A 72,089-nucleotide genomic window follows, 5' to 3' on the forward strand; every position below is an offset into this window, starting at 1 on the left:
TCAGCGTGTTTCTGGCTATAATGCAATGCGGAATGAGTGAAAGCTTGAAAATTTGGATGAAATGCCTTCAGTCTTCTCACAGACAGGCCAAAAGAGGGGATTCAGAGTAACTATAGCTTGCTTGCCCAGGGCAGAAAGATGAGATGTGCCGTAGAGGAGGTTCTTAAAAATACCATAAAATGTACGGAATAAGGTTTAATAGACCGTTAGCTTGTCTTCGTTTCCAAAGCCGAGTTGTCTTAAGATGCGAAGGCGAGTCCGAATGGGGGACTCGATCTTCAGTACTTCACCTACCGCACAGCTGGTGAAATAAGAAATACTCCACTACACCGATGACTAGTTTTCGGATCCTGCTGTTCTAAATATAGAGTGAAAAGGAAACTGAAATTACTTATGATCCATAAAAAAATACTGCCTTGTACTATTTGCCTCCTCGACATATTTCTGTAAGAATGACAAATGTCTTTAAAAAATTATTTGCGAGACTGAGCAGCAAAATATCACATGATTACTTACTTCTATCACTTAAGGATCATCATCTGATATAATAAATCACCAGTTGTGGAAAGTCAAAATTTTTAAATATCTTGCTTTCTTTCTCATTTCTATTCTTCTTTCTATTCCCTCTCTCTCATTATTTATTATTATTAGCTCTTAGTAGTTATTATTAGCTTTTTCTGTAATGTTTCCTGGAGAGTAGTTTCAATGAACAGTTCTAATGGATAAATTATGAATGGCTAGCTTATACACGAAACAAGTCCAGAGCAACACACACTGCAACTATGGACGTCCTGTGGCAGGCAATGAAGTAACTAGTATTTATAATATTAAGTACCCTAAGAAACAAGAAAAATGTATGTGGTTTTTTGTAAAATCTGCTTTAAAACATAATGTACAAAAAAAGGCTCCCTTGGTTAACTAGATGACTGACCATCAATGAAGAAACGTAAATGTAATGTACGAAAACTACAAATTCTCATGGAAAATAGGGATAGTTTAACGAAAAACAACTCTGTGAAAAGACGTTTGCTTAATTCACATGACACATTGGAAATACACCGACGAAAATGGACAACGCAACATCTTGAATTAGGAATTCAATATTATCCAACTTTTGTGTAGATGTTTATCTCATCATGGGTATTAAGTGATTCAACTTTTAAGGCCGTCTACTTTGGCGCGAAACACCTTTTGTCTGCCTCAAAGACATGAAGTGAGGCGTTTGTCTGCTAAAGCAGTACACATCTGGGTGGAAACAGTAACGTTTGTCTTAACATGTCATGCAAGCTTTAACTGTTGCCGTTCGACAGGTTTGAGAGGCGGCAAAATTAGGTTTTGGAAGAGTCGTGGTCTCTCACAAAGGCAGCTTGCTCTCCTTCCTGCTGCCGCGATGACAGGACATGCTCAAATGCCTCGATGTTAGATATTTCATTCTTATGATAGTGAAATAGGTACACTCATCCAAATTCGTCCTCGGTTAGGGTCAGATTCCTGCTGGCTTTGGGAATTTGCGCTGTATTTAGTTGCTTGTAAATTATGTGACTTCTCAGATGAGGGAGAATTAGATTTTGTCTGTGATACATCTTGCAGTTCTGTTTAACATTGGAATATTAGGTCTTTGTTTGCACCTTCACTTTCTTTGGAAGAAGTTCAGATCAATAAGTAATTTTCACTCAGTCATCCGAGTTTCGAAGTGACTTTCCTTCACGTTCTTCCACTAGTAAAGCAATATTCAGAAATGACTAGTAATAAACTGTGATTTCGTTTTGGGTGTAGTATCCAATGGAATGTAAAAGCAAATGGTCTATTGCATTTTGTTTATGCAAGGGTCGATCAAATTAAATACGGGACAGATTGAAGAAATGTAAGAAAACCGTTTATTTTAAAAAGTAATCGACATAGCTGTTAATAGATTTCATGCCACTTTGAGACAAGATGGCCAGTTCCTTCATGGATAAATGCTTGCGGTTGCCTGCGGAACCATGATTGTACCCAGATGTGCTCCTGTCCTTCCGAAGAAAATTGACCACCGCGAATGTTTTTTTTTTTTTTTTTTTTTTTTTGCTTTTGTAGATTGTGCCTTCCTGCCCATTGCCTCTGACACTAGGCTGCAGGACAGTGCATGCAACCCTTGCCTTCCGCATCACAGCAGAAACCGTGGCGCCGTTGCCATTCTTTAAAGTCTAATATATCAGGCTGTATTAGGTTTAGGATAGTGCAACCAAGTCTGCCATCACTAATTCTACTTCTACTTTTTATTATTGTAGAAAAAATCATGTATGCATCATTACAGAATTTTATTTTGTGTTCGAAGTGGTGTTCGTTGATATTTACGGACTATGTGTTCCTGCCCAATGTATAAGCGCGTCACATAGGTGCATCCCTTGTCAATTGCCTTTTTCACTTTTGTTTCATTTCTGAAATACATGAAATAGCAGAGTTAGGTAGGACACCCTGTATACAGGCAGTTTCTTTATATTATTACTTAGCAAATGCATGAGGTTTAAGGTGAGGATTGTAATTTCAGTTTAGCCTCTGTTGACTTTGGTTACTCCCCCCTCCCTTTTTCTTATCCTATTGCGCTTTCCGAAAGTACTTGCTTCTCTGAAACTTCAATAATTTTTAAGAGATTGCGTTTGTTTACGTACGGTTCAGACGTGATGCAAAGGCCTAACATCTCAAGCTATACTCTCTCATAAGATTCAGGTCAAAGTAAAAGGAGTACAGAATTTAAATTGTGTTTCTTTTGCAGTTGTTCTCCATCAGTAACATTAGCATCAAGTATGACCCCAACAGTCACAAATAAACTCTACTATTCTTCGTGGTACGGAAGCAGACTGCATCGGAATGTTACTTTAGATACTTTCGCCCGTTTCTAACACATGCGGTGTCAGTTGATGAAGACTGCTCGCTGGAGGTGTTGTATGGAAGTACTGTATATCGCATCGTAGACATACTCTGTGACTGACAGATCAGAGGACCGGGCAGGCCAATCAAGGACCCGTACATTACTCAAGGCGTTTTTGACGCGAAATGCAGTGTGTGATTTTTCTTTATTCTACGGAAATATGTCATTTGGAAGCTTTGTCACAAGGGTACGATAACAGCGTTTATCTTGCTTGCCACATACTGGCAAGCATTCAACTTCCGTTCAGTAGTTGTAAAATCAGTCATGTTGCCACACCCAACAGCTCTACACAGACCATGAATGTAGTTGGAGGACTGTGAGTCTCGAGAATCACTGCTACCTGTGACCTTCCACCACTTCGTCCACAGACAGGAGCGAGACTCTTCCCCTAACACCGAAAAATGCCACTCAATGTTCCGTTTAACCTGGCTCTACACCATGCCAGTCTCTCTTGTTTGTACCCAACGTCCATTAATCTGTTCCTGATAGTTCGTGGCGACAACCTGCCTGTAGCCTCTACCGGTTGTCATACTTTTAGTACCGAGTCTTGCTTGCGACCACTTGGCCAGCAACCATTTCACTACTGCCAGCTGTCTAAACTATCTTTCGGTATGATGCTCGTGTGTCCTTCATGCCACTGGCTGTATTTTTCTCAAAGTCCGAAAGGAGGTGATAAACTGCACTGGCACGTTCTATGAGCATGAAGAGATACTCCAGTAGTCACCATGTACACCCAACAATCTTCATCCATAGGAAACGAAAATAATCAAAATAAGCTTGCACGGAGGATGAAATTTTAATAAACATATAGCACATAGACTAAAATACTGGAATATGAGTTTGATATCGTTCAATAAAAGGGTTCATGGTGTAACATTGTTCATTTCCATCGGTGCAGTACATGTCGATAACGAGCTAGATTCCACGTTCGTTGACTGCGGAAAAGAGCTCGACATTGTACGTCACTGTTGATTAATAACCAAGATATGATTATATGGAGAATCTTCCAGATGTGTGGTTGGTTCGCTGAAAGTTTGACTAGCATAACCGAGTACTTCATAAAGATTGGTAAAAGTTCAACAGAAAAGAAAATGTCATACGGAGTGACCCGTGGATAAGTATAAGAGCGGCAAAGTTCTAAACATACACTACCGATGTAACAGAGTATTAGTTCCAGGTACGAGACGAGATACTGGCAGAAGTAAGGCTGTGAGTACCGGGCGTGAGTCGTGATTCGGTAGCTCAGATGGTAGAGCACTTGCCCGCGAAAGGCAAAGGTCCCGAGTTCGAGTCTCGGTCGGGCACACAGTTTTAATCTGCCAGGAAGTTTCAGAGTATTAGTTAACATTGCACTTATCTACAAAAAGTATCATCGTTGTACTTCGATAAGGATGTAGATCGTGATCGACAGAAATTCCAACTGATGTCGTGTACTGCAGTTCTCTTGAAATGTGGATAAACGCAAGTTAAGGTGTAAGTAGGCTGTTTAGGATTTTTTATTGGTAACGCCGCCGCCACGTAGCGCTCTGTATGAAAATCACTGGCTGTGCCGTGTGCAGTCTGTGGCTGGTCTGCATTGTTGTCTGCCATTGTAGTGTTGGGCAACGGCAGCTGGATGCTAACAGCGCGTAGCGTTGTGCAGTTGGAGGTGAGCCGCCAGCAGTGGTGGACGTGGGGAGAGAGATGGCGGAGTTTTGAAATTTGTAAGAATTGGTGTCATGAACTGATATATATATATATATATATATATATATATATATATATATATATATATATATATATATATTATGACTATAAAGGTAAATAAGGTAAATACATTGTTTGTTCCCTATTAAAATCTTTCATTTGCTAACTGTGCCTATCAGTAGTTAGTGACTTCCGTAGTTTGAATCTTTTAGTTAGCTGGCAGTAGTGGCGCTTGCTGTATTGCAGTAGTTCGAGTAACGAAGATTTTTGTGAGGTAAGTGATTTGTGAAACATATAGGTTAATGTTAGTCAGGGCCATTTTCTTGTAGGGATTATTGAATGTCAGATTGCGTTGCGCAAAAAATATTGTGTGTCAGCTTAAGCACAGTCGTGTATAAATTGTTCTAAGGAGACGTTTCAAAGGCCAATAATAATGAGAAAGAATCAGACGTGCGTCATTACAAGATCAATAGTAATTTCTGGAGCTTGTCACTCTTTAGCTATTTAGAAGTAATAGTAAGATGCGAAAGCGATGTGAAATGGGAAAACATAAAATCAGTTACAAGGAAGGTGAACGGAAGATTTATACTCGTTGGGAAAGGCCAGTGTATCTATAAAGGAAATTGTATACAAGTCTAGTACGATCAGTTACAGAGAGAAACTGCAACGTTTGGTATCCTTATCGCGTGTACTCAGCAACAGCCAGCGAAAGAATTTAGAGACTCGCTGCTGAGATAATCATAGATGTGTACATCGCGGACAAAAGATCAGCTGAGACCCAGAGAATAGGGGTCGCTTTTCTCGTGAAACCTTGGTGGGTAAATATAGATATTCAAGAAGAACTACGTCACAGGTCTGCCGCCTCTGTGATGTGACTTGCGTAGGGGATATGTGGATAAGGGAGAGAGAGCCTCCTCATCACAGAATAACTACCGCAACCTATGGCCTGCTAAATCTACTTGTTTGGTGTAATGTACAGGAGCTCTCCTGAAACGTGGGTAAACGCAAGATAAGGCCCATAGTAATGCTCTTTCTACGATCTCCCCCAGCACACACACACACACACACAGTTCCCACCAATACTGACCTATGCATTTAATCTTCGGCATTCTTCTGTAGCACCATATTTGAAAAGCTTCTATTCTCTTCTTGTCTAAACTATTTATTGTACACGTTTCGCACCGATATATGGCTACACTCCATACAAATACTTCCAGAAAACCTAACACTTAAATCTATAGTCGATGTTAAGAAATTTCTTTTTTTTTTTTTTTTAGAAAGGCCTACGTATTATATCCTCTCTGCTTCATCTATATTCAGTTATTTCGCTCCCCATATAGCAACAATCACCTACTACATGAAGAGTTTCGTTTCCTAAGCTGATTCTTTCAGCATTGCCTGATTTAATTCGACTACACTCAGTTGTTATATCCTTCTCTCACGACACTGTCCATTCTGTTCAGCTGCTCTTCCAAATCCTTTGCGTCTCTGCTAGTGTTACTATGTCATCTCCCTGAACTTTAGTTCGTACTCAAAAATTTTCTTTTTTTCCTTTACTGCTCGCTCAATGTGCAGATTGAATAATATCGGGGATAGGATATAGAACTCTGTTTCACTACATTCTCTGCCAGGGCTTTCCTCTCACGCCCCTCGGCTCTTGTAACTGCCGTCTGGTCTGGTTTCTTGGGAAGTTTTAAACAGCCTTTCAGTCCATGTATTTTACCCCCGTTTCCATTAGAATTTCGACGACAGTGTTCCAGTCAACATTGTCACAAGCTTTCTCTAAGCTTACAAACGCAGTAAACGTAGCTTCACACTTCATTCAGGTGTCTTGTGAGACAAGTCGTAGATTAGATGGCGTAAAGAGCCATGTAAAGAAATATTTTTGTATTTCTCAATATGGATCGATGAGCTCTTTTTTTGATTCCATCGATCAGACTTATCCTTTCTCTCTCAAAATGCAAATGGAATAAGATAGATAACCACTGTTAGGGGTAAGACCTAACCTCTGCGACACAAGGAGCAGTGACTTGCCGAGTACGTAGAAATAGCAAAGTAGTAGTTCTGTTTCTCTCTTCACCTGCGATTTGCAAAAGCCATGGGAAGAACAGCACTGGTATTTAGCAATCACAGTCACACTCTGGGTGGATATAACATGGGAAGTAAATTATTTGCGAAAATTGGTTTCTAAGATATTTATTACCTGTGGTCAAGTGACAGCAGGCTTACAAGAGAATAATTCCTCAACTGTCTCATTAATCTCCGTTCATTTCTTTGAACTAAGGCACTTCCCAATAAATATCATTTACGGAATGAGATTTTCACTCTGCAGCGCTGATATGAAACTTCCTGGCAGATTAAAACTGTGTGACCGACCGAGACTCGGTCGGGCACACAGTTTTAATCTGCCAGGAAGTTTCAAATATCATTTACTTCTTTCCTTTTAACGACTTTCAGATTTCAAGAAATAGTGGCCTGGTTCTATTGCATACACAGTATTCTCCGTAGGTTTTCTTTAGTTACACAACTACGAGCTCATGCAATTATTCCGTCAGGATGAGCAAGAAATGTTTTATGTAATGTAATGTTGGAAAAATCGCTAATTTCTTTCAAGCAAAGTCACGTAAATATCTTGTTTGCTGGAAATGTTCTCGTATATCGTTCTTAGTTGCCTCGTCTGACTGTTTAATGAGACTCATTTCAACGTGTAGTGCCAACGATTAAAAAAAGAAAAAGATTACAGTGATCGGTTGCGACATTTTGCTCGAGGTAGTCTAACAAAGTTATGAGGAAATATCTTTGAAGTAGTGCGGTAAGCGTTCTCCGAAAGAATAAGAACCAAAAGATCTCGCAGGTTCTGGCTACAATAAGACAGTTTTCCCATGACAAATTGTTCGACATGGGGCAGGTCCTCATAATTCTGAAGACATTTTACTTGGAGTTTTCTATTATAACTTTTCTTTATGTTGATACGGTATTATATGATTCACGAGCTCTTCAGCGTCTTCCCTCTAGCCCTAGCTGCTTAGGAGTTTTCAGTCTACAATTGAATGAGGTGTGGTGTCGTCCAGAGTGAGTAGCAAAATCCTTTCAACTAACCACAAAAGTACCCAGTAAAGTGTCTGAATAAATAACGAAACTACTATAACCATCAGAAGTAATTATCAAGCAGATTACATCAGTGTTACACCGGATACATGCAAATTCTGGACAATATTACTTTTTCACTACACTCGAGGACTGACCCCAGCATGAAACAGTTAAGCCTCCATGTGCGGAAATGACACAAAAATAACTTCGTCACAGCATCTAAAATTAATAACGATGTTATTTGGCGTAGTGCAGAGAGAGAAAAAGAATTGTACGAAGGTCATTTGGAAAGTACGAGGGCTATTCGGAAAATAAGCAAACCATAGTAAAAAACACAAATATTCTATAAGCAATAGTTTGCTACACCTTCCAGCTACTTCTGTACATGGCCGCCGCTCCGACTCACAAGGACCCTCTTGAGTGTGATATCATAAATTCAGTTTTTAGTAAAGCTCATTTGAACGTATTGTGTTAATAACAATGACAGGAAAAATATTTTCTGCTAGTGGGTCTCACTTTGCATCAGGACGGCGGCAGAATACGAGTGTCTGGGAGGTGAGGACATCAGCCTTCTATGGGATGTACGTATCACGCTTCACAAAATGGACATCGTCGACACTCAAAAAATTAACTTGCACCATGGACGCTGTATGAAAAATGGCCCCCCACAATAGTCACAAACGTTCGCACCATTAAGACCGAAGAATAAATTCTTGCAGGTTAGAAACCCTGCAGGGCGTTCAGCCAGTCAACTACTCTTAAACAACGCATATAGAACCGTATTGGTGTAATGGGTGACGAGATCTTATGGAATGTGACAGAATACAAGCGAATGGGAAATAATCTTCTGTGCTGCTTATCTTGAAAGTGGCTACCCTTTAAGGCATAGCTGCAGACTGCGATAATATGTTTTATAGGCACGGAAGAAACAAACATCCAGAGGCTGAATTTATTCAGGGGTTCCAGGTAGTATTAACTGCAATGTCAAACACTTTTCGGGAGGGATAGTTTTCCCTAAGGCACCATGATTTTTATACGCACACCAGGAATCAAACAAAAGCAAGTTTGTTGACCAGACATTGGCCAAAATCATTGCTCATTCCGTATTTATAGTTCTCTTACGTCCATTTTCCCACTATTGCTTGCTGTAACGTAAATACTTCCAAGTTCAAGCACATGAGGAAGATTTGGGACAGATCACCTCCAACTTCCCGCAGCACAATAAATAACTTTCCAGTCAATTTACCTAACAGATTAACAGTCCGCATAATTATATACGATTACATTAATGCAATATCTTAACTGTTCTTTATCCAACTCTCTTGGTACGTCGAATTTCCAGGGTTTTTTCATTTGCATCTGTCTTGAAATCCCGACTGGTCGGAGATGGAAACAAATTCTGTACTGAACGACGGGATAATTTTTTAGCTCATCTATAAATTTTCGGGCCGATTCCGCAGTTCGCTATGCATTGTCGAGTTGACGCTTCGTTTGAAATTTCGTTACCTTACGTCTTCTAATTCCGTAGAACTATTTCAAGTTATGCAGCCATTCACTGCTTCTCTTGAAATCACTGTGATCTATGTCGTGTGCAAAGAGGCGACGTAGTAGGTCACATACTCTGTATTGTATCGAGCGTCCATGAAACACCCAAACGTCAGTTTTGTAGCAAGTGCTCTTTGTTCTACCTTGAATATCCGTAATTTTTCTGGTGCACTACACGGTCATATCGCTGCAGACTTATTATAAATATGGTCTTTTTTTTAAATTTACTATGCTGCGAATGATCTTCTGTGTACGTAATTATGCTTAAAACCCGCTTGTTGGGCAACGACTGTCCTTCACTAAATTTCACTGGAAACGGGCGTTCTGTCTCTCTCTGTCCGACAAATACAATGAACTGCATGGCTCGACTCCTCTTTAAAAATCACTTTCACTTGTTAAGGACGTATCATCATCACTCTGCTCCTCGTGTGAATTATGCTCACAGCCGGGCGCATACGAGAGCACACATTACACTGATTCATCTTGCAGAAAAGCTAATATTTCATCTGCCACTCCTTTGTCACTTTGCGAAATTTCTTGGGCTCGTTTACGAAGAGAAGTCAATTTCGGCAACTGTTATTCTATATATAATGGAAAGTTTTGAGCTACTTGTGGACTAAGCAATTCAACTACGCACCGCATTCTCATGCTGTCCTCATCACTGGACACCTCCAGCCCCCCCTCGCCCCCCCCCCCCCCTCCCCTGTTTTCACTAGCAGCCCGTATTGCGGGAGCATGGTAGCCAATGTATGGCGCGAATGTTGTAGTGAACATCTTCGGTCTTTTGCGACCTCGCACTCTTAAAAGCGTTCCTTGTTAGATATTTGTCGTACCGTTGTACCAACTTTCCAATACCTTCGTCATAGAAGGCAATCATATGTATTTTCCGTCACTTCTCTACCCTGATCTGCAGTTAGTTGTCTGTGCAAAAATGTTGTCTTTAAAGGCATCGGTTCGTGTGAGCAGAGATGAACATGACAGGGAGCAAAGTTCAGGCTGTATGGTTGGATGATGAAGGCACCATTCTAATTTCAATTTAGGAACATATATCACCAAGTAAAATTCCCAAAGTAAACTCATTTTGAAGCACTAGCAGATAAAATAGACAGGAATATGTTTTAGTGAAATAAGCTTCAATTAGTAAGCGAGATTCTGCTCTATGGAACACCTTAATTACAATGCTGTTAGTCCATAATCCAGTACTCTTTAGTTCACTACTGGAAAGAAAACGATAAAACGTCTGAATATAATTTTAATCAAGTAAATATGAACTGCAATTATGGAGAAAGAATTACAGGACATAAGACACATTTGCCAAAGGTTGTAGGTTATAGAGGTGTAGTTCCCAACTGCACTGCACTCTTCAATTTTCCATAATACTCGAACATATACAATATATTAATGAACACACAATTTTTTATACTGCCAACTAATGATGAAGACAGGACACGAGTAACACATTTATTTCTCTCTAAAGACGTGGAACGCAGAATTTTGAAAGAGTTTCTCTGACCCTATTGACCTTACTCGCGAACCGATGGAAAACCAGAAGTCTGTTACATGTATAAAGAACTAGAGAAATACACAGTTGCAGTCACTTTTCTCACTCAGCACGATTAGCGTAAGCGTCAACACTAATGCACAAAAGGCGACCATCGTGACTTCGGTTTACTCCACTTAAAACAACGAAAAACTAAGTGCGCATCTTAGTACGTCCTTTTTGTCTGATGCGACTAACCACAGTTGTATGATGATGGATAGCGGTGTAGTGAAAGCGTCTTTTTGTTGTCGTAATAACGCTCGAGCAGAAACCAAAGACTTTCATGCAAACCTCTGGACTTTCCAGAAGATCTTGAGTTTACCTTTCTTTTGAGTCCCTACTACTTCCGATGATGTAGACCTACAGGGCATCCTAATGCAAATACTATTTATCCGCCCAAGTTTACTGATTATTCACCTGCCACAAACGGAATGGAATTCTTTACTGTTGTTCGTGACTGAGCGAGTGGACCATCCTAGTGGAGATCAGTTAGACATTTCTCACATTCGCTAGCGTTATCTTGACCATTTGGCCTGTCTAGGGCGGCATCTATCTGGAGTCATCATTCCTTTCAAAACACCTCCAGTGTATTGCGAAATAGACCTCCTTCTTTGGCATATCTTACCATATGTCTACCTGATTATATAACGTTCGGTATCTGCTTTTGCTTGTAAACAGCAGACCACGATAAATCGTTCAATATTCCTTCCTCGCGCCCCGTAAAACCGACTCTTATATGCAAAGATGCCTCTACTGGCCGTCAGATCACTCTCTTCCTTATTATAATGACTACTGATTTGTCAATATACCTTGAACATCGTTTCTTGGAAATTAAAGTTAATGTTATTTGGAAAAAGATTCTAGCTAGCTATGTATTTCACTGTCTCATCATTTTGCAGAGACTTGCAGTCAATTAGGATAATATTTCAAATGCTCTGTATTTCAGCTGCAGTGCATTATGTAGTCAGCTCTGGAAGTTGAGTTCTTTGTTGTAATGGTAGAACATTCTAGGAGTATTATTATGAAGTCTGTGAAGTCTGTGAAGTTACGTCCCTCTATTAGTATCTTCGTGGACAGGGAAACAGTTGTTTTAGAGAAGCAGCTTTTTCGTAGTTCGTATGTTTTGAGACTGTCTACAAAAATAAGCAAGCTGTGGCACAGAAGACAAAATGCACAAGTTGAAGTAAAACTAAAATCGTTGGCTCTGCAAGACATTGTCTCCGCCACTAAAAGTCCAGATCAATAAGAAAGCAACTACTTAGAGAATTTCAATCAGCTTAATTAGCTACTTACTAGTTCATAGTTATACAGCGTACTTTTAAGGTAAAGTGAAATGTGTTTCATCATTTTCAGTCGTTCGTTTGGGTCTATAGTTCGTACCTGTTACTCAAGAATTGGAAAAAATTATAGAAAACATTAATTTTCATTTAGCTCAAGTGTCTCATTGTAATAGTCTTTCGATAAGTGTCCAGAGATATATATTCTATAGTAGAAACATCAGGTAACAGTATCAATTGGAATCGACTTCTGCTTAATCTGAGTTCGTTCCACGGAGACCTCCTACCTAGACATCACTTGTTTTAATTTTACGTCCTGGAGGAGCCTCTTGTGTGAATGTCGTAACGCATATTAATCGCATCATGTAAGTAACATAAATTCCTTTATTTACAAATTATATACATTTAGCATACATAAAATACTGTAAATATAACGGAATGAGTAGACTAGATGAGGGGCCAAGTTTCTCGCCACCTGAAACAGTAAGAAAATTCAGCACGTTATTTTCAGTAAAGACTTACTCTAATTAATATGATTATTGGTAATATATGAGGGAGTATTTACAACCTACAATAATGATTAATTTTTCTCGGGGAGGAAAACAGTAGTCTGATTAAAGTACTTTAATATGGACTAACAACAGTCTCGAATGCAATAAAATATTAATTTGCAGTTATTAACAGTTTTGGACAGAATGTGACCATCTTCAGCCAGTTTATACCATGATGGTAGAAGGTGGCGATGAACGGAGCATAGGTGAGTTCACGAACGTCAAATGCTTGAGTTACGTTCACCGCCACCGCCTGTTATCATGGTATAATGATCTGAAGATAGTCATTCGGACCGAAACCAATAACATTTGCAAATAAATTGCGGTCAAGATTGTTTTAATTCATTTTCAAACAATAATGATTATTTTTCTAATTTCATTCTGCAGTATGGTTCTGCGAATATCTGAGGAGCGCTTACGTTCACGGAATTTGTGTGATACAGGGAAAGTAGTTGCTACAATTAGAAGTTTTATTAACAATCTCTAACCCTAACGTCTTCTGCGTTCCCAAGATTATTCGATAAACGAAATGTCATAGCTGACATCGATTAAACTTAATGAGCCCAGTATTGCCGTTGATGGTAACAACTGCACTTTTAAAACTGAATAAATTACTGTTTTAGAAATGAAATATTTTTAATATTTGGCATGTTCATTTGCATAGAATAATTTTATACCACAGGGAACATGAAAAGCAGTTAGAAAATAATAAACATAAGTTATCATCCATGTATTCAAAACACAGCAACAATGCTTATCAAAGAAACTAAATGAAACTGAATCCATTATTTATTTTTCAGACACAGTTACGGAAACACTGTACAGGAGTAGCGCAGTCAGTGACCGACTAACGTGGCTCGATAAGTACAAAAAATGATGGTCATGTTAAACGCAATATCTATGTTAAGCAACTTGGTATGCCAATATTCAGAAACATCTACTGTGCAAAGATAAAGGTCGAAAATCGGCTTCAAAATACAGCTCATCGACAGTGAAAACAGAAGTTATGTACAATATTGCACAGTACTTTTTATTCCTGTATTGTTGTAGGTCTTTGTGTGTGCAATTTATGATCTGTAACACTATGTACTTCGGTGTATATTCACTCCTTACTGTTGTTTTGCAGTATATCTGGTGACGGCGCTAACCCGAAATGCGTAGTGTTCGGTGACTCATCAAAAAATAATTTTGCCGATCAAGACAAAAAGAGCTGTTGCTCACCTGAGGCCCGTGCATCGTATGTGTTATGTAAGGACATTATATGTTATGCTATGACACCAAGACACTGCTGTGTTCGATTATATTGTTTATTGCAATAGCCCTAATTCGGCATGATTGCCATCTTCAAGTTACATCAGGTGGTCTCCATCACGACATCAGTGTGTCAGTTGCTGTCAAACTACCGTACATGTTCGCTCCTTTGATGTTGATGGAGCTATAGCAGGTTTCAAACTTTTGATGGAGCAGTTATTTGTAAAATTATCTAATTACAAAAATTTATTTCGTAATTATGTTACTTGTCAGCTGTACCGACAGTTGAGTCAGCGCTGTTATGTCGCTTAATAAAACAAATATCTGCTCCACCAAAAGTTTATCACCGACCATAGCTCCACCAACAGCAAGGGAGCATATTATACCGTAGTGTGACACCAACTGAGACGTCAATGCCATGTAGATATTAGGACCACCTGATATGACCTGAAGATGCCAATCACTCCGAAATAAGCTTATTCTAAAATATAATATAATCGAACACAGCAGCATCTAGGTCTCATAGCATAATATAAAAGACAAATGGTCGCAGATCTCTCAAAACGCTGTATATTCAAAGTGATTAACCACTGTGCTTCACTGATTGGCAGTTCTGTCAATGCAAAGAAACTGCTAAATAATGATAGTGATTGGATAAAGAAGTCTCACGTAACCGCATTTCGAATCAGCCACATACGAGCAGTGAGTTGATAGGCTCTCCGCAGAAACCGCGCGCACAGTGCCTTTGTTTGGGCGAGACGCACGGGCGTGGGCGGCAGGTGGCCGCGTGGCTTCTTCGTTCACCTTGCAGCGTGCCGTCGCCCTTGACAGCAGCAAGGGCAGCGCGAGAAAGCGCGGCCTCTCCGTAAACTCTCACTGCTCTGCGACGCGTGGCCGGCCAGCCGGTGTGTCTCTGGGCTCAGCAGGTTTCTCCTGCAACTGCCGGCGCTGGACCGCCTGATCCAGATGACCAGCACTCTAGCGACTTGGTACTTTTTATCCCTTAACATGGTTCACCGAGCGATTCACATTCTTTGAGACTTGGGACGATCTTTTGTTCAGTGCCGATATGTTCTAGGGCAAACCAAGGGTTAGCCGCGTCAGGTCTGAAATACACCGCAATGTACGACGGGCGTTCAATAGTAATGCAACACATTTTTTTTCTCGGCAAATTTCGGGTGGAAAAAATTTGTTGTGGGACATTGTGGAATATTCTCGCTTCAGCCCCTATAGTTTGATGAAGTTTCAATAGTTGGCGGTGGTATACATAGCCTTCAAAATGTCGTCTTTAACGGATGTGAGTTTCGTTTTGGGGAAAACGAGAGCATCGCTAGCACTTGCAGTGTGTCTACGGAAAACTGTTAGTGAACAAAAGCACGATGAATCGTCTGTCGTCATCGCAGTAAGGTCGAGCAAACCTGTCCGATCTTCCGTGTGAGGGCCCGCCGTGCACAGCTCTGACTCTTGCTATGTTGGGACGTGCGGACACTTTCATTCGGGGTGATCGACGAGTGGCAGTCAGACACCTCTCCGCAGAACCGGACGTTTTTGCCGATAGTGCTGACACGCTCGTCCACCAGTTGGGATACTCAAAGGTGTGTGCGCTCTGGTTCCTCGCCGCCTAACACAAGATCATAAAGAGCAACGAAGGACCATCTGTACTGAATGGCTTGAATGTTACGAGGCAGACCTTGCCTATTTTTTGTCGAACATCGTCACGGGCGATGAAACATGGGTTCAGCACTTAGAACGGGGAACAAAACGGCAAACGTGGATTGGCGACACGCCACCTCTCCTACGAAGAAAACGTTCAAAACCGTTCCCTCAGTCGGTAAAGTCACGCGGATGGTATTCTGCGACTCTGAAAGAGTTGTTCTGTTTGATATATCCTTCATGGTGCAACCATCAATTCTTCAGAAATGGTTCATATGGCTCTGAGCACTATGGGACTTAACATCTGAGGTCGTCAGTCCCCTAGAACATAGAGCTACTTAAACCTAACTAACCTAAGGACATCGCAAACATCCATGCCCGAGGCAGGATTAGAACCTGCCACCGTAGCAGCAGCCCGGTTCCGGACTGACGCGCCTAGAACCGCTTGGCCACAGCGGCCGGCCCATCAATTCTTAAGTGTATTGTGCTACCCTCAGGAAATTGAGGAAACGACTTCAGTTTGTTCGTTGCCTCAAAAATGTAAACGAATTTCTCCTTATCCATAACAACGTAGGGCCTCACACTACTCTCCACAACCGAGAGGAGCTCATAAAACTCCATTGGACGGTTCTTCGTCATCCATCCTAAAGCCGAGATCTTACACCTTCCGGCTTCCATCTGTGTGAACCACTGAAGGGTGCACTCTTCGGAAAGCAGTAGGTGGATAATAGGCAGCTAGACGTTGTCTCCGACGTCGACCAATAGGGCGGTACCATGCGGGCATAGAGGTCTTCAAAGTTTGGTTGTGTAATGCCGTCGCATTAGACAGAGGTTGTGTTGAAAAATAGACGTTCGTATCCAAAAGAGTGGGAATTATTATGGCATATTGGAATCCTGAATAAAACCAACCCGCTTGCAGAAATAAATTTGTAGCATTGCTTACTGAACGCCGCTCGTATCTTCACGTACGCCAACAGGTTTGGTGTTTCTACTGCTTTACCGAACCTCTATGGATATGGAGATACTGCTATAGTATCTGATCAGAAGTTTCAGGACATCCGAGTGTAATGTCCGCCCCCGGTAGCTGAGTGGTCAGCGTGACAGAATGTCAATCCTAAGGGCCCGGGTTCGATTCCCGGCTGGGTCATTCTCCGCTCAGGGACTGGGTGTTATGTTGCCTTAGTCATCGTCATTTCATCCCCATCGACTCGCAAGTCGCCGAAGTAGTGTCAAATCGAAAGACTTCCATGCTGCGAACGGTCTACCCGACGGGGGGCCGCAGTCACACGACATCTACATTTACATCCCTTCTCGGAGGAGCAAGGCTGCGCCTGTGTTTTCCATGCTACCGGGGCGGCGTACGTGTCGTATCCATAACACCTGGACCAAGCTGGTGTCCTCAGTTCTTGTAGCAGGGCGATCTGGATGTCCATTGCTCTTAGCGTGTCGCGGAGCAGTTGAATTTTAACGCTGGAGCCAGTATTATTGCTGTTGATGGTACCTATTCGCTATGCCTGATGGGGGATCCGTGCTGTCGCTAGGTTCTTAACTGGTGAAGATTGTCGTGGTGGATTCTGGAAGCCCGTAGTAGTCGCAGGAGTCGTTGTAGAAACATCCCCCATTTTAGTGTTGGTCTAACGGAGGAACAGGTCTCATTTCCGCATCGGGTGGAGGTGGTAAATGTGGGTGCATTTTTACCACAGTGTAATGCGGAATTGACAACTAGATGTCTCGAGATGAGGACCGGACAGTATAAATGGAGACGTGTAGTACTGTGTTGTTCGCAGAGAAAAGGTGACAGCGGAATAGGTCGGAGAGCTCACTGACTTCGAACGTGGATTGGTCACTGGTTATTACACAAGCTCCAAATACATCAGGGACATTTCTAAAGCTGCACACAGCGCCTGTTGGTGACGTGACTGTGAAGTGAAAACGCGAAGCAACCAGCACAGCTAAATCAAAATCAGGCAGATCTCATGTACCTACGGACAGAATGGACGAGCATTGTGTAATGTGGTTGAACAAAATCGCATAAAGTCGGTGAAAGTAACTACTCGTGAGTTCCAAAGTGCTACCAGCAGGCCAAGCAGCGCATTGACTGTACGTAAGAAATTAAATGGAGCAGGGTACAATGATTTAGCAGCGTCTCATGAGCCACATATTTCTGTAGTCAGTGGTGAGTTACACTTGATATGATGTAAAGAGTGACGCCACTGGACAGTGGATGAATGAAAACGAGTGATTTGGAGTGATAAACAAACGCTGCATCCTGGGTTCGGTTTGGGCAAATGCTTGGAGAAAGCTATCTGCCATCATGTGTAGTGCCAAGAACAGAGAAGGTGGTGGTATGATCCCCTTATTGCACTTCAGGAAACACTACACATGGAAGGCTGGGAACACATTTTGCGTCATAGCGTTATGAGTACGGTAGGGGCACAATTCTGAGACGACAGTTGTTTGTATCAGTATGGCAAAACATCCTTTCTTAACGCAGCGTCTGTCAGCCAATGGTTTGTGGGCAATAACAATCTTGGAATTCACAGTGCAGCCCAGAGTCCCGACCTGAACACAGTAGAACATCTTTGCATATCAGAATGTTGACTTCGTTCCAGTCTCCACTGCCCAACATCACTACCTTCTCTGGTTTCGGCTCTCGAGGAAGAAATATAATCAGAGAAGATTCGATTGTAAGGCACTGGACTTCGTTTCAGGGAAAGTGGATTTTAAATCATTTTCTATTGATCAAGTTTTAATTTCTCCGTCCTTTTCTTAAATCACTTCATCCAATCGCTGAGTCGTTTTCTACAGCGTAAGCAACACTAATCACTTACACTGTGCACTTTTAACTGCGGTAATATTCCTCTCTACTGACTACATTATCGACTCAACAATGTGCTCTAATTTTTCAGATTTTCTTTGTTAATTTCTTTGCTTAACTCCTATTCCTTCAAACGACAATTTGTAGGTGTATATGTAGGTTCACTAACGATTGGAAATGTATAATAGGTACTCAAGCCTTTAGGCTTAAACCAACACAGTTTGTGAAATTTTATAAGTGAACAGAAAGACAGCTTCCAGCTACATAAAAATTATCCTTTACAGTTAGCCTTTGGGCATAACTCAATTTTGATTAAAAATGGCCACACCTTGACATGTTATTATGTGCAGGGGGTGGACAAAAATATGGAAGTAAAGAGAACAGAACCCATTACCATGCCTAATTCGGTATAAGTTGGCATTAAAAACAGCTGCCAGTCGTATCTGGATGGATAAATATAGGTGGTTTATGGTTTTTAAGAGCATCTTGCACCATTATTCCTAACAGAATGGAGGCAAGTTCAGGTGATGCTGTCGGAGATAGATAGCTACCACGCACCATTCTCTACAAAGTAGACCACAAAGACTCAATAACATTGAGATCTGATGCTGTGGTGATCAGGGGAGATACGACAATTCATCCCAGTGCTCACAAAAGCAGACCTGGACGATTCGAGCTGTATGAACAAGGGCCGTTTCGTCTTGGAGACCAGCACCATCACAGAGGAACAAACATTATATCATGGCACTGAACTGATAGTGAAAAGGATTACGTAATCCTTGGCAGAAATGCAATCTTCCACAGCTGCTATGTGGCCCATGGAATATCCCGACATGGCTTCCCAAATCGTCACCGCATCCCCTCCATTTTTCACTCTTGGGACGTATCGCAGCCACATATTCGAGAAAGTTCAAACAAGATTCGCCCGACCAAGTGACTTTATTGTAATGCTCCATAGTTCAGGGTTTATGGCTTCGGCACCACGTTTTTCCTGTTACGGGCATTTGCATCACTGATGAGTTGTTCTCGAATTCATCTCAGCCTGCAGTTGCTTGCTTATGAAATTCCCTTCATGTTGTTTTGACGATGGCGGGGATCGTGCTGCGACATTTAAGCCTGCAGTGACTCTTTCAGCTGTTGTCGTCTTACTTTTAGTTACAGTCCTGTTCAGTGACCGTATGTCACTATCACTCAACACATACTTTCATCCGTGACTTAGCAGTCGTTGTTTTTCCGCTGTCACTGTACGCGATATAAATCTTCAATATGATGTCCTAACACTACAGCTACCTTAGTTACGGAAACACCCACCACACGAGCACTAACAGGTTGCCGAAGTTCGAATTCACTTAGCTCCAACATAACGCACCCACAATTACACACAACACTGTTCTAACCGCAACTGGCAGTCGCAATGTTTGTGCTCAAACACAACAGCGCAACCTGCAGGCCTGGCTGTGGTATGCATTTACGTTCACGCATGCTTTTTCTTGTTCGGTTTCCATACTTTCCAAACCCTTGAAGTGTATAATGCTGCGCTATATGGTGAGAAATATCCATACACGCCTGTGTAATGCGGAGTTGGCCTACAGGTGTCACGTCAAATGGATCCACCAGTGTAATAGAAGGCAGGGAGTACTGTGTTGTCAGTAGAGATGCCGTAACAGCACAATAGGTTGGCCAGAACAGCTCAGTGACTACGAAGTAGATCCTTGGATGTCCCCCGAATAACATATCCATCAGGAACATTTCAGCCGTTCTAAAGCTGCCCAAATCGAATGCTAGTTGTGTGATTATAGGTGGAAGCGCCAAGGAACTACTGCAGCTAAAACAAGACCAAGCAGACCTCATGTACTCGCGGACGGACGATGTTCTGTGGACAATAATATTCCTGAAATGGAGTGACCTGGCCTAATTCCCGATCTGAACCCAACAGAATACCTTTGGGATGAGTTAGAATGTCGACCTCGCTCTGGCGACCAGTACTACCTTCTTTGGTTTCGTCTCTTCTGTAAGAATGGGCTGCCATTCTTCCACGGACATTCCGTACACCACGTTGAAAATTTCTCTAGCGGAGTTCAAGCCGTCATAAAAGCAAACATTGGATATATATCGTATTAATGTCCGCTAGTAGGTGTCCGGGTTCATTCGATCAGATAGAGTGATTAATGTTGTAGTACCGCGGCATACAGATGTCTTTAAACAAAGGTTTAGACTATTTTCTTTTTTATAGAGCCTTGCAGTAAAATCACTTTAGGGCGTTCCTCCAGTGAAGACACGCATTACTCTAAAGCCACTAGTTTTGCGGCTGAGATGAGAATTTGCAAAGCACTTCCTCATTGCTTGTCAGTTACTCTCCATTTTAACACAAAAGAGAATAACGAAGACGTACCTGTGGGGGCCATCAGTAGTGGACGAACTGATGCTCAACAAGCGCAGGCGGCGGAACTGGGACAGCCAGGGGGTGGACGTGGTGGTGGTGCAGCGCGTGGAAGTAGTGGTGCACGGGCACCTTGTGGATCTTGTGGTGATGCACCGTGTGGATGGGGTACGGCACGCGCACGATGAAGTGTTGGCTGCAACAGTGAAGCACTGTCTTACGTGAGATGTTCATAAAGGGCGCTTTATCGCGTCCCAACACATGAATGAGTGGACAGCTTGGCAATATCGAAGGTAAAAGTCAAAGAAAATTTATCAAGGAGAAATGAATTACTATAAGTCAGTAAGATGGTTAATAATCTGCAGCCAATAAATCATTTTGTAAACAAGAATAAATCACGTGGCCGGTGGGCACAAGCGAAGGAAGACTCAGATTTGACAGTGCACAAAGCACACGTCTGCCCCCAAGTGATGACTGCTGTCTGATCGTGCTCAAGAGCTGAACTGAGACCGTTTCTTAGAGTATACTTCTTCCGATTTTCCTGTCCACCCAATTCACTCATTAACGAGCTACGAACTAAAAAATATACAATTTTGAAAATATTTGGCAAAATCTTTCGACCCTCAACAAGAGATCCAAATAAAATTAAATTTATTGAAAAGGAAGTAAACTATACAAATAAACTAAAACAACTATCGTTTAAAAGTCTCTATTCCCTGTTGTTTGCTTCCAAGAACGGTTAGAAGGTCTTCTGCTGCACTGATTTAACATACATGTGTATTGATCCTCGAAGCCATCAGACAATCTTTTTATTCTTTTTCTGTGAAATAAGAGGGAATTAAAACCTTCAGTTACCTAGACGTAAGTGAAAATGCCTTACACCTCTACCTTGCTTCGCTAATAGACCACACATCTGGCTGCCTGTTCTTTTTAAAACAAAATATTGCTAACTGACTTCTGGCTCATAACACAATATCCACGCATGCCTGCATGCCGTTGAAGCACATAGTCTGAACTTAATCTGTTGCTTATGCCTGTTGGTCTAATGGTAGAATTAAAACTGCATGTGAATTTCCTATAATACTGCAACACAGCTCTGTCCCACATGTAATTTCTCCTAAGTTATGTAAGTTACTCATCACAACTTCTTAGCCTCTATGTTCGTCAGATTCATGCAATAAATATATCTTCAAAATTTTTACTAATGTAACTGGTGCTTTGTGTTCTCTAACGCCACACCAGACGTATTATGTAACTCTTTACCTAGCTTCTATTACTCCCAAGGCACTTACCGAGAGTGATAAAACTATAGTTTTCTTGTGCGAGGAGACTTCAAAAAGAAGTTTACACATTATTATGGCAAGCCAACTAACTTTTATTTATTGCTGTATTACATCCTAGAGTGATACAGGTAAAAGGTACTACTTTTACACATCGTCACCAAATCCTGTAAACAACGGTCGGAACTTTCAGTTACTCGGCAATAGAAATTCGCACCTTGGTCGCGGATCAAGGAGCCATTCGAGAAGATAAAAAATCCTGCCGGAGAAACATCCGCAACTGAGCATTATAGAAGAGACTGACACCACTTCAGTTGCAAGGTTCTTTTTATTTTTCAATAGTTAAAACACGACCTGTTTCTGATTCTTACATGACCTTCATCAGGTGTTATTACTTTGTGCTGTGGCCCAGAGTGCTGCGTTGGCGGGTGCAGGACGCGATATATCACCAGCGAGCGCAGAGGACTTACTCAGCTCTGCGCTCGAAATTCGTAAACTGTGCGACACAACGTTCTAGTCAGTACATCACTGAGCAATAACTAACAGACATACAAAAATGTAACTTCCGGCATTTTCAGTTTAAAAATAGCTGGAAATAAATAAAGCAGCAGGGTTTCAGATTAAACGAAAGATATTAGTGGAGTAGCATGGTACACAGCTTCTAAATCGTAAACACTTAACATATGTTCAAAATGTCCTCCACTTCCGTTTACATATTCATAAAGTCGTCGAATCAAGGAGTGCAGCACACTTTTTAACACCCATGGATGGAGTCGACTGGTTTCGCAGACTTCCACGGCACATCGATGAATTGCCCCTGCTTTATTTATGTTGCCTGTAAGAACCAGTTGCTGTAGCTGGCCTCACAGATAATTCAAAAGACTGAGGTAGGGAAACTGGTTCCTGTCTGTCAATCCATCTGTCATCCATGCGCCCAATGTCACCTGAATGAATCTTCCTGCAGCCCCATCATGGATAAGCTAAATGATTCCTCTCATTTACAGGGGTAGTTCCCGTAGCAAGCCTGGAAATGTGTGTTGAGTGAGATTAGTGTAGACAACATCTGTACGACTTGCTAGGAGAACATTCAGACGTGCCAAACGCTCACCTACAAATCCAGTTCACATTATAACCTGTGATTGCTGCTGCTGCAGACTACACCAAGACTGTTTACATCTACTCATATCTACATGTTGTATGGGCGAGTGCTTATGTCGAAGCACACAGAATACATTTTGATAATTATTTTGAGTGTTTTACTTAAGAAATTTGTGTAATCTTCTTTCATAAACAACTTAAAAACAAATGAGTTTCGAATATTTGGTAGGGACGTATTTTCTTCTTTTTATTAGAAGAATGAGCCCCCACAGTTTGTAGGAGTGTTCCTGATACGCCCTGGATATACTGTGCGGTAAATGATTTCCACATTACCATTCATTGTCCATTACGTATTCGTGGCACTCGAAGAAGTGCGAAAAGGAAAGCCCAAATTGCTGTCGCTGCCAGAGTCTGACACTTCTCTATCGAAGCAGCGACGCTGCCTGCAGACAGCGGAAGCCGACTTCGGCTGTGTTTCGATTAGACTATTCCAACCTCTTTTAACTTCTACGATATTGAAACAAGAATTAATCATAACTAGTCTTGCATTCTATAGAATCTTTTTTCTTTGATTCATAAGTTTTCTGACTAGTTTGATGCGGCCCGCCATGAATTTCTCTCCTGTGCCCACCTCTTCTTCTCAAAGTAGCACTTGCAACCTACATCCCCAGTTGCTTGCTGGGTGTATTCCAATTTCTGACTTCCTCTACAATTTTTGGCCTCTACAGGTTTTTGCCTCTACAGCTCCCTCTAGTACAATGGAAGTCAGTCCCCGATGCCTTAACAGATGTCCCATCATCATATCCCGTCAGTGTTTTCCACAGGTTCCTTTTCTCTCCTATTCTGCGTAGAACCTCCTCATTCCTTACCTTCTAAGTCCACCTAATTTTCAACGTTATTCTGTAGCACCACTTCTCAAATGCTTCTGTTCTGCTTCAGTTTTTCCACAGTCTACGTTTCACTATCATACAATTCTGTACTCAAGACGTACATTCTCAGAAATTTCTTCCTTAAATTGAGGCCAATGTTTGATACTAGAGACGTCTCTTGTACAGGAATGCCATTTTTGCCAGTGCTAGTCTGCTTTTGATGTCGTCCTTGCTCCGTCCGTCATTGATTATTTTGCTACCTAGGTAACAGAATTCCTAAACTTCATCTACTTCGTGACCATCAACCCTGATGTTTAAGTTTCTCGCTCTTCTCATTTCTGCTACTTCTCATTACTTTCGTTTATCCTCGATTTACTCTCAATCCATATTCTGTACTCATTAGACTGTCCATTCCATTCAGCAGATCATGTAATTCTTCTTCGCTTTCTACAGATTAGGGATGAAAAATAGAACTCGATTCACTGGCAGACCTCACATAATTGAAAGCAGAAAATTCGTATCTATTCCGTCTCGTATAGTAACGCATTCGAAGAAAAATGTCTGAAGGACATAATTCCTCCTTAGAGCTCCACGGGAACATCATAGTCCCAATACAAATTCTTACATGCGGGCTCCCTCTGCGCATACTGTCTTCTTGGTATTATCCCCTACCATGGCTATCTCTGAGTGGTCATGCTTAACTTGATGTAGCAGAACAGCCATTTTGGGCATTTGGTATTCAGAGATGCTTATGGTCTTGTAGTGCTCTGTTTAGAGACGTCACTTACTGGAGGGGTCCCGACGGCTCGGCCCAGACGGCAGCAAGCGCGGTCAGACCCAGCAGCAGCGTCAGAATCTGTAACAACAGACGATTAAGTCAGGTACGGCGTCATATTTCCTTTAGTCGTGGTGGAGAGGGGTGCAGGGAGGTGAGAGATCGAACACCGTCTTCGCGACTGCCGCCTGAAGAACGGTGGAGGAAGGATTCAATCGTCTTGGTAGCTCCGCTGTCAGCGTGGCGGTCTGCAAAGCGGAGATTTTCTTCGCTCGCGGACTGGGTGTTGTGTTGTCCTTACTTCTGTACCGTCATAAATGGTTCAAATGGCTCTGAGCACTATGGGACTTAACGTCTGAGGTCATCAGTACCTAGAACTTATAACTACTTAAAACCTAAGTAACCTAAGGAAATCACACACATCCATGCCCGAGGCAAGATTCCAACCTGTGACAGTAGCGGTCGCGCGATGCCGGACTGTAGCGCCTAGAATCCCTCGGCCAGGCGGGCGGCTGTACCCTCATAATTTACTTTGGTATTGAGGTGGCTGAATGGCTCGAATGCCAATAAACAAACGGCCTGTATGTACTGTTTTACAGAACAGTTCTGTCATTCTTGACCTAGAGCGTCCAGAGCTGTACATGCAGTTAACAAACACTATAAACAATTCTTAACGACGTAAAGGCTTCTGAGGGCTAGAGTGAAGCTTGGATATGGTATACAGAAGTAGTGGTCTGTTTCCCAGATCTCGTCCCCAGTTGTATTCCAAAACGACAGATGAAAAGATGATAATGAAATATGGAATTCAAACACGTAATCATGGCGTAATTGCTTAAGCCAATGCAAACAGCGCTTATAATAGACGTTTTCATTAAGCGTCACTTGGTGCATGTACTTGGATAAATGGTCGTTTCCTTCGGTGACATTTACAAACAACATTCACGTATGGAAATCCAGGTTCAGTAGCAGTCTGAGAGCTGAGCTGTATGAGCAGATACTAGTAGATTATCACGATACGCCTAGAGCAATCAATCGACTTCTGGACAAGAGATGGAACAGAATCGTTGACATTAAGGTCATTGTACTGTTGGTAATGTACTAGGTCAACTGGAGAAGTATTGAGGAATAAATCTGTATAGTCCTTGTCGAAACCTGACAGCAAAAGAAAGAACATTGATTTACCGTCGCCTCAAAGGCGACGTTATTAGAGACGGAGCACAAGCTCGGACTGAGGAAGTCTGGAAAGGGAAATAGGTCGTGTCGTTTTCAATGTCCTCACTAAGAAGTAACAGTTATCTTTGCGCGACCTATGTAGAGGAGATTTATAACGATCTATTTCGTACCCTTTCTAATTAATGTTAAGTAGGCCTAACTCACTCAGAATAGCTAGAAAATCAAAATTCTCCTGACAGATTAGTGGCCTTGTTGACGAATCACAGTAATTCGCAATCTTATAGGCATAAGAACGTTTTCAGTCGGACCACTTCGCGGCACACAGCACAGGAAGTGATAAGTAATTTGGCCATCCCCGTTTAGAAATATGTGTTTGTTCTTTATGTATTCCGTCGAATCTCAGTTTCTGCAGAGTTGTTGAAGAACTGAATTCTACGTTAATGCAAATAAAACATGTCAAACGACAAAGTACTGTAAAAGAAGTGTGCACTTTCTTGTAACGTTCGTGTATGATACAAATAAGAGACAATTATGTTCTCACTCATTTCTCTTTTGTCCCCTTACACTTTCATTCCTACCCATAATTGGTTAGGTGGACTGATTGATGTGTCATTCCGGTAAAGAAATTGATTGTTTTCCCTCTTAGAACCCAGCGAAACGTGATTATGGCAAGAGATTTCCGAATTAGGGGTATTTAGAAGGGCGTATCCGTTTTCGGTGTTTGCAAACAACTAAAGGAAGCCTACACAAAACATTGGTCGGAACAGAGGAAATGTCAATACTCTTCATAGCCAGACAAAAAATAATGAGGTAGCCGAGTGGGGTGCTGGATCCTCTATCTTAGAGTATGTGGGGGTTAGGGCTGTAACTAATTGGATAGGATTTATTCACCACGAGTAGTTGCTTAAGGTGTTTTTGAACGGGTTGAATGATCTGCCATTACTAGCTCTCCAATTGAAATGCTTTTTGAAGGAATCGTACTGTAGCAGTGTTTGCAATCCTACTGGAAAAATAAAACTGTTTGGTGGACTGCGATTCTATCCAGGAGCATCTTTGTCTTTCGATAACAATGTTGCTATTGACTAAGATATCCAGGCACGACTCACGATCCGCCCCCACAGCTACACGTCAGTATCTCTCTCCCACTTTCCAGACTTCACTCAATCTGAACTGCAGGCGTTGCTGGTATAGCACTTCTCTAAGAAAAGATATTATGAAGGAATGGCTTATCCACAGCCTAGGGGATTGTTCCAAGAATGTATCACTTTACAGTTGAGTGATCATTGTTTTGAAACTTGGACATTGGAAATTTGTGGTAGAGGCTCTGGGACCAAACTGCTGAAGTCCCAGGTCTCTAGGCTTACACACTAAATAAAGTAACTTAAACTAACTTATGCTATGGACAACACACACACACACACACACACACACACACACACACACATACACATACACATACACATACACACACACACACACACACACACACACACACACACACACACATGCTCGAGGGAGGACTCGAACCTCCGACTGGGGGAGCCCCGCGAATCGTGACAAGATCCCTCACACCGTATGGCTACCCCATGCGGCTTTTGAAACTTGCTGACAGATTACAACTATCCCTTACATCGTATGGCTACCCCACACGGTATTTGAAACTTGCTGACAGATTACAACTAAGGTCCAAACTCGCACTCGGACCCAGGACGGTGCCTTTGAGAGGCATTGCAAATGAAACGATTCGTTTCCGCGGTGTATCCATTAAGGTTTGTAAAAATTAACAGTCACAAAGCATGGCTTGAGCTGGCCGCCGCACTCGAAAGATTGCGGTAAGGTTGGATGTGTCTGCTCGCTGCGGCACAGGGCGCGGAGAGTGTGAATACAACCGCCGATTGCGACGCCGTTGTCGACGAGACGCCGAGCGCAGAATGGTTTAAGAGTCTTGTGTGCGGCTACGAAAGCCGGAACAGGCAACTGTTGGCTGACAAAGACGTAACGGTTGTAAAATGCACCAGCGGCGCACCATCTGGTGTTGATTTCATTCCTAAGAGGTTGGTCCCTGACTCTTACGTCTAGTAGCTGACTGGTTGGAGCTTGAAGCCAGAGCCTGGGAAGATGGGCATTTACTGGCTGACAGAGTTTGGATTTGGGTTGTTTGGGGGAAGAGACCAAACTACGAGGTCATTGGTCTTATCGGATTAGGGAAAGACGGGGGAGGAAGTCGGCTGTGCCCTTTCAAAGGAACCATCCCGGCATTTGCCTGGAGCGATTTAGGGAAAAGACGAAAAACCTAAATCAGGATGGCCGGACTCGGGATTGAACCGTCGTCCTGTCGAATGCGAGTCCATTGTGCTAACCACTGCGGCACCTCGCTCGGTACTGGCTAACAGCCCAAAGGTAGAGGCGCTGAGTTCCCCCCAACGAGCAATCCGGTACTGTTCTGGTTATCAAGGGATTGGTCCCTGAGTCTTGTGTCGGGCGGCTGACTGGTTGGAGCTTGAAGCCAGCGCCTGGAAAGACGATCGGTAGCTGCTGTCTGACAACCGGAGTGGACTGTTGCTGGAGTCTTACGGCGAACATGGAACAACTGGAGTATGGAGCCAGTGCCTCGAGTTGCTGCTGGCTGACAACCATTCGGTGTTGTCTTCGTTCTGAGTAGCCTGCCCTGCATCTATTGAGGAGCAGCGGAACAAGCCGGACAAGAAGCGTGCGCCGTGGAGCCGAGTGGCCATAGGCAGCTGAAGGCGAGAGAGAGAGAGAGAGAGAGATCGTCTGAGCGTTTGAAGAACGGGCCGGCTGGAGGTGTTTGGTTCCCAGGACGGCTGTGCCTGGAGTGCAAGGGCAGCTCTCATGCCTTGGAGTGTGCAGTTTACAGTTACTTGGTGCAAATTATGTATTCCTTTGGCATAACGCCATGATTTCGCTTACATATGTAGGAGTTGTATTTTGGAGACTGTGTAGCATGTTGCAGACTACCTATTCAAAGGCAGTCGCACGCACATGATTATTAGCCCAATAAGCCTGCTCACATGGATCGCCGTCACTGCAACTTGTGTTATGGGAAGCCGTTGCGGTAGATTAGTGCTGAAGTTAGTAAAACGTTCTTTCTTAAATTGCTAAGGTTTTGATAATTAAGTTTCCTGAGTGGTTTAAGCTGTATTAGTTTCTTGTCATGAATCATATTTGAAATTGTTCTGTTAAGTTAGATGACACATATGTATGAAAGGAAGCAGGCTTTAAGTTCTGGTACGAATTTCGTCTCACGCCAGGATTGTTGGTTCACCTTCTTATGTTTTTGCAGCCTGCATTTATTCTGTGTTATTTAAATTTTAATTGTGATGGTATCTTTTGTTCTTAGGTCAGGATTTCACTGGTTTATTTATTCTCTAATTGTGGACTTTTAGTATTCTGAGTCAGAACTCAAATCTTGATTATGAGATTTTATAACATAGGCTACTTTCGAAGTTTGATTTAGTTCCACTGCTCTTGGAACTATAGCTACTGCTGTTTCTCTCGTGGAACAGTTTTGGTGCTGTTGTTTTGCATTTAATTATTAAATGTGAACCAGCAAGGTTTTTCCTGTAATGACTGTAATCATTTTAAATGATTTGTTTTTGAAGTCTTTTACATAGTTTTTTAGAAATTATGTTCAGCAATACAGTTGTAAACAAATGATATCATTGCTTAATAATAATTGTGCCATCATTAACCCAATCACATCCACAACACAGCTTTTGTTGCTGTTCAAAACTGCTCATCATACAGTATCAAAGTGATTCTATGGTCAAAGGATATGTAGAACATTATATCGGTAGTAAATAATTGAGACTGCATCGAGAACAGTCCTGGAAGTTCCAGTAGCGTTTTGCATTATATGATGCACAATGTCAGTGTTATGTTTAACTCATGCGCTTGGAAGTGGTCAAGCAGTCTTCGCACAGAAAAGAAAGAGCCTGTTAGTCTCTTATTCATCAGACGTGTAATACACCCATAGAGTGAGTTCGAACGAGTAAGTTCGAACAAGTGAAAAAAATGGCTCTAAGCACTATGGGACTTCACATTTGGGGTCATCAGTCCCCTATATTTAGAACTACTTAAACCTAACTAACCTAACGACATCACACAATCAGCTTCTGGTAAGCGTCTTGTTTCGGCCACCTGACCTAGTCTTTCTACACAGACAGGAGATATTTCTGACTTTTCATCTCTGACCTCTTCTACTATGCACTGCTTATTTTAGTTAACCGTTATTAACCTTTCTACGCACCTTGAGTTGTCTGTTTGTTTAACGTAGGATCGTAGTTAAGAGATTACCGTCGCATTCGGGACGAGAAACTTTCAAATACTCATTCGACCAACTATAGTTTGGTTTTCTGTGTTTTCCCAAAATAGAGTAAGGTGAATCCCGGGATAGTTCCTTCTCGCTTTGTGTCCCTTCTCTCCAATGTCCTCGACTAGCCACTAAAACCTAAACCTTCCTTTCTTTTTGAGGGTTCTTTATCAAATTTGTTTATCCTTAACGTACAGTCCGTTCTTACCTCTATGAATTATTAAAATTTTTTGTTATCAGTCTAATTAGCCAAACTTAGCATTGGTGAGAATTCCTTTTTCACTCATGTTGCTCTTCTGAAATGTTGGTTTACCTTGGTTCTATGGCGTAGACCTACTACAAGTAGCGAGAAGCTGCAGCCTCTTTCTTTCTTAAAACAAAGATGTCTTTCCTTCACGTCTTTAGACTGCCAGGATACGCATTTGGTTTTTGTTGAAAAAATGAAATGATCGTATGCATCTTTGGCTGGGAGACCCCGTCCGTGGTGTTCAACTGCCTCGTTCAAGTCTTCCTATTTGACACCACTTCGGCCATTTGTATGTAGATGAATGTGAAATGAAATGATTAGGACAACAAAAACACACGGTCACGGAGCGAAGAAAATTTGCCACCCAACCGGGAATGGAACCCAGCACCCCGCGGGATAGAGGCGGCAACGCTAAACACCACACTTGCAAACTGTGTTTGTTAATATTGCGTACACACGAGTCTGTTAGGGACTTCATCCTCTTTAGTCTCGGAATTTCAGTATTTTATTTCACGTTATGCTGTTAAATGCCTTCCCAGGTCCACTAATACTGAAAGGTATCTTGACTTTAGTCTTTCGACCTCCTTGGATTGCTGACTTTAAGTTGGAATTGATCTGGGTTTGAATTTACAATTTCAGAAGCCTAACTTATCTTCGTCCAACAAATCCACAATTTTGTTATCCAATTATTCGTATACGGGTATATTTAAACAGTGTAGACCAAGCTCTTGTGTTTGAGAAAAAAATGGAAATCAAACGTTTTTCCATAAATTATGCTCAAAGTGAACCAAAGAGCTTAATTGGACAGCTCATCCACTCGAAGCCGAAAAAAATAAACAAACAAAAAAATGAACCGACGCACCACGAAGGAATTTTTCGAATTGGATGGGTATCAGTACATGTGGCGTCTATGTACCGATAAACAAATGATCATAATTTTAGCACAAGTAGAAGCTTGATTGAAAAGAAACAGCTTCACAAATCCAGCAAGTCAGTAACGCGTAGGTCCACCTCTGGCCTTTTACACGCAGTTATTCGGCTTGCCTTTGATAATAAACTTGTTGGATGGCCTCCTTATGGATATCTTGCCAAATTCTTTCCAAGTCGCCCGTTAGATCGTCAAAATGCCGAGGTGGTTGAAGGGGCCTCCCCTAATGCTTCAAACGTTCTCAACTGGGAAGAGATCCGGCGATCTAGCTGGCCGAGGTAAGGTTTGACAACTATGAAGACAAGCGGTAGAGACTCTCGCTGTGTGCTGGCTTATCTGGTTGAAATGAAGCCCAGGATGGCTTGCCATGAATGGCAGAAAAAGGGCGTAGAGTATCGTCAACGTACCACTGTGGTGTAAGGATGCCGCGGTTGGCAATGAAAGGGGTCCAGTTGCGAAAAGAAATTGCATCCCAAACCATCACTCCAGCTCGACCGGGTGTATGGCGGGCGGCAAACAGGTTGGTGTATCTCCGCTATCTTGGACGTCTCTAGACACGTGTTCGCTGGTCATTGGGGCTGTTCGAAGCGAGACTCTTCACTGAAAGCAAGTCTCCTCCAGTCGTGAGACTCCATACCAAAGAAAGGTCTGAAGGCGAGAGGTAGGGTACCATCCTGACTGTCGTCCTCCAATGGCCCAACAACATGAGGTATCATATCCATTCATAGTAGGACCCGTTTGGTTGTCAACTGCGACACCCTCACAGTACAGAGATTCGTCGACGATATATCACGCCTCGTTTTGTTGCTGTTCACGCAAGCCATCCTGGGCATCATTTCAGCAAGATAATCGCTGCCGACACACTGTGATGGTTTCTACTGCTTGTCTTCGTGCTTTCGAACCGCACCTTGCCCATCAAGGTCGCCAGATCCTTGCCTAGTCGAGAACGTTTGAAACATAATGGGCAGGGCCCTCCAACCTGACTGGGATTTTGACTATCTAACGTGCCAGTTGTCCAGCATTTGAGCCCATATCCCTCAGGAGGACGTCCAACAACTCTGTCAATCAATGCCAAGCCGAATAACTGCTTGCATAAGGGTTAGGCCTCCATAGCGTGTTCGGGCAGAGTTTATTTTCAAATGTGTGTGAATTCCTGAGGGACCAAATTACTGAGGTCATCGCTCCCTAGACTTACACACTACTTAAGCTATATTGTGCTAAGAACGACACATACAGCCAAGCCCGAGGGAGGACTCGAACCTCCCGTCTCGGGCATAGATGTGCATGATGCCCTTAGTTTAGTTAGGTTTAAGCTAGTTCTAAGTCTAGGGGACTGATTACCTCATGTGCCATTTGCATTTTGGAACCGCATGGAGGGCGGAGTTATAATTATGCCTTTCAGCGTTCAATCTGGAGCTTAGTCCTCCTCATAAAATTCCTCCATGATCCTCTATTCAGTGCTACCATTGGTGCCTCTTCTGATGTTAAGCCTATTACTTCAAAATTATTCTTAACCGAATCCAGGTACCTTCTCCTTGGTCTACCCCGAATCCTCCTACCCTCTACTGCTGAACCCATGAGTCTCTTGGGTAACCTTGCTTCCCCCACGCATGTAACATGACCCCTCCATGTAAGCATGTACGCCATGACTCACAGCATTAGCTTAGCTACACCTCGCTTCTATTTTTTTCACTATGTTGCATCATGTGAGAATATGCATCCTAAGTACTTGAAACCGTCCACCTGTTCTAACCTCGTTCCTCCTATTTGGCACTCAATCCGTTTATATCTCTTTCCCACTGACATTACTTTCATTTTGGAGATGCTAATCTTCTTGCTATAGTCCTTACATTTCTGATCCAGCTCTGAAATATTACTTTGCAAACTTTCAATCGAATCTGCCATCACAACTAAGTCATCCGCATATGCGAGACTGCTTATTTTGTGTTCACATATCTTAATCTCACCCAGACAGTCTATTGTTTTCAACATATGAACCATAAACAATATGAACAACAGTGGAAGCAGGTTGCAGCCATGTCTTACCCCTGAAACTACTCCGAACCATGAACTCAATTTACCGTCAACTCTAACTGCTGCCTGACTACCTATGTAAAGACCTTTTTTTGCCTGCAAAAGTTTCCATAATCTCATAGAACAGACAATAACTGCCTCCTAGGTAGCCGGTCATGTACCTTTTCTAGATCTATAAAGCATAGATACAATTCCCTGTTCCACTCCTAACACTTCTCCATTATTTGCTGTAAGCTAAAGATCTGGTCGTGACAATCTCTAAGAGGCCTAAACCCACACTGATTTTCATCCAATTGGTCCTCAACTAATTCTCGCACTTTCCTTTCAACAATACCTGAGAAGATTTTACCCACAACGCTGATTAACGAGATACCTCTGTAGTTGTTACAATCTTTTCTGTTTCCATGTTTAAAGATTGGTGTGATTACTGCTTTCGTGCAGTCTGATGGAACGTGTCCCGACTCTCAGGCCATTTCAATTATCCTGTGGAGCAATTTAAGACCTGACATTCCACTGTATTTGATGAGTTCCGACTTAATTTCATCCACCCCAGTTGCTTTATTGCACTGCATCTATTGACCATTTTCTCCACTTCATCAAATGTGATCCAATTTCCATCATCATTCCTATCCCATTGTACATCGAAATCTGAAACATTACTGATCGTATTTTCACCTACATTGAGCAACTCTTCAAAATATTCGCTCCATCTGCCCAAGGCATCAACAGGATTCACCAGCAGTTTTCCTGACCTTTCCAAAATACTTATCATTTCCTTCTTACCTCCCTTTCGAAGACTGCTAATTACCCTCCAGAATGGTTTTCCAGCAGCTTGACCCAAAGTCTCCAACCTGTTTCCAAAGTCTTCTGTGCATTTGTTCTTGGATGCTGCAATTATTTGTTTGACTTTGTTTCTTTCTTTAACGTAACTTTCTCTGTCTACCTGAGCTCGAGTATATAGCCATTTTTGATACGCCTTGTTTTTCCTTTTACAGGCTGCCTTGACTGTGTCTTTCCACCAAGATGTATGCTTCATCCTACGTTTACACACTACTGTTCCAAGACGTTCTTTAGCCACTTGTAGTAATGTGTCCCTGTACCTTGTCCATTCCTTTTCCAATGACTGTAATTGACTACATTCAACTAACTGGTACCTTTCTGAGATCGCTGTCATGTACTTGTGCCTGATTTCCTTATCTTGAAGTTCCTCCACTCTTATCCTCCTACATATGGACCTGACCTCCTGCACTTTCCGTCTCACAATCCCAATTTCACTGCAAATTAAATAGTGATCATTGTCATCAAAGAATCCCCTGAATACACGTGTGTCTCTCACAGACTTCCAGAATTCCTGATCTGTTATTATATACTCAATGACAGATCTGGTTCCCCTGCCTTCCCAAGTATACCGGCGAATGTTCTTATGTTTAGGAAGGAGTTTGTGATTATTAAGCCCATACTGGCACAGAAATCCAAGAGTTGTGTCCCATTATCGTTGGCTTCCATATCCTCTCCAAATTTGCCCATAACCTTTTCATACTCTTCTGTTCGATTTCCAATCCTAGCATTAAAATCACCCATCAGCAGAACACTGTCCTTGTCCCTTACTCTAACAACTACATCATTGAGTGCCTCATAAAAACCATCCATCTTATCTTGATCTGTCCCTTCACAATGCGAGTATACTGACACAATCCTAATTTTCTTGCTAGACACTGTCAAATCTATCCACATCAGTCGTTCGTTTACATACCTTATTGCAACTACGCTGGGTTCCATTTCTTTCCTGATGTAAAGCCCTACACCCCATTGTGCTATTCTTTCTTTGACTCCTGACAGGTAGAACTTGTATTCTCCCACTTCCTCTTCCTTCTCACCCCTTACCCGAATGTCACTAAGAGCTAAAACGTCCAACCCCATCTTACTTGCAGCCTCTGCCAGCTCTACCTTCTTCCCAGAGTAGCCCCCATTGATATTAACAGCTCCCCATCTCGTTACCATTTGTTGCCCGAGTCGTATCTTAGGAGTCCCTGGTTTGTCAATTAGAGGTGGGACTCCGTCACCTCCAAAGGTCCGAGGAATTTTGCTCTGATTATTGCCAGCATCATATTTAATGTACCAGGAAAGCAAGTTGCTTGCCTTACTTGCCCCAGTTCCCATTGGGTTTTACCCCTAACGGTTCAGAGACTAACCGGTGGATTTGATAGTCTTTGCCATATGAGCACAAAGGTGACGACTACTCAGAATATGTCCGAGATGCTCAGCCTTCCTCCAAAGTAACTGGTATCCCGACTGTCAGGACCACTTACTTGGCCACTCATACGTTGCCCATGGTTCATGAACTAGGACATGACAATAGGAACCCACACTATATATATATATATATATATATATATATATATATATATATATATATATATAAGGGGCTAGAGGTGTACCAACGCACTATTGACTTGCTCAGTTCGTGAAGGTCTTTCTCTTGAATAAATTTTTCTGCAATTCCAAGAAATTGTTTGTCTTGACATACACAACACATCTACCAATTTCCGTCCAATTTGGACAACTGGCAATTGGACAATTCGTTCGTTATGTGTGATTTTTTAATTTTATTAGAGCAGTGCTCCTGACTCTGCTTTTACAATGGTGTGTTACAATAAACATACAGAAGCTTTGTTTAACATGTGGCCTTGTGGTCATGTGCATTGATACCACCACCGAAATTATTTTTAAATTAGGAAATGCAAACATAACCGAAAGTTCCATGATCATTCAAATTATTAATCGCAACACTCTTGTCTGTTTCACAAGTTCACAAGTAAAGTTCACTTCCCACATCAGCGGAGGCACTGTCTTGTGTCACATTGAAGAAAAGAATACTAGAAGTTATCATTACGGCGTCATTGTAGCTACAGAGAAAACACTCGTATTATCAGTTCCTTTTTTTCACATCGCCGTTCGTAACAAGCACCGCTACGGCAAACACTGTACGATTTTAAACGTATTGCACTGCGAAGCGAAGGACACTGCTTGCGGAAGCGCGGCGACTCACCGCGGTCCTGGAGGGTGCCATGTCAGAGCTGTGACGTCGAGCTGTGCGTCTGCGACACGCGGGCTGCCTGCGGGCCGTCGCCCGGCGGCAGGCCTTTTGTAGCCTGGCGGCGTCGACGCCGACGCCGGCGTCCCCCACTGGGCCGTCCATTTCCCGAAAAATATGCGGCAGCCGGCGGCGAGCCAGCGATGACGCCGTGGGGGGCTGATTTCTCCGGAACAATGGCGACAGCGGCCGCCCTTGGCACCGGCCACAGCGCCACGTGCGCACGCCGCCGGCTGCATCACAACGGAGCCGACGACGCGCAGACTAGAGATAGGTCGAACTCGCTCATTCCCGTGAACTACTTCATTCATTCCAGTCTTTGCCGTGAAGCGTTCAAATGAAGTAGTTCATTCATGAAGGACGGAAGCCTGGCGAAGTTGCCCAGTTCGCCGCTCAGCCGCGGCCTCGCTCGTACAATAAAGCTTCGTAATACTTCATAATTTGACCAACAGATGGCCGAACTATGCAAGTAACGTGCACGCAACGTTTTAAGCCCTTACAGCGTCTGAGTTAAATAGAGTATGGTCGAAGGGGACAAAGGAAAGATAAACAGAGAAGCCTGCCATATATAAAGAAGGTATTACATTTAATCTTGCTAGACATTTACTCATGAAGCGCCCACAAAAGTCGTTATCTGCCAAAAGAAACATTATTTGTTGTATTCGAGGACTGAAAACTAGGCCAACGAAATGCATTCCAATTTTATGTTCCTTTTAAAATTTAATCCAAAATAGAATGAGTATGTTTACCACTGTCAAAAAGTTTATATACCTACGTTAAGAAATTATTCATAAGTTTTCCTGTAGATTTTATTTTTGTTGAGAATAATAACCCTCCTTCAAAACGTAAACTGTCACCTGTAGTCATCGGTACGATTTCAGGTAAAATCCCTCTTTCAGTGTTATTAACAAACCTTTTATTTTCATGTTGGCTCACAGAGCCAGCCTCTTCGTTTGTATTTTTAATATTCATTTGTCTGCAAGCGCTGCCAACGGTAGGCTACCCGTAGACGCGAAGTTTAACTGCAGAAATATTCACAAGTAATGGTGTCATCACTGCAGGAAGCAAACTGACGCTGCTTTCCCCTCGCCCCTCACCACCCCAACCCTCGTAAACCTATCGTTCTCCACAAACACCGAGCGATTCGTCGACAGCCAGAAAGGGAGGATTGAAGTGAAGGGAGGATGAGTCACGTAGCGCAAATGTAGTGGGAGAGAGAGAGGGGAAGAGAATGAGTGAACTAGAAAAAAGTGTGGAGTGTGCTATCTGTGAAGAGTTTGAAGTACCAGTTCATTGAAGTTGAGTGGTTAGTTCACACTTCACTGGAGTGAAGCGTTCATTTGAAAGACTGATTCACCAGCTCACCTATCACTAGAGCAGACATACGAAGCAAGGCGACGGTGGCCACCGGCGCATCAGCACTCCATCCCAGCTGTACCAGGACCGCACTGACGGCCCTAACGCGCGGAAGGCGAAGCATACAGGTGCAGAGAACTGAAACATTGCTTCGAACCTTAGGCCGGTATTACACTATCAAATTTCTTTGTCAAAGTTTTGATCAAACATGTGATACTGAAAGGTCTCTGTTGGATTCCTTTCGCGTTAATTTCTTAAAACTGATGTCATTTACGGCATACGTACCACTTCTAAATTTACTGTGATGTTTCTATCTGGGAGGAGACTGAGCAGTGCAACGTGTTACTTTTACACATAAACAAGAACGATCTGTCACACTACTACACTTTAAAACACAATTTCTACAGGGTGTTACAAAAAGATACGGCCAAACTTTCAGGAAACATTCCTCAAACGCAAAGAAAGAAAATATGTTATCTGTACATCTGTCCGGAAACGCTTACTTTCCATGTTAGAGCTCATTTTATTACTTCTCTTCAAATCACATTAATCATGGAATGGAAACACACAGCAACAGAACGTACCAGCGTGACTTCAAACACTTTGTTACAGGAAATGTTCAAAATGCCCTTCGTTAGCGAGGATACATGCATCCGCCCTCCGTCGCGTAGAATCCCTGATGCGCTGATGCAGCCCTGGAGAATGGCGTATTGTATCACACCCGTCCACAATACGAGCACGAAGAGTCTCTACATTTGGTACCGGGGTTGCGTAGACGAGCTTTCAAATGCCCCCATAAATGAAAGTCAAGAGGGCTGAGGTGAGGAGAGCGTAGAGGCCATAGAATTGGTCCGCCTGTACCAATCCATCAGTCACCGAATATGTTGTTGAGAAGCGTACGAACACTTCGACTGAAATGTGCAGGAGCTCCATCGTGCATGAACCACATGTTGTGTCGTACTTGTAAAGGAACATGTTCTAGCAGCGCAGGTAGAGTATCCCGTATGAAATCATTATAACGTGCTCCATTGAGCGTAGGTGGAAGAACATGGGGCCAATCAAGACATCACCAACAATGCCTGCCCAAACGTTCACAGAAAATCTGTGTTGATGACGTGACTGCACAATTGCGAGCGGATTCTCGTCAGCCCACACATGTTGATTATGAAAATTTACAATTTGATCACGTTGAAATGAAGCCTCATCCATTTGCACTGAAATGAGGATTGACACATTGTTGGATGAATCATTCGCAGAAGTGTGCCCGTGGAGGCCAATCAGCTGCTGGTAGTGCCTGCACACGCTGTACATGCTATGGGAACAACTGGTTCTCCCTTAGCCCTCTCCATACAGTGACGCGGTCAACGCTACCTTGTACAGCAGCAACTTCTCTGACGCTGACATTAGGGTTATCGTCAACTGCACGCAGTATGCCTCGTCCATTGCAGGTGTCCTCGTCGTTCTAGGTCTTCCCCAGTCGCGAGTCATAGGCTGGAATGTTCCGTGCTCCTTAAGACGCCGATCAATTGCTTCGTACGCCTTCCTGTCGGGACACCTCCGTTCTGGAAATCTGTCTCGATACAAACGTACCGCGTCACGGCTAATGCCCCGTGCTAGTCCATACATCAAATGGGCATCTGCCACCTCCGCATTTGTAAACATTGCACTGACTGCAAAACCCCGTTCGTGATGAACACTAACCTGTTGATGCTACGTATTGATGTGCGTGATGCTAGTAATGTAGAGCAGTGAGTCGAATGTCAACACAAGCACCGAGGTCAACATTACCTTCATCCAATTGGGCCAACAGGCGGTGAATAGAGGAAGTACAGTACATACTGACGAAACTAAAATGAGCTCTAACATGGAAATTAAGCGTTTCCGGCCACATGTCCACATAACATCTTTTCTTTATTTGTGTGTCAGGAATGTTTCTTGAAAGTTTGGCCGTACCTTTTTGTAACACCCTGTGTGTAATTCATGTCACACAGTCTCATACGGAACCTACATCCGCTTTCTTTTATATACTGTATATGATAGGATACTGTTATCTCCCTTCCATTCTGTGTGAAGGGATGAATGAGCAAATGTATTTCTAGTTGCATGCTTGATGGTAGCAGACAAGCCTGTCTGCTAGAGAACAATAGGACCAAAATCGGAACAAGTAGCTACGCTTTTTAAAAGCAAAGTGGTTTCTATTCTCAGTATGGTCTTGTCCGGCCCTTGTCATGTTGCTATAGGAAGCTGCCTCTCTGGTCACTTCCGTTTTGTATCTGGAAGCACCCTTGGTAGGGGCCTACGGCAGTCTGTCCGCGGCGAGCGTCTGAAGTGGTAAGATCTCCGGCTAAGCGAGTCAATGGATTTCTTAAGTTCAGCCTACCTGAAAATTTAATCACCTTTATTCCAGGTTTAGATCTAAAATATCTAATGTTATCTTAAATTGCAAAGCAGTGTAATTCGAGCGTGAAATTCAGAATATCTTCCAGTAGTCGCTTTGTTGATACTTTGTCAGTAAACTGGAACCACGTGTTGATGATCAGCAACGCTAACTAAGATCATCAATCTTAAATGCGAATGTGTGTGAGATTATAACGTCTCGTCTTGACAATATTTTTCAATATAGCAACTTTTCTTTATGTTCAACCCACGCGGGGTGTACTTTGTGAGACCAGTGCCACGTGCTTAAACAATTGTTTGACCCACCCACGCGGGGTGTACTTTGTGAGACCAGTGCCACGTGCTTATACAATTGTTTGACCCACCCACGCGGGGTGTACTTTGTGAGACCAGTGCCACGTGCTTATACAATTGTTTGACCCATCAGGTTAATAGTAAGACGATAGTAACCAGTTCGAGGTTTTTCTTTTTAAATTGCGTTTCTATGTAATTTATTTTAATTATCAAAATTATTGTGGAGTTACACTCTTTGTGTAGACCAAGTTGACCACGAGAAACATGTGGTGTAAGCATCAAAGTAGCCCTCAGCTATTCTTCTCAGGAAGATTTCACAGAGAGTTAGTACGAATTTAGTATACCAGTGTGTGGTAATTTCATGACGGATAGGATTGTGCTACGAACGTAACTTTGAGTGAAAATTGAATCGGTTGGTTGTGATTAATTTCCTCTTGCATATGTATGCAGTCTCCCAATCTTGGCTCCATATTTGATGTGTTCCGTAAGATTACAAACTCACGTTTTCACGATCCTAAATGAGGCACCAGTTTAGTTATGAATCAAGTTTAATTTGCTGAAACTGTAACCGAACAATGATCAATGTTAAAATAAATGTCCAACTATAAACTGATTTATTTCTTTTTATTTAAATTCTCTTTATATATATATATATATATATATATATATATATATATATATATATATATATATATATATATATATATCAGGAAGATTTCACAGAGAGTTAGTATGAATTTAGTATACCAGTGTGTGGTAATTTCATGACGGATAGGATTGCGCTACGAACGTAACTTCTTTGAGTGAAAATTGAATCGGTATATCGGTTGTCGTAAGATGACTTTTAAAATTTTATAATTAATGTTAGTTTGCAGTGAACAGAAGACAAGCGACAAGCGAGGCCCTAGATTTGATCAAATATTGGACGAAATTTGACAAAGTTCCCTATTACGTCATCAAATATCTCTGACAAAGATTTTTGACAAAGAAATTTGATAGTGTAATACCAGCCTTATGCATACTTACACATGAGATGCAACACGTATAAATTTAAACTGACTGCAGCCGTCGTGTAGCCTGTGGAGTGAATCGACGCTAATCGATTTACACAGTGTCAAATGGGAATCTAAAAACGCCGATAGACAAGGGTTTGTCATCAGTCGTGTCTTAACTGGTCCGCAGCTTGCGTTCAGCTTCTGCTCGTGTGGTGTAATAAAGTCTTTTGGACCATGTAGTTGTAACCGCTCTTTAGAGAGTGGTTATACAGAAACGAGTATTAGATTAAATTCAGTAATACGAAATGGCCTAAGAGCCAAAAAACGTTAGTAGTATTTCGAAGTAATAGTTAGGTAGTGAGACAGAGTTGTAGCCTCTCCCCAATGTTATTCAATCTTATATTGAGCAAGCAGTGAAGGAAACAAAAGAAAAATTCGGAGTAGGTATTAAATTCGATGGAGAAGAAATAAAAACATTGAGGTTCGCCGATTACATTGTACTTCTGTCTGAGACAACAAAGGACTTGGAAGAGCAGTTGAACGGAATGGTCAGTGTCTTGAAAGGAGGATATAAGATGAACATCAACAAAAGTAAAACGAGGATAATGGAATGTAGTCGAAATAAGTCGGGTGATGCTGAGGGAATTAGATTAGGAAATAAGACACTTGAAGTAGTAAAGGATTTTGCTATTTGGGGAGAAAAATAACTGATGATCGTCGAAGTAGAGTGGATATAAAATGTAGTCTGGCAATGGCAAGGAAAGCGTTGAGAAGAAGAGAAATATGTTAACATCGAGTATCGATTTAAGTGTCAGTAAGTCGTTTCTGAAAGTATTTGTATGGAGTGTAGCCATGTATGGAAGTGAAACATGGACGATAAATAGTTTGGACAAGAAGGGATAGAAGCTTTCGAAACGTGGTGCTACAGAAGAATGCTGAAGATTAGGTGGGTATATCACGTAACTTATGAGGAGGTACTGAATAGGGTTGGGGAGAAGAGAAGTTTGTGGCACAACTTGACTAGAAGAAGGGATCGGTTGGTAGGACATGTTCTGAGGCATCAAGGGATCATCAATTTAGTATTGGAGGGCAGCGTGGAGGGTAAAAATCGTACAGGGAGACCAAGAGATGAATACACTAAGCAGATTCAGAAGGATGTAGGTAGCAGTAGGTACTGGGAGATGAAGAAGCTCGCACAGGATAGAGTGGCATTGGAGAGCTGCATCAAACCAGTCTCGGGACTGAAGACAACAACAACAACAACAGGTCGACGTAAGCACATGTGTCAATAGATAAAGATATCCTCCTTCATTTTAGCCCACATAAGTTGTAATGAATTCACCAGAAGTACTCGTGTGAACAAGGAGACCACATCGAAACCTGCTAATAAGTCAGATGATTCGACACGCAAAGTGCACGTTGTATAAAATCTCCTGAGTCCAGAATGTGATGTTCTCATTCCCCAATCAAAGGGTTCAGAAGATAAGGCAGGTATTTTGCTAGGTAATAAGTTGGAGCTCCTATATTGCTCACTATGGGACGAAGCAGAACCCCTTCCTTATGGATCTTAGGCACCCCATAAAGTCGTGACGGAACGGTCGCTTGTACTCTTAAGCAGTTAGTTAAAATCTTACAAAGAGTAGATATTCGAAATAGAGTAACCCAAAGTAGTACAAAGGGAACCCAAGGAAGACATAACAGAGATGCGTTTTTTTTTTAAATGTAATACATAAACCAATGCGCACCATTGTTAGGTCTCTTGAGTTTTTGTTTTTAGCGGTGGCGAGTGTGTTCGCAGTTCTTCCGTGGTAGTCGGAATTTTGTTATTAGAAGTCTAATTAAATTACATTCTTGAAACTGGATTAGACACTGGAGTGGTGGAGAATAGATTATTTTGTGACAAATGCAGAGACGGAGTCAATTAGAAGTGATTTTGTGTACGAAGATTGATATTCAAGTGAATGGTGATGGTACGTGTTAAACAAAACGCCACGATCGCATACTTACGATTGTGAAGAGATTTATTGACAATACGGAAACTTTTATGTTGAATTAGAACTTCATTCGGTATATGCGAATTATTAAAGAGGATTGTGACCGAAAATAATTTGAACCTTATCACACTAGTATCTTTACTGCTCATTGAGAAGGTGATTCCGCTAATAAACGAAAAGTGAAAAATAGTGCCCGTGAAAAGATTAAACTTGTGCTGAACAGACACGGAAAGGATTCGAATCCATAATTAATATCGCGTCGTGAGAATTGAGAAGCTTAGACATTGTAAGGCCCAGAGACACATTTATAATTTATCGGACATTAATGGCAAAGGACAGTTTGATGGGAAACCATATCTTGGTGACAGATACACGAAAGAATGTAATACTGACTGACTTGTTATCATACCGAAACAATACACACTGAGATCAACTCTCTTTCATTGATCCCTCGGTGCCACCTGTCATTAATTCAAGAACTTAATTTTGTCAAAATAAAAGAGAAATATACTAGACACTTCCAGTGTTTACGAAATTCCGTAATCAGCTAGTACATAGACAGTAATATCTGTGAAAAATCAAGGGTAATTGAAGGAAACTGATAAACCTTTTTACAAACAGACTTAATAGGATTGAACGAATGCATACAGAGCGCTAAAGTAACTAAATCAAATTACTCAGGGAAACAAATTAGTGAAAATAGTCCGGAACTCAATTTATATCTTACTCCAGACTAATAAAAAAAACTGTCTTTTGATCCGTCATGGCTGAAAATGTTTAAAATACCTCTGGGAAGCGCAATCAATTTTCAACTGCTAGTTCACACGACTAAATTCACAACTTGATTCAGAGATATTTTATGCCCTAGCAACACGGCAGAGAATGGTTCTTTACTAGCCGGGACAATATATACTGCCGGCCGCGGTGGTCGAGCGGTTCTAGGCGCTACAGTCTGGAATCATGCGACCCCTACGGTCGCATGTTCGAATCCTGCCTCGGGCATAGGTGTGTGTGATGTCCTTCGGTTAGGCACTGATGACCTCAGAAGTGAAGTCCCGTAGTGCTCAAAGAAATTTTTGAACAATATATACACAAACTTTTGAGATCAGCTCCGCTGCTGGGGGGGCTGGGAAGGGGGGGGGGGGGGACGGCGAAGCAATATCTGTTCAGTCGCGAAGGCGGTGGGTGTGGTGGCATATAGTCTAGTGTATATCCTCGTTTCAGTTAAGCGACGTTCGGTTTCACGTATGTTACATCCTGTCCCTCCCATCCCCCGCCAAATACAATTTACCGACGCACATGCATTCAATGTGCCATATGTACTTTTCTACATCTACGTTTACATACATACTCCGCAAGCCACCGTATGGTGATTGGGGACGGTACCCTGTACCACTATTAGTCACTTCCTGTGCAAAAGCGTGAACAGACCTAGGAAAAAACGACTGTCTATATGCCTCTGTATGAGCCTTTGTCTCTCTAACCTTATCTTCGTGCTCCTTACACGAAATGTACGGGGCAGTGTCTAACGCTTTAGACGACGAATTAACTGTGAAGCAGATATAATAACTTCCACTCCTTTCACGAGATGACTTAGTTGTTGTCCGCAGCCGATCTTCTTCACTGGCTTCTGGAATCTCTTTAAACTTCTTCTCCGAAGAGTGATGCTAGGTACGGGAATATTTAAAATTCTCCCTGTACTTGCGAAATAAGTAGATACACGAAGGTTACTTTTCATCAACTATCGATATACCAAAAGCTTCATACAGAACAAACCTCTTCCTTCTCACATAAACATTGACTTCTTGTACGTCACTCGTATCGCCTCCTGCCAGAAACAAATATAATTACATCTATAAAATAGTTGGGTTAATAACCATAACTCTATATCACAGGATTCATGAAATACGTCTTGCATCTAGCAAGGCTGGAATAAGAGTTTTTTAAAGAGTTCTTTTCTCACTAACAGTAGGCACTGACAATATTATCACAGAGTTACGTAAATACTCTATGATCCTCTCGTCCACACTTACTAAACATCTATGGACTGCCCGACAGGTACTTGTCGGTGACGTTCGACCGCCGCGTCTACATACTTCCTGCGACTGAATTTAAACCCGCACACAAACACATCTAAGGCGCAGTAGGTAGGATTCCGCTCTCTCACACTCAAATCTAAAATATCGTGTGTTCAGGACGGTAGAATGCTGAGTGGTTCTAGAATTTACGCAGAAATTCTCGAAACACTACAATTGGCATCTTTCCACATTCAGCTTCAAATGCTGGTTCTCCAATTTTTTTCAGTGGTGTTCCTCGAAAAGAACGTAGCCTTTCCACAAGTGATTCCCACATTTGAGTTCCCGAAGCACCTCCGTAATACTTCATGTTACAGGAGTCTACCGGTAACAAATCTAGCAGCCCGCATCTGAACTGCTTCGATGTTCTCCCTCAATCCGATCTAGTGCAGATCCAAAACAGTCGAACAGATCCCAACAATGAGTCGAACTTGTTTCGTACATGCGGCCCCGTTACAGAAGAACCACCTTCCATAAAATTCTCCCAATAAATCGAAATCGATTGGCCTTCCCTACCGTAATCCTCACATCCTCGTTCCATTGTTACGCCTACATATTTAATCAACGTGACTGTGTCAAAAAGCACAACAGTAACGCTGTATTCGAACATTATGGGTTTCTTTTTCCCACTCATCTGCATTAACCTACGTTTTTCTACATTTAAAGCTAGCTGTCATTCATTATACCAACTAGAAATTTTGTCTAACTCATCTTGTACCCCCCCCCCCCCCCCCCACTCCCAATGGAGATCCCATCACACTTCCCTGGGGCACTCCTGATGATACCGTTGTCTGTCATTAACACTCGCAGTGGAGAACAAAATAGTGGGTTCCGTGACTTAAGAAATATTCGAGCCGCTCAGATATCTAGGAACCTATTCTGTGCATTTACTGTCGTTAACAGTTGGCTGTACGATACCGTGTCGAATGCTTTACGGAAGTCTCGGAATATGGTCTTTAATAATAATGACAGTAAAGTACAATACACAGGGTGTTACAAAATGGTATGGTCAAACTTTCAGGAAACATTCCTCACACACAAAGAAAGTAAATATGTTATGTGGAAATGTGTCCGGGAACGCTTAATTTCCATGTTAGAGCTCATTTTAGTTTGTTCTTCCACCGACGCTCAATGGAGTACGTTATCGTGATTTAATACGGGATACTCTACCTGTGTTGTTAGAACATGTGCCTTTACAAGTACAACACAACATGTGGTTCGTGCGCGGTGGAGCTCCTGCACATTTCAGTCGAAGTGTTCGTACGCTTCTCAACAACAGATTCGGTGACCGATGGATTGATAGAGGCGGGCCAATTCCATGGCCTCCACGCTTTGCTGACCTAAACCCTCTTGACTTTCATTTTTGTGGGCATTTGAAAGTTCTTGTCTACGCAACCCCGGTACCAAATGTAGAGACTCTTCGTGCTCGTAATGTGGACGGCTGTGATACAATACGCCATTCTCCAGGGCTGCATCAGCGCTTCAGGGATCCCATGCGACGGAGGGTGGATGCATGTATCCTCGCTAACGGGGAGGACATTTTGAACATTTCCTGTAACAAAGTGTTTCAAGTCACGCTGGTACCAAATGTAGAGACTCTTTGTGCTCGTAATGTGGACGGATGTGATACAATACGCCATTCTCCAGGCCTGCATCAGCGCATCAGGGATCCCATGCGACGGAGGGTGGATGCATGTATCCTCGCTAACGGAGGACATTTTGAACATTTCCTGTAACAAAGTGTTTGAAGTCACGCTGGTACGTTCTGTTTCCATTCCATGATTAATGTGATTTGAAGTAATAAAATGAGCTCTAACATGGAAACTAAGCGTTTCTGGACACATGTCCACATAACATATTTTCGTTCTTTGTGTGTGAGGAACGTTTCTTGAAAGTTTGGCTGTATCTTTTTGTAACAGCCTGTATAAAATGTTTATACAGTACCAGAAAAAATGCGATGCAACCAGAAAAGCAGTACGACACAAAATGTAGCTTCGCGGCTTGAGAGGGTATATTGCAATCGTTTAAAATACGAATCAGATTCAAAAAGAACTTGGGTGTATGAGTCCACATATCAATACGCAGTTGCATCCCCTCTGACCAGGGTGTATGCACTGATTCGGTTTGGAAGGGTGCCACAAAGCCGTTGTATTCTTCCCAGGGGCGAAATGGCCCATAACTGTTGTAACTGCTCCACGATATCCTGTATACTGGCAATGAAACGAAGAGGACGTACGAGATGGTCCCACACACTTTCTAACGGTGATAGCTCTGGGGGTCTTGCTGGCCTCGGGAGTACCTCCAGATTACTCAGACAGTTTTTAAGGACACGTATCATGTGTGGATGAGCGCTGTCCTGTTGGAAACTGACGCCAGGTGTAACACTGCTGTGGCTCTGCAAAACGTTGGAAGAATGGGACCTCTCATCTGGTCGCCGTCGTATTCGCCGGCGATATTCATTCGGCGTAGTGGAGTACTGCGATTCATCGCTGAACACAGTGTGGCGCAATTCATAAGCAGTCCATGATTCGAAATCACGGCACTGCTCCAAGCTCAGCCGTTTGTGTTGTGGTATTAGGGGCAGTCTACGCATAGGACGGTAAATCTCTAGTCCTGCTATTTCTAGTCGCTCATTGATGTTGTGGAATGTCACAGAATGTTGAAGGGAGTCCGTCGCTTTTTTTAGGATGGTAGGCGTAGAAGTGAAGGAGTTCGGTGTGCTTAGTGCGCAATACGGCGTTCCTCCCTCTTGGTGCTCAACGTGGTCGACTGCAACCTTGGCGGTAAGTATGCCTGCCCTCACGTCCCATGCAGCTGAACATCTGGCCGTTGCCACAACCAGATGCCCCAAATATCTCGGTATAGAACGTTTGGATCAGCCGTCAAAATGAAGAAACACAATGAGGCCTCTTTCAAACACTGTCAGGTGCTGATAACGCTGTCTCAAAAGAGTACATAGCATCCGCGTGTCCTTCGCAGAGTTCACTCAGCATGTGACGCTGTTCACGTCCCTTACATACCCTACCAGACCTGGAAACAGCCCTATGCAGCAGTATTGCAAAATTTCAGCCGTTCTACCTGTCAGAAAATTGCAACTAATCATTTACATACATACCGATGCATGCATAAAGTGACACTGACATCAGACCATGTCTTCTGGGTGTTTTATTTCTTTTGTCAGGCAGTGTACCGTTGTTAGTGTTTTTATTCTTTATGCTTAATCCCCCCTGGAGCACATGATGTAAAGCCAGCGGCATTTTAATTTTTTTCAGCTTTCTTTTGTGCCCATATTACTTTCATTTTCTCAGTATTGTCTCCTCTACGCTCGTCTTACCAATTTGTTCCGATTTTCTTGGGTTCTGTGTGGATTATGGCTTTGCTATTCCGATTTCCTTCAATTCTTCTTTCTTTCCACCGTTCCATTTTATTATTTCTGCATTATGTTTAAGACGACATTTGCAGAAATCCACACCCTGTCTAATTGATCACGTGAGTTCCAGTCTTTTAACATGACCACAAAATCGTAGTCTGCCTTTTTTTCTTATACAAATAAATGTTGATACATTTTTGTATTTCTTTATTTGCTCTTAGTCGGTATGTTCCTTCATCAGTAGGATTACTTTTCATTCTCTCTTTTTTAGATTTCTTCATTGTCCATCTTCCTATTCACGATAACTTTTATAGCTTTATAATGACACTGTCTTGATAACCGTATTTCAGCATTTCATTCATTTCTATTTTTACATGCATTTGTTTTGCGATCTCCTGTTGTAAGTCTGAAGACTGTTTGCATTTTGTACGAACGAATTCCGTAACCAACCTCTCCCAGACGCTCTAGATTTTTGTATCTAGTTTTCATAATTTTGGGTGCCGATGCTAAACATGTATCTTGTTTCTTTAAGTGATATTTGGGGACCTACTCGTTCTGTTTATTTAAGAATTTATATTGGTTTTTGTGTTTTTTGTGTACGCTGACTGAAAAGCGTCAGGTCGTTTGCAAAGGCGAAGCAGTCTATCCTACGATAAGGTCTTCGTAATATAATTCATTCGTCACTTTTAAACTCCGATTTCTGTTTTTCCATATTACGTCTTCCAAGAGGCATCCGAAAATGAAGACAGTCGATAACGTTGTCTCACTCCTGTTTTAATTTCAAAATGTTCCGAAATTCTACTCCTTAGTTTTATCTTAGATTTTGTACCCTTCAGCATTTCACTAATAGCTGCAATAGTTTTGTCGTACAGACCTCGTTCTTTCAGAGTTTAAAGGAACGGCGTTATTATGTTAGTAATCATGATAATTGTTAACATATCACTCCGGCATAACTGAAAAAAAATGCATTTCACTGGAATACGACATTTTAGAGCACTCCTCTGCTTTCTGACATTCCGTTGCGTGACTTACATGTTTACAAAAGTGTAAAGCTTCAATTTTATTTATGTTCGATTAAGAAACTGATCATCTTCACCAAACACGTGACGTCCTTTGCAAATTTTAACAGACACCCGCTTCTCGATACAGAAATTTAAGTAGACGTGAACCAACATAAACCCTTCCTATGCTTGGTTACATACAGGTCTGTTGACTGAATAGTTGCCAGGCGCTCGTATTATCCAGCCCACGAAGGCGTCACATTAACTTCATTTACTTGGCATAATCTGCTTACACAGGTACCTTACCTTCACGCGCTCAGTTACTTTTGCTAGAAGTACTTGCACTTGATTATTTGAATGGTCGAACATGTCAGTCTGAGCGCGGATTGCCGTATAAAATCTCCGCACACACTACAGGGAGCATAGTAATGTGGTTACTATCGGTGAGGTAGCTCTTTAAACAGTGGGTAACTCAGTGTACTTCCAACGAGTTGCTACGACAAACGTACAAAATACGCAACGATATGTAATTGGGTTTTTGCATTAACAGACGTCACAAGCCTCGCCGAGCAATCACTGCTGAAGGGCAGATCGGAAGTGGACGACCGTGGAGAGTCCGACGGCCAACAAGCCGCGGAGCAGTGAGGAGGACAGAGTGCCCTGGAGCGCCACCCACGCCGCCCACGCATAGCCAGACAAAGGAGCGGCGTAAAGTTTCACATGTAAGTGAGAATCCTGTTTCGGCTCTCTAGTGTCGAGACGTACACTGCGTGTGAATGACGTCTTTCGAACAACAGTCTATACTGCTCTCTCATTCAAAGAGACCGCATACCACTGGGGCGATGAACTTGTGTTTCACACCGTATTTATCACAGTGATACTTGGACGCGAGCCAAATTTTTTCGTTATCTTCCTCCTATCTTGAGCTAGTTTCACCGTACACCATCATGCTTTTCGTAGACAGCCAACATTTGCCTTCAGCTCCTAATATGACTATGTAAGTACTATCTACCAGATGGCAGTTATAAGAGTCGAGGGGCATGAAAGGGAAGCAGTGGTTGGGAAAGGAGTGAGACAGGGTTGTAGCGTCTCCCCAATGTTATTCAATCTGTAAATTGATCTAGCAGTAAAAGAAACAAAAAAAAACTTCGGAGAAGGTTTTAAAATCCAGGGAGAAGAAATAAAAACTTTGAGGTTCGCCGATGACATTGTAATTCTGTCAGAGACAGCAAAGGACTTGGAAGAGCAGTTGACCGGAATGGACAGTGTCTTGAAAGGAGGATATAAGATGAACATCAATAAAAGTAAAACGAGGATAATGGAATGTAGTCGAAATAAGTCGGGTGATGCTGAGGGAATTAGATTAGGAAGTGAGACACTTAAAGTAGTAAAGGAGGTTTGCTATTTGGGGAGCAAAATAACTGATGATGGTCGAAGTAGAGAGGATATAAAATGAAGACTGGCAATGGCAAGGAAAGCGTTTCTGAAGAAGAGAAATTTGTTAACATCGAGTATTGATTTAAGTGTCAGGAAGTCGTTTCTGAAAGTATTTGTATGGCTTGTAGACATGTATGGAAGTGAAACATGGACAATAAATAGTTTGGACAAGAAGAAAATAGAAGCTTTCGATGTGTAGTGCTACAGAAAAATGTTGAAGATTAGGTGGGTAGATCACGTAACTGATGAGGAGGTATTGAATAGGATTGGGGAGAAGAGGAGTTTGTGGCACAACTTGACTAGAAGAAGGGATCGGTTTGTAGGACCTGTCCTGAGGCATCTAGGGATCACAAATTAAGCACTGGAGGGCAGCGTGGAGGGTAAAAATCGTCGAGAGAGACCAAGAGATGAATAGACTAAGCACCTTCAGAAGGATGTAGGTTGCAGTAGGTACTGGGAGATGAAGGAGTTTGTACAGGATAGATTAGCATGGAGAGCTGCATCAAACCAGTTTCAGGTCTGAAGACAACAACAACAACAACAACAAGTACTATCTACTTTTCCAAGGCACTCCGCACCAAGCAACGTTTTGTGCTTCTTGTATACAGGAGCCAGTGCGATGCTGCTTCATCCGGTTGAAAAATGAAATAACAAAACGCCTTTTGTTGCTTTCTTATTGCCAACTGGATCTGACGTACTTAGGTTAATTAACGAGCGAGTGAACAACCGAGCTACACCAGGAGGACCCCAATCTGCAGCATCATGGACCGGCAACTTACAAGTGGCGCCAGAGTAAATTTCTAGTTTCGATCAGACGGAACTGTATGGTTCCAGAGACTTTTTCAAGTCGAAACATCAATGATGTACATACACAGACTGAAGCGACGAATGAAAATTTGAGCTAACGCCAGGATTCGTACCTGGATCTCCTGATCACTGAACAACTGCACTAACCACAGCGCCACCCTCGCACAGTGACTTTGCTCTTTCCATTTGTCGCTTCATTTTGCGTATGCAGGGTGGTCCATTGATCGTGACCGGGCGAAATATCTCACGAAATAAGCGTCAAACAAAAAAACTACAAAGAATGAAACTTGTCTAGCTTGAAGGGGAAACCACATGGCGCTATGATTGGCCCGCTAGATGGTGCTGCCATAGGTCAAACGGATATCAACTGCGTTTCTTTTAAGTAGGAACACCCATTTTTATTAGATATTCGTGTAGTACGTAAGGAAATATGAATGTTTTACTTGGACCACTTTTTTCGCTTTGTGATAGATGGCGCTGTAATAGTCACAAACATATGGCTCACAATTTTAGACGAACAGTTGGTAAAAGGTAAGTTTTCAAAATTAAAATACAGAACGTAGGTGCGTTTGAACATTTTATTCGGTTGTTCCAGTGTTATACATGTACATTCGTGAAATTATCATTTCTGAGAACGCATGCTATTACAGCATGATTAGCTGTAAATACCACATAAATGCAATAAATGCTTAAAATGTTGTCCGTCAACCTCAATGCATTTGGCAATACGTGTAACAACATTCCTCTCAACAGCGAGCTGTTCGCCTTTATGGCAAGAAAAAAGGAATATAAGTGAGATAGTGTTAATACTTTCATCCTTCTTTACCTCGTCTGCATTACTGCAGATGACGTGTCACTGAGCATATTTGTACTGTGCATGCAGTACACGTGAGGTACCTAGTTGTTTACACTGCCCTGTATGGAATACACAAGTTATTGTACACTTCACTAACCTGCTGTCTTCATGATTGTGATGTCCCCAGCGCAGAAAACAGCACGCAGGTCGTGGATTCTTTTTCGTGAGGCTGAAATTAACTTCGCAAGGAACTGCTGCTACGAATAAACTGTAACTCATTTGGGATGCCACTCGCGTTTTTATTGATATAGACATGAGAAACTATTCTTGATCACAACGTATTGAACGTATCTGGCTAAAATAACATGAAATACATCCTGCCACAGACAACATGTCTGTCTACTGGAACCGTCAGAACTGGAAAATAAAATTACATGAATCAAATAGTACTATTACAGACAACATGTCTGTACCTAACCATGGTCGGAACTTTAGTAAACAAAATTGCATGAAACAAATACTGCTATAACAGAGAACATGTCTGTCTACTGGAACGGCCAGAACTGGAGAGCCGGACTACCCGAGACACTTCGCGCACCACGTCAGCAAGGCGTGATCCGAACGCCACCGAAGTGCATCGGCAGTAATATTGTCAATCTTTTGTTTTAGTAATACTTTGATTTTAATAATTTTGAAGTGACTGATTGATAGCTGGCTGTTGAGAGTTGTTTATTTTTTAAAAAAATGAAGTAATTTGGACGACAGGTTTAATTAAGAATAGCAACTAAAGTTTAACGTTTTGGCGCCCTACCGCCGGACGCAGCAGCCAATCACAGAGCAGCAGCATCATGCGGGCGGTCTTTCTCACGGAAATGGTACCGAATCTAACATCTGTCAGCGGTACCTCATTCCACATTGCGTCATCTCTATGCTTCTTGTTTCTCCACTGCCCTGGGAATAGCTTCCTGGAGCCTAACATGATGGCTGAATAAGCCAGAAATATTACACCTTCCGTAATGTTCGCACATGCATTGACAATGAGCTGACGCATGTTGTCAGGCGTTGTCGCTGGATCACGATAGCAAATAACCTTCAACTTACACAAAGAAATCCGGGGACGTCAGATCCGGTGAACGTGCGGGCCAATCCAGCTGTCATGAAATATGCTATTCAATACCGCTTCAACCGCACCGGAGCTATGTGCCGGACATCCATTATGTTGGAAGTGCATTGCCATTCTGTCACTCAATGAAACATCTTCTAGTAACATGGGTAAAATTACATAGAAAATCAGCATACATTGCACCATTTAGATTGCAGTCGATAAAATGGAGGCCAATTATCCTTCCTCCCATAATGCCGCACCATACATTAACCTGCCAACATCGCTGATATTCCACTTGTCGGAGCCATCGTGGATGTTACGTTGCCCAATAGTGCATATTATGCCGGTTTACGTTACCGCTGTTGGTGAATGATGCTTCGTCGCTAAATAGAACGCGTGCAAAAAATCTGCCATCGTCCCGTAATTCGTCTTGTGCCCAGTGGCACAACTGTACACGACGTTCAAAGTCGTCGCCATGCAATTCCTGGTGCATAGAAATATGGTACGAGTGCAATCGATGTTGATGTAGCATTCTCAACACCGACGCTTTTGAGATTCCCGATTCTCGCGCAATTTGTCTGCTACTGATGTGGGGATTAGCCGCGACAGCACCTAAAACACCTACTTGGTCATCATCATTTGTTGCAGGTTGTGGTTGACGTTTCACATGCGGCTGAACACTTCCTGTTTCCTTAAATAACTTAACTATCCGGCGAACGGTCCGGACATTTGGATGACGTCGTCCAGGATACCGAGCAGTATACATAGCACACGGCCGTTGAGCATTTTGATCACAGTAGCCATTCATCATCACGATATCGACCTTTTACACAATTGGTAAACGGTCCATTTTAACACGGGTAATGTACCACGAAGCAAATACCTTCCACACCAGCGGAATGTTACGTGATACTACGTACTTATACGTTTGTGACTACTACAGCGCCATCTATCACAAAGCGAAAAAAGTGGCCCAACTAAAACATGCATATTTCTTTACGTACTGCAGGAATATGTAATGAAAATGGGGGTTCCTATTAAAAAAAAAAAAACGCAGTTGATATCCGTTTGACCTATGGCAGCGCCATCCAGCGGGCCAACAATAGCGTCATCTGGTTTCCCCCTTCAAGCTGGACGAGTTTGGTTCTTTGTAGTTTTTATGTTTGATGCTTATTTCGTAAGGTATTTGACCCGGTCACTATCAGTGGACCACCCTGCGGCTCTAGAACCTTGTAGTTACATTTAGTTTAAAGCGCCTGTGCCTGGGCAGAGTTTCTCATTTCGTTGTGTGTTGAGGGCTGTTCCAATACAGTTGTAGATTCTCTGCAACGCTGTTTGAGTTTAGGGGGAATGCTAGGTGGGCTGAGGCATGAATGAGAACTTGAAATCAGGAGAGAGGCGACCTAGGGCAGTCTGTACAGTTGCGCAAAGACACTGTGTCAGTGTGGCGTAGTGGTTAGCATAGACCTGACTGCCTAGTAAGCAGAAGAGCCGGGTTTGAACCTTGGCCATGGTACAAATTTTCATTTGTCACTACGGTATGCGTATATACGTTTTAGTTTCGATGTGTAAGTTAAAATTTACCCCAGGTTATCTGTCTTGAATCAAGTAGAAAATAGTCTTATAAAATGGGATGAACCTCTTTGAAACACCATAGTTTTTATTACAGGCTGACAGTCATCCTCCACGAGGTAGAGAATAGGTCTGTGGGTGTGTTTATAAGTGGCATCATTTAGGAGTATATAACAAATTTAATGAATGGACTCTAACTCATTATCGGCTGGGGTGGGTTATGTACTCTGGTGCCACACATAACGCACAAGAAGAATTTCAAATGTAATAGTAGTAAAAGTGTATAATAAATAACTTCTGGCGAAGAGCGTCAAGCAACTTTAATGGTCAAGTATCAGCTTTCCTTTCCTGCACAAAAAAGTTCTTCCCAACATATTAAGTTAACAGGAAGGACGCCTAGAGAATAACTTGGCACTGCCGGTTGGACAGTGGGTGTAACGAAACAACAAATTAACTGATCTTCAGAGCGTCTCTACAGTTCACAATAATTGTATGTGTATCTAGTTGGAGCATCCCTCCCCACCGTTCAGACACTAGCGGTGTTCTTTTCCCGTGTCACAGTTCATGTGTGGTACACATTTCACTCACACATCTCTTATTTCAACTTAACTATCCCGCAATATCTCACACTTTGGGTACTGACCTGTGCCTGCTAATTTTTTGCGTCTCTTCGAGTCTCGCTAATAATTTTTAACTCCTTTTGCTTCGGAACTGTGTTTAGTGACTGTACAGCTTTTGGTAACAGGTGTTGGATGCTTTATAGCAAACTGTTTTGGTGCTCCATTAGAAACACTTACACTCTATACGTGAGCTCTCCGTATTTGGAATGGTGAATCTCCTAATCGGTAATGACTCACATCCAGATTAACTATGAAAAATTCGGATGTGCCGTACAGTCACATATAAATGTGTGAATTATGATCTCTTAACACAAGGTATTACACTGAAACAAAGTATATTGATATAAGAAACGCAGTCCCTTATAATGTTGATCTTGCACTGTATTTGTACGTAAGGATTTCCAAGAAATGGACTTCAGTCGATCAAATGGCGAACGCTAGATACGATAAGAATCTCTTGTTCTATCTGCTAAGACGTGGGACACGTGTGGGTGAAATTCAACATCTACAAATTGGATATTTAATGGGGGAAACTGGAAGAAGTGACAACTGGAGTATCATGGATGCAAGGAAAGCATACGGTATAAGAACAGTTTCAATTCCTACACCGTAGACGACGTTGATAGGAAGACAATGCCTGCGGCAATACTGCCGGATCAACACATCACACCACTGCTGTAGTTACGACAATAGGCATACTTGAATACTTCTGTGGTTGCCTGTTAAGGACTGAATTCAGGTCGCTCATGTAACAGTTCAAATGGCTCTGAGCACTATGGGACTTAACATCTATGGTCATCAGTCCCCAAGAACTTAGAACTACTTAAACCTAACTAACCTAAGGACATCACACAACACCCAGTCATCACGGCTTATGTAAGAGTCCCTCCTTCACTGGACCTGCAGACTAAGAAAGTACTGGACATTCTTTTTCTATTGCTTGGAAACTGCTTTAATCCAGTTAGTGGAGCGTTCCGTGACTTTCGAGTTTGTTCAGTGAATCCTGATATGAGCTCCAGAGCAGCAAGGGTGACTTAGTAGCACTCTGTTACTTTACCATATGGTATCCGTCTTTAAATAGAATATTAACACTATGCTGAAATAGCTGTAGACTTTTTATACCGATGTAGGTGGCTGGTGTGTCTTGATGTACATTCCAACAGTATACTGAGCTACGGTGTCAAAATTTGGGTTCTCATGAAGGTTTAGAAAAACTTCCTTTACTTTTTCCTTCTTCTTTCTCTCTCTTACGTTTTGTTTTGAAATGTGGTGCTGCAGAGAAATGTTGAAGATTATGTGGGTAAATCAGGTAATCATTTCACAACAAGTGAATCGAATTGCAGAGAAGAAATAGGTGCGGCACAATCGTCAAAAGGGTACATCACTAATGAATAGCAAATTTGGCAATGGAGGAAAAAGTACGGGGTAAAAACTGTAGGGTGATAAGAGAGTTTGAATGTGTCAAATGAATGAAGGCTACAATAGCTACAAAGAGATGAACTGGCTTACACACGACAGACTTGGGTGGAGAGCGGCATCAAACAAGCCTTCTCATTAAAGACCACATTATTGTAAATAACAATACAATGACTACACAGTTATTACTTATTCCGTGTGACGTATTCTCACGGACTGCCTTAGTTGCTCAGGTGACAGACGTGGTCTCTTATTCAGCTGAACTCAAATTTCAAAATAAATGTACAGCTAGCAAATGGTTCAAATGGCTCTGAGCACTATGGGACTCAACTTCTGAGTTCATCAGTCCCCTAGAACTTAGAACTACTTAAACCTAACTAACCTAAGGACATAACACACATCCATGCCCGAGGCAGGATTCGAACCTGCGACCGTAGCTGTAGCGCCTAGAACCGCACGGCCACTCCGGCCGGCTACAACTAGCACTTTGCCTCCATTAACATTTATTTTATGTGTAGGTCACCTAATTAAAGTTTCCTCTGGATATACAGCCACCGTAGCAGAGTACAGTGAATACAAAAAGATTCTCTTTCACCTTTAGTGATATTAGCTGGAATTTATATGCATTTAAAGTAATGTACCATTTATCAAGAAATGTGCATATTCTTTCTGAGCCTTTCTCAATTGCCCAAATTTACAAAAGGGTGGAATTTTGTTGTAAAATATGCTACTTCATTAAACAATCCAAGTTTTCATCTCAAACTTTCGGGTACTGATAGTAAGAATGGTCCCACCCCACTTTCAGTAGCCATTCTGGAACTTACTTCCACTTCTAATTCTCACCAACCTCAATAACGGTCTGTGCTGTGTGAATCAAACGTTCTTCGAGCCTGTCACTTGTCAGGGAAGAGACGCTACCTCTGACATCAGTCAACGGAGATGTACTGCTTCCAATGCTTTTTGGGGATCTAGTAATACCATATATATTAGACTAGTGTCACCCTTCATTTACAAGTTGATGATAGAGGCTGAAGAGATGAATTTAAATTTGTGCCAAAGCTGGGACTTGAAGCCGGGTCTCCTTACTTACAAAGCAGGTGTGCTAGCCATTACACCACAGTAGCAGTATAGATAACACGGCTGCAAGGACTATCCTAGTCCAATGCTCACCCTCACAACAACCTATACCTGAGGTACTGGCAGGATTTTCCTTCTATGCCCAATGCTGGGGTACTATCCCAATACTGGAGAACATCAGCAATACTGATGATGTACGAAAGAGAAAATAAGCTGAAAACGTGAACTGAAGTTTGTCAGGAAGGGCATGGACTACGGTAGTCCATAGACATGTTACATATGCTGTTACGGTGGTGTAATGTCTAGCAACTTGCCGGGGGAGCAAGAGGACACGGGTTGAAGTCTCAGCGACGGCACAAAATTTATCTCTTCAGCTTCTATCATTATCGTAGATTCAAATGTTTCAAGGAAAATTCCAGAAGAGTTATGCTTCTTGGGGCGGTCCTCATATTTTTTGGTTATATATCTTTCTCTTTCTAGCTGTCCACAGGCGTCCGCAAGAATCTCGAGTACAAAGCTTTCATTGACCACAGAATTCTCACAGAACATGGGCAATCATCAATTCTTTGGGATAGAAAAGATCTTTTGCATCACCTATCAGATTTAGTTCATAGTTGCTAGACACGTCTCGAAAGGACCAACAGATTTACGTAAAAAATATCCGGAGATGTCCGAAAGAACAGACACCATATCCATATAAGTATATAGTTCTGGCAACACCGGCCACGACCTTCTTCTGTGCGGATGCACACATATTCCCCCAACTCTTAACGGACTTGGTAAGAATGTCTTCCACAAGTAATGAGTGTGTTGGGGTGGGACAGTACGAAGGTAGTGTGTGGACATACAAGGTGAGAATGTGGGTTTCGCGGGAGACGTGCACGAGATAGTCCCTGCAATTGCGCTATCCTCTGTGCCCTCGGTGGCTCAGATGGGTAGAGCGTCTGCCATGTAAGCAGGAAAACTCAGGTTCGAGTCCCGGACGGGGCACACATTTTCACCTGTCCAAGTTGATATATATCAACGCCCGTTAGCAGCTGAAGGTATTAATACAATTCTAATTTCCTTCTAGACCGCTGCAGGTCATCAATGGTGTCTGTTCTTTCGGACATTTCCGAAAGAACAGACACAATATCCGTATAAGTATATAGTATAACCGTGGTAGAATAAGGGGAACCAGCCTGCATTCACCGAGGCAGATGGAAAACCGCCTTAAAAACTATCCACAGACTGGCCGGCTCACCGGACATCGACACTAATCCGCCGGGTAGATTCGTGCCGGTTACATCGTCGAATAAGGCTACAAGACTGGCCAACTTTCGCAGAAAGTCACTTCTGTCTCTTCAACTCCTAGACTGGGAGGCGGTCTGTAACTATCCCCTGTTTAGTTCATTGGGCGAACTTCTTTCTGCAGGTGGACGCTTACCATCGAGGGGTATCCGAACTGACAAAGACACTGAAAGCCTCTCTCAGGCCCTGTTTCGTTGCAGCGCTAGGATGATGTCACTTCGCGACAGGAGAACCTATGAGCTTACTTCCGTTATTTTGTAGCAGCAATGGACCGGGCAATTCGGTTTAGCGCCGCAGTTTTTGAATAATACGCTTGCGGTAATTTCCGTCGGAATTTTACAGACGATGCAATCATTTGCGTCTCGATGGACGGGCATGGCGACTTTTTCACGCCGACTTGGTAAACTAGTCGTGCTGACCCTTGTGTTGGCTTTTGTTCAAACGCGAATCTCGCACTACTGAATACCTCCCTTTCAATTTCAGATTCTCAACTTGCTTCGTGACTTCTATACTAACACACTCTCTCAAATGGGCTAGATCTATAGTTCAGGTTTCCTCGTCTCATTGTGTCTCCTGGAAAACGTAATACCATCAAATCAAATTTTTATGTATCGTTCTAAGTTCGTCGTATTTTACTGTTCGACTTTGAACTAGAGCAAAACATTTTCGTGACAAGTTATTTAATTAATTTTGAGTGAATCGACCTCTTAATAGTGTGTAACTGGCTACCTCTCGTTCCAAGGGCTTTATTTCGGCGAATAAATTTAATTTATATACCAGATCTGTCTGTCTGGTGATCTGTAGCATTTCCATGTGAAACATCTCCTTTGAAAAATTAATGAATTGTGCTGATAAACCTCCTATGTTATTCGATTTTCAAACATCTGAGCTGAACTGAACGTACTCAAACATTTAGCTCTTTACTTATTCTGATCAACACTAAACTGACACACAATCTTTTTAGCGCAACGCAATCTGACTTCCAATAATCTCTACAAAAGAATGGCCCTGACTAACAATAATCCATACCTTTTATGAATCACTTACCTCACAAAAATCATCGTTACTCTAACTACTGCAATACAGCGAGCGCCAATAATGCCAGCTACATAAAATATTCTAACTACTGAAGGCACAAACTACTGATAGGCATAGTCAGCTAATGAAAGATTTTGATACAGAACAAACAATGTATTTACCTTACTAGTGTGAAAAGTCATATATATATATATATATATATATATATATATATATATATATATATATATATATATAGGTTCATGCCACCCAGTCTTACAAATTTACTCTTTCTGGCGGACACACGTCCAGATCTTCCGCTCTCAAAATTCTGCCATCTCTCTCCCCACATCCACCACTGCTGGCGGCTCACCTCCAACTGCGCAACGCTACACGCTGTTCACATCCAACTGCCAAACTCTACAATAGCGACTATTCCAACAATGCCAACCAGCCACAGACTGCACACAGCACAGTCAGTGATTTTCATATAGAGTGCTACGTGGCGTTACCAACATAAATACCTGAACAGCCTACTTACACATGTTGCCTTAATTTTTGTTTGTGTCATTTAGGCACCTGTATCTCTGTTAGACATGAAGAAGCCCGATACGACCACAGCTGAGGAACAGTGGATTTCGAGGTGATGCTAATGATGCAGGTAATACAGAATACCCGGTAGGCAGTTGACACACTTCTTGTAGAATCACGCCATGTCCTGTAAAGTGCAACAGCTATAAGATTACCGGTTCTGAAAAATGCAACATCCCGAAGAAAGGAACTGATGATTCAGATTGTGTACATGTATTCCATGAATCTACCGCTTTCTACATTTAAATATCAATAAGAAGCTCATATCGATAATCGAAGGGTTGTTCCGACCAAGAACTTCTTCATTTTATAACGCTGAACTGATATATACGTAGTGACCTCACAAAGTATATTACACATGTCTTCCGTCGCTAAGAACTTTCAGCAACAAGAGTGGCGCATTGTCAGAAGAGAGCAACATGTTTCGGGTTTCCTGCAGAGACAGTTCCGCTGCAGTACAGATAACAGGTGCAGTGCATTGTCCCACTGAAATGGCGCCGCAACTGGAAACGTATTCCAAACCGGAAGTACCCAGGACAGTGCGATTCTTGTGGACAAAACATCTAAATGCAGTCAGAGTCACCGTGAAATCCCGGCGGTATATGTGCCAAGTGCAGTATCGTGTAAAGCCATAGAGAACTGGTGCCTACAGTCTGACAAAGACGGCGCACACATGCCTGATGTGTATTTCAAATATTTCAAATATTCACTTCAGCACAGACAATCAAGAAATCTAGGAACTTATTGGCAGCAGTCGCGGACTGACTACAGCAGACAACGCTTAGCAGATGCGTATCCCAACAGGCAATGAACATTGCACCGTCCGAGATCGTTTCGAGTATCGGAAATTGTGCTCATGCAGGTTTCCGTAAGGACTGTTACCATCACAGAAAGGCACAAGCTACAGGGTGTCCCATTTATCTGATGACCGCCTGTGCAGCGCAGTAGATGCTGGGCAGCGAGCGCTCCGTTGCCCGGCGATCAGATGCTGTGTTGACCGTCTACTGCTGCGGTACGACATGACTATATTTAAAATACAACCAAATAATTTTTTTACTCATCCATGTCACACAAGGAGATGCTGGAACTGCCTGCCATTATTTTCCACGCCTTTCTACTCAAGAAATTATTAATCACACAATGTTTCAAATGGCTCTGAGCGCTATGGGACTTAACATCTGAGGTCATCAGTCCCCTAGAACTACTGAGACCTAACTAATCTAAGGACATGACACACATCCATACCCGAGGCAGGATTCGAACCTGCGACCGTAGAGGTAGCTCTGTTCCAGACTGAAGGGTGTAGAACCGCTCGCTCACACCGGCCGGCCTAATCACACAATGAAATTCTCTCTGGGATATTCAATTAATTGATACACGGATAATATCATTAAGTTCCTCTATCGTGTGAGCATTTGTTGTGTACAAATGCTTTAAATGGCTCTGAGCACTATGGGACTTAACATCTATGGTCATCAGTCCTCTAGAACTTAGAACTACTTAAACCTAAGTAACCTAAGGACATCACACACATCCATTCCCGAGGCAGGATTCGAACCTGCGACCGTAGCACTCGCACGGTTTCGGACTGCGCGCCTAGAACCGCGAGACCACCGCGGCCGGCTAAGGACATCACACAACACTGTTGTGTACACTTTCTCTTTTAGCTTGTAACTGTTTCACTTGTAACTGTGCCATTAAAAAAATTGGGCCTGTTATTCTGTCATCACTAACTGCGCGCCACATCCCTATTTTCTGATCATGAATTTGTTCCTCATGAAGCACAACAGTTCTATTTGTGCTCCAGTGTCGATAGTTTTGGGACTTAACATACCTATGTAAATGTGACCAAGCCTCATGTGAAAACAGAATAAGGATCCATTTCACCGTCATGCACTTGTCTTAAAGCCTACTCGCAAAACGTAATCCTGTGCGCAGGATCATCAGGTTCAAGTTCTTGTATTAATGATACTTTATAAGGTCTCAGCCCAAGCAGCTTAGCATCTCTTTGTACAGAGGTGCACAATATTTGTGTTTGCTGCGAAAGACATCTAAGAGATGTTGTAGGGGAATTGTCCAGTGGCATGCAGTGTCATGGAAAGAAACGTCTATGAGCACTGTACGTTGTCGTTTATGCTTCTTGTCCTGAACACCTCCCATTTCACGAAATTTATTCACTAATTTGTTAACTGCATCACGAGTCGGAACTCGAACACCTGAAAACTTCTGTTCCAACAATTTCCGAACAGTACGAGCGGACTCTGTACGGACATACGAATCTTAAACAAACACTCATTGCCGCGCGGGGCAGCCGCGCGGTCTAGGGCGCCTTGCATGGTTCGTGCGGCTCCCTCCGTCGGAGGTTCAAGTGCTCCCTCTGGCTTGCGCGTGTGTATGTGTGTGTGTGTGTGTGTGTGTTGTCCTTAGCGTAAGTTAGTTTAAGTTAGATTAAGTAGTGTGTAAGTTGGGGGCCGATGACCTCAGCAGTTGGGTTCCATAGGACCTTACCACAAATTTCCAAGAAACACTCATCGTGGAATCGAATTTTCGCTCTTGCCACGGTTGTGTTTGCAAACTTCACTGTTACACACGTAATGCCTATTTCACCGCTCCAATGACACTGGCCAACAAGGCGTGTATGTCTGTAGTGCCTTCAGGCTAAAACCCACAAAAAGGGGAGCATAGTGTGGTCACGCGGGACCCATTCGACCGGCAGGCGCGGGTCCCGTGGCTGGCCTGCAGTACCCCGGGTAGGCGGTCATCAGATAAATGGAACACCCTGGATGTTGCATCTCTGGAGTTGCCTGGAAAAGTTGTGATAAATTTCTATTGCACCATACCGCTGAGGTAATCAGTCCCTAGGATTATACACTAAGTAATCTAAGTTCCGTAAGGACCACTCACACAGCCATGCCCGAGTGAGGACTCGAACCTCCGACGAGGGCAGCCGCAAGAACTGTGACAAGGCGGCCAAGATCGCACGGTTACCCCGTGCTGCGAACTTACCGGAGCGTCGCCCTGTGGAAGGCAATAGTTCAGTAAGCTGCATGCGGATGATGATCCATGGTCCATCATTTCACACCTGCAACAATGGAGCTTTTTTGGAGTTGAGACACGTCTTCTCCCCACTGTAGAAGAAATTCAAAGTCGAGCCGTTTTCTTTGGCTGTGTAGGAGCTATATTGCAATACACCACTAGGGTCATGGGAATAGATGTTTGTATTAAACCAGTGATCTATATCGGGCATCGCTTCTCGATATGCAGGTCGCCCCACTACAGCTCAGATATATGATAACGACGTATGAGCTAAGAAGCGGAATACGTGGATGGCCCTGACAAATGTAGCTTTGGGTCTTGTGTTAAATTAACAGTTATAGGTGTCGGGGGAGGGAACGTTCATCATCTGAAATTAATGTGGAAGTAATTAAAATCATGATTACTGACAATGTTTGATTGCATGTAAAACAACACAGGACATGAAAATGCAAATCTCATTATCTAACAGACTGGAAATGAGTGCAGGACAGAATCTGAATCCACACAAGTTAGTCATCCTTTTGATAGTGGATCACGAAGGATAATCCACGGAATAATGAAAGTAACTCTAATAATAAACTCTCAATGGGCGTAACTGAACAGAAAATGCGGGGTCATATTCATCATGACTGCGTGAATTACGAAAACTGACGGGTACAAGCTTGCATGAATACCAAACAGCGAAGTCACAACGTGTGATAATCTGAGTCCCTACTAAAGTAAAGCAAAAAGAGCACCATTCCCACGTTAGCGCTAATGACTTACCTCATTGCTGGGTGAACTTACAGGTAACATGATCAGCTGGAACGAGCTGCAGCAGTTGACGGAGTGCAGAAGGCCGACTCTCATCTCCGGAAAGCACGAATTTCCAGTGTCCGGTCTCGAATGTCGAATGTGGAAGCCCTACCCATCTCCAAGCCTGAACCTCTAATTCGAATGACGCTTTGCCCTGGATGCCAGCAAAATACTTATAAGCCAGTCAGAAGGATTGTCTCAACCTCGGCCAGTGTGAGTATACAAGATGTTAAAAAAGGTACGGCCAAGCATTCAGGAAACATTCCTCACACACAAAGAAAGAAAATGAGTTATGTGGACATGTGTCCGGAAACGCTTACTTTCCATGTTAGAGCTCATTTTATTACTTCAAATTACATTAATCATAGAAAGGAAACACACAGCAACACTTTGTTTCAGGAAATGTTTAAAATGTCCTCCGTTAGCGAGGATACATGCATCCACCCTCCGTCGCATGGAATCCCTGATGCCCAGATGCAGCCCTGGAGAATGGCGTATTGTATCACAGCTGTCCACAATACGAGCACGAAAAGTCTCTAAATTTGGTACCGGGGTTGCGTAGACAAGAGCTTTCAAATGCCCCCATAAATGAAAGTCAAGAGTGTTGAGGTCAGGAGAGCGTAGAGACCATAGAATTGGTCCGCCTCTACCAATGCATCGGTCACCGAAACTGTTGTTGAGAAGAGTACGAATACTTCGACTGAAATGTGCAGGAGCTCCATCGTGCATGAACCACATGTTGTGTCGTACTTGTAAAAGGTACATGTCCTAGCAGCACAGGTAGAGTATCCCGTACAAAATCGGGATATCGGTGAATCGAGGAAGTACAGTACATACCGAGGAAACTAAAATGAGCTCTAACATGCAAATTAAGCGTTTCCGGACACATGTCCACATAACATCTTTTCTTTATTTGTATGTGAGCAATGTTTCCTGAAAGTTTGGCCGTACCTTTTTGTAACACCCTGTATACCTCTAACATTTCTCTCCGTCATGCAGAATTTTGCTATTGTTTTAGCCAATGGTATCATTGTTGGTTTAAGCAAGTAGTGGGAGACCGTTGCTGCAGAAACCTGAGAGAACAATGGCAGAACCCTTTTTCTAAAATTTGTAAATTCTAATCTAACAAAACGCAGCCTGGTTTCCATGTAATAATTCCGAGTTATTGTTACTCAATATCGCCACCAAAAAGGCGTCAACAGGTTACAGAGTTGCACCTTACAGCTGGTGCTGTACATTCCTGCGTTATGAGCAACCTGGAGCCACACACAGTTCACTGATCTGCATCTGTTCGCACCCCCCCCCCCCCCCCCCCAGGCACATCTTCAATGTGGTGATAAAAGTTATACCTCTTGGATGTGCTTTAAGCCTCCCATTCACAGACCAATGAGAAGGCCCATCTCCTTGTCAGTGTTTTCCACATATCCTTTCCTCTCCGAGTCTGCACAGAACATCTCATTCCTTAACCTCTCATTACCTAATTTTCAACATTTATCTGCAGCACCACATTCTCCTTAGCTCCGGTTTCCCCAAAGTCCATGTTTCACTATCATACAATGCTGTGCTTCAAACGTACATTCTCAGAAATTACTTCCTCAAATTATGGCCTATGTTTGATACTGGCAGACTTCTCTTGACCAGGAATGCCCTCTTTGCTAGTACTTGTCTGCTTTTGATATCCTCCTTGCTCCATCCTTCATTACTTATTTTGATGCCTAGGTAGCAGAATTCCTTTGCTTTATCTACCTTGTGGTAAGATCCTATGGGACCCATGTTCCCCTGTAACCTTTTCTTCTACTTTTTCCCCCCTACAACAGTATTTCAGTCTCCCGTGACTATTAAATTTTCGTCTCCCTTTACATACTGTATTACGCTTTCAGCATCCTCATATACTTTCTCTATTTCTTCACCTTCAGCTTGCGGTATCGACACATATACCTGAACTATCGTTATCGATGTTGGTTTTCTGTCGATTCTGATAACAACAACCCTATCATTGAACTGTTCACAGTAACACAATCTCTGCCCTACCTTTCTATTCATAACAAATCCTACTCCCGTTATACCATTTTCTGCAGCTCTTGGTATTACCATATACCCATCTGACCAGAAATCCTTGTATTCCTTCCATTTCACATCACTGACCAGTAATGCATATATATTGAGTCTTTGCATTCCTCTTTTCAGATATTATAGCTTCGCTTCGATGTTCAAACTTCTGACATTTCACCCCCGACTCAAGAACGTTATCCTTCCGTTGGTTATTCAATCTTTTTCCCATCGTTAACTCCCCCTTGGGAGTCCCCTCACAGAGATCCGAGTGGGGCACTGCTCCGGAATCTTTTGCCAATGGAGAGATCATCATGACAATTTATCAATTACCGGCCACATGTCATGCAGATACACGATATGTTTCTTTATTGCAGTGGTTTCCATTGCCTTCTCCACCCTCATCCCATTAATCATTGCTGATTCTTCCAACTTTAGAAGCCTTTGCCTACCCGAGGACAGGAGAGTGCCCTGAACCTCTGCCCGCTCCTCTGCACTCATTGACAAGACCTTTGGCTGAATGAGGGTGACTTCTTATGCTGCAAGCCTACGGCCGCCAATCCTGATTATTAATTAAAATTTTGATTAGCAATCGGAGTCGCTACCCCAGACTTACAGTAACCTAAGAGAACGACTCGAATGTGGTTCTTCCCAAATGGCCCCGTGACCAACCAGCAGATTTCGTCGTCAAGGAACTGTACGATTTGTACAACGTGGCGACCATTGTTTACAGATAATTGGGTACTAGATTGAAAAACAGCGTCCTGTATCTGTGTCACTTTGAAGCCTAGTGCAGCCTTCGATAAAAGTTACTTAGCCACAACGATTTATTGCAATTTTTCCCAGTAGTCATCTCCTACAGATAATGCATAAGAAAATGTAAGTCTACCATGTCAATTTTGTGGTCCACTGCTTATTTATGATGTAATTTTTGGTGAATCACTTAAAATATCAAGCAACTATCATCACTGACAAATCACAGTATGTATTGTTTACAGCTACACTATAACCCCAAACATGATGCTCTAGAATTCGTTTGACATCTTAACACTGCGTTTTACGTTGTAATTTTGTTTATTTCTTCGTTAAGTCTTACTTTGAAATCGAAATGGTTCAAATGGCTCTAAGCACTATGGGACTTAAGATCTGAGGTCATCTGTCCCCTACACTTAGAACTAATTAAACCTAACTGACCTAAGGACATCACACACATCCATGCCCGAGGCATGATTCGAACCTGCGACCGTATCAGCAGCGCGGTTCCGGACTGAAGCGCCTAGAACCGCTCGGCCACAATGGCCGGCTCTTACTTCGAATGTGAGGTTTGATATCATTGTCCAGTCTCTTCTTGGTTTTAGGTGATGACATAAAGAATTAGAAGTGTTACCCCAAATTAGGAATGCACAAGAGGTCTGAGTGCAGCCGCTTTACTTGCTCCTGGAATGTTTACTTGCCCCTCGAGTCGTCACATCTGTTTGCCGCTTTCGTTAGCGCTTCCATCTGCCATTTAGGCTGTTGTGCAATTTGAAGTTGCTAGTGAAAACCAAACACACTGCTCGGCTTTCAGCTCGACAAGTTTGCGTCAGATGTGCAGGCATTCGGTGAAACTGCGGAACGGCAGCGCGTTTAGGATTCATTCTCACGTAACTCATTCTGTGAACTAAGCGATCATTTTACTGTCGTGTGCAGCGAAAGTTTCCTGCTTTGTCATTTTTTTGCAGATTGCTTCCTACCTCCTAGGCACCACTGATGTTTTCTACTTACTAGTCTTTATTTACCTATTACACAAGAATGTGCTAGTTAGCTACACTTTTTTAATGAGATAGCAAATTTTCTGAGAAATTGGAAGGTCACAGTATAACATCTTGTTGACATGAATGTTCTTCGAGACGGAGCACTTGATTTGGCGCGTAAAGGGGATTTGACGGCAGCTCACAACATGGGTTGGGAAACCACGCGTCCGCCATATTTGGCTTAGCCGTAGCTCTGGTCTTACCCCACCTAGTGTATCCTTTTAGACCGTCAGTCTCACAGTATTAGTGCGGTCGCCTGCTCCGTGGTGCACTACGTGACCAAAAGTATCCGGACACTTCCAAAAACATACGTTCTTCATATTAGGCGCATTGTGCTGCCACCTACTGCCAGGTACTCCATATGAGCGACCTCAGTAATCATTAGACAGCGTGAGAGAGCAGAATGGGGCTCTCCCCGGAACTCACGGACTTCTAACATGATCAGGTGATTGGGTGTCACTTGTGTCATACGTCTGTACGCGAGATTTCCTCCCTCCTAAACATCCCTAGGTCCACTGTTTCCGATGTGATAGTGAAGTGGAAACTTGAAGGGACAGGTATAGCACAAAAGCGTACAGGACGAGCTCGTCTGTTGAATGACAGAGACTTTCGACAGTTGGAGAGGGTCGTAATGTGTAATAGGCAGTCGTCTATCCAGACTATCACACAGAAACTACAAACTGCATCAGGATCCACTGCAAGTACTGTGACTGTTAGGCGGGAGATGAGAAAACTTGTATTTCATGGTCGAGTGGCTGCTCATAAGACACACATCACGCCGGTAAATGCCAAACGACGCCTCGATGTAGGGAGCGTAAACGTTGGACGATTGAACAGTAGAAAAACTTTGTGTGGAGTGAAGAATCATGGTACAGAATGAGACGATCTGATGGCAGGGTGTAGGTATGGTGAATTCCCGGTTAACGCTATCTGCCAGCGTGTGCAGTACCAACAGTAAAATTCGGAGGCGATGGTGTTATGGTGGGGTCGTGTTTTTCGTGGAGTGGGATTGTCCACTTTGTTGTTTTGCGTGACAGTACCACAGCAGAGGCCTACATTGATGTTTTAAACACCTTCTTCCTTCCCACTGTTGAAGAGCAATTCGACGATGGCGATTGCATCTTTCAACACGATCGAGCACCTGTTCATAATGCACGGCCAGTGGCGGAATGGTTACACGACAATAACATCCCTGTAATGGGCTGTCCTGCACAGACTACTGACCTGAATCCTATAGAACACCTTTGGGATATTTTGGAACGCCGACCGACATCGATACCTCTCCTCAGTGCAGCACTCCGTGAAGAATGGGCTGCCATTCCCCAAGAAACCTTCCACCATCTTATTGAACGTATTCCTGCGAGAGTGGAAGCTGTCGTCAAGGCTAAGGGTAGCCCAACACCATATTGAATACCTGTATTACCGATGGAGGGCGCCAAGAACTTGTAAGTGTTTTTCAGCCAGGTGTCTGGATACTTTTGATCACATAGTGTACGCATTAGCTGGGTGGGATTGATTCAAATGGCTCTGAGCACTATGGGACTTGACATCTGAGGTCATCAGTCCACTAGAACTACTTAAACCTAACTAACCTAAGGACATCACGCACATCCATGCCCGATGCAGGATTCGATCCTGCGGCCGTAGCGGTCGCACAGTTCCAGACTGAAGTGCCTAGAGCCGCTCGGCCACTACGGCCGGCCCGGTGGGATTCCACCCAACCTTGCTGATAACGTACAGTCCATCATGTGGGCAGAGGGTTAAGAGAATGGACTATGGCTTTTTTACAGATACCTCGCCCTGCATGATTTGCTAAGTTAGATGATGCAAATAATAAAGAAAACCGGTTCTACATTAGTACACGACCTGTTTTTTAATCACTAAACTGGATCATTCCTTATTCTTCTGTTACAGTGCTCGAGAAAGTATTGAACAGAGATCATTTAAACTCTATTGTGTGTACAGTATAAATACATTGCATATTACCCATTTTTTGGTTCCAATTTTGCAAATACCATTTAATTAATGGCTACTGAAAATCACTTCATTTTTATTCAGTTTGCTGCAAGTATACTACAGTGCTCTCATTAAATGTTGACTGCAACGACCTACAGCGGCGTAAAACACTACTGTGAATGAAACTTCCGGGCAGATTAAAACTGTATGGCGTACTGGGACTCGAACGCGCAACCTTCGGAAAGCAGGAGATGAAGTACAGAGGGAAGTAAAGCTGTCATGAAGCGTCGTGAGTCGTACTTGTGCAGCTCAGTACGAGTCGCCGTCCGTCACAACTTTTAATATATCAACAAGTTTGATATAAATGCACACTCCACTACAGATTGGAAATGCATTCTAGACTGCTGTGGCTGTTGACAGTAATCAGCTTTAGTCTGCAGATATATTATCTAAAGGGTTTCACATTGCCTTGTAACGTAGAAACCGGTGCTAGAAACATCTGAACGTTGCTGATATGTATGCCTGAAGTGGGAGTCTAGCGAAGGATTTTTATTCTGCGAAAACAGGTCACAATTAAAAAGCTGCACCAGACACAGCGGGGTCTGTTGAGAGCTCTTACATGGACGGAAGTGTCTGAATTGATGGGCTGGACGGAATGCTAAAGGGTTTAATACAGTATTTGCATTCCTTAGTCTGCAAGATATCAAATGGTCAGCACTC

The 72,089-nt window shown here is 42.6% G+C and overlaps 1 protein-coding gene across 1 annotated transcript; it reads right to left on the minus strand.

Annotated features, from left to right (window-relative positions):
* Positions 1-12,412: 12,412 nt before the first annotated feature.
* LOC126267502 (putative uncharacterized protein DDB_G0287191) lies at positions 12,413-36,567 on the minus strand. The gene is made up of 4 exons (XM_049972799.1): positions 36,486-36,567; positions 24,735-24,802; positions 20,712-20,895; positions 12,413-12,521 (listed from the first exon to the last, which is right to left on the minus strand). The coding sequence occupies exons 1-3, from the start codon at positions 36,504-36,506 to the stop codon at positions 20,724-20,726; spliced, it is 261 nt and encodes an 86-aa protein (XP_049828756.1). The 5' UTR covers positions 36,507-36,567; the 3' UTR covers positions 12,413-12,521; positions 20,712-20,723.
* Between the last annotated feature and the right edge of the window lie 35,522 nt (positions 36,568-72,089).

This window comes from Schistocerca gregaria, chromosome 4 (genome assembly GCF_023897955.1).
Source record: "Schistocerca gregaria isolate iqSchGreg1 chromosome 4, iqSchGreg1.2, whole genome shotgun sequence".
Lineage (NCBI taxonomy): Eukaryota > Metazoa > Arthropoda > Insecta > Orthoptera > Acrididae > Schistocerca > Schistocerca gregaria.

Coding starts and splice junctions, on each gene's coding strand:
- LOC126267502 (XM_049972799.1), bottom strand. CDS start 36,506: ATGGCACCCTCCAGGACCGCG. Junction 24,803..36,485: donor TGGCACCCTCCAGGACCGCG/GTGAGTCGCCGC, acceptor CTGTTGTTACAG/ATTCTGACGCTGCTGCTGGG. Junction 20,896..24,734: donor GAGCCGTCGGGACCCCTCCA/GTAAGTGACGTC, acceptor TCACTGTTGCAG/CCAACACTTCATCGTGCGCG.